This window comes from Heteronotia binoei, chromosome 4 (assembly GCF_032191835.1).
Source record: "Heteronotia binoei isolate CCM8104 ecotype False Entrance Well chromosome 4, APGP_CSIRO_Hbin_v1, whole genome shotgun sequence".
In the NCBI taxonomy this organism is placed as follows: domain Eukaryota; kingdom Metazoa; phylum Chordata; class Lepidosauria; order Squamata; family Gekkonidae; genus Heteronotia; species Heteronotia binoei.
In genome coordinates, this window is record NC_083226.1 from 132203769 (window position 1) to 132275857 (window position 72089).

At 42.3% G+C, this 72089-nt stretch overlaps 1 protein-coding gene across 1 annotated transcript; it reads right to left on the minus strand.

The window, feature by feature from the left end:
- Window positions 1–4678: 4678 nt before the first annotated feature.
- ZFYVE16 (zinc finger FYVE-type containing 16) lies at window positions 4679–53731 on the minus strand. The gene is made up of 17 exons (XM_060235788.1): window positions 53632–53731; window positions 50861–53031; window positions 48276–48372; window positions 46316–46420; window positions 45948–46069; window positions 45247–45607; window positions 43717–43833; window positions 42731–42886; window positions 41067–41291; window positions 38397–38479; window positions 18090–18194; window positions 15848–15998; window positions 15065–15145; window positions 14101–14263; window positions 10078–10183; window positions 7710–7874; window positions 4679–6479 (listed from the first exon to the last, which is right to left on the minus strand). Exons 1-17 carry the CDS (start codon window positions 53699–53701, stop codon window positions 6315–6317), a joined length of 4443 nt encoding a protein of 1480 aa, XP_060091771.1. The 5' UTR covers window positions 53702–53731; the 3' UTR covers window positions 4679–6314.
- Between the last annotated feature and the right edge of the window lie 18358 nt (window positions 53732–72089).

Below are 72089 nucleotides of genomic sequence, written 5' to 3' on the forward strand. Positions count from 1 at the left end.
GTGTGTTCTTTTTCTTCTTTCAAATAAGACAGATCTGAAAGGCCTTAATTGGGACTCAGTAGTTATGGTCACAAAGCAGTTTTTTATAATCAGTTAAAGGGAAACAAAGATATTTTGATGCTTACTATTACACAGATCATTGGACCTTGAGTAAGTCAAGGGCAGCCACAACCCTCCCTCCACCCACTGGCCCACTAGAATTTTACGGGGGCTTTTATGGCAGTCCAGAGTCAGACCCACTTTATCTGTTGAATACAGACTTTTCTCAAGTTTGTAATCTGGTCTGATCCCAGTATCTCTTAGAAGCACAACTACCAAGAAAACAAACCTGTTCGATTCCAGGATGGAAATGTTGACTGTCCTTTCATTAGGGGTTTCAAAGCAATAAAGCTTGGTGCAGTTTCTGGATATGCCCTCCTCCCCCAAATCAATATGTAAAAGCGTTATTTTGTTTCAAGATAACCCCAGAAGGGAGAGATGTCAGCCTCTGAAGGGCATGGAGAAGTTCGGGCCAGCATGGGAGAAGTGTTACCTGAGGTGAGGCAACCCCAGAGGTTTAAAGCCAGTTTGGTGTAGTGGTTAAGTGTGCGGACTCTTATCTGGGAGAACCGGGTTTGATTCCCCACTCCTCCACTTGCACCTGCTGGAATGGCCTTGGGTCAGCCATAGCTCTGGCAGAGGCTGTCCTTGAAGGGGCAGCTGCTGTGAGAGCCCTCTCAGCCCCACCCACCTCACAGGGTGTCTGTTGTGGGGGAGGAAGGTAAAAGAGATTGTGAGCCGCTCTGAGACTCTTCGGAGTGGAGGGCGGGATATAAATCCAATATCTTCTTCTTCTTCTTCTAAAGTGGAGGGTGTTGCATCATGTTGCATGGTTGCCAACTCTTAAATTTGAAAATTCCTGAAGGGGGGAGCGCAAAGCTAGGGGAAGGCTGGATTTGGGAGGGGAAGGCGCTTCGGATAGAATGCCATAGACTTCACCATCCAAAGCAGCCATTTTCTTCAGGTCTAAAACCCATTGTCTCGACAACAGTTATAATTCTGGATTATCTCCTGGCCCACCTGGAGGTTAGCGACTGTACCTCACATGGGTAGCCACAACCCTCCCTCCACCCATTGGCCTATTAGAATTTTACGGGAGTTTTTATGGCAGTCCAGAATCAGACTCACAAACTGCTGATTTGAGAGGGTATGTTGGTTGTTAGTGGAATTTTCAGCTCAGATTTGTTCTAATATGCCTTAGGTGGCAGTGGTACTGAAGGCAGCAGCATCACAGTAATATGACTTCCTGTCCACTTTCAAATCAACTGTAACATTTAATTTCATGGGTCACTCTTCCTTGTTCTCCTCTGCCTGTAAGCTTCATAGGCAACACACATTGGTCATCAGTTCTAGGAGGGACTGAGCCTTTCCACTAACAAAGCTGGAATAGTTTAATTGCCTAAGACCTTACAGAGTTTGTCAGAGTGAATGGGAGATGAGCTGTTGCTTAGAAACAAATACCACAGAAAGAAATACAGCAAGGATGAAGGCTGCTAGGTAACAGACAACACAGGACAATAAAATCTGACATACAAAACACAGAATCCATTGACATACAAATACAGTCTGTCATTGCATTATAGCAACCATTTATAGAAAATCCAGTTGCAAATTATTGTACAACAGACACTTTCCAATGAAACATACTACTTCAGGGTGCAGCTACGGAATTTTTCAAAGTTCCCATACTGTATCTACATGTAAAAAGATAGCCAATAACCCATGCAAGGAATTAAACAGGGCAGGGAGTTTTTGCAAAAAGTATTAAAAATGTCATTTTCCATCTGCAGTTCAAACAAAGAGATACAGCCTAATCCACTAATTCTTCTGCTGTGGGGTCCAGGTTAAATGCAGTAACTGGCAAGGTATCCAACTTGAATAACCAGGACTTTGCTCTCACCAAGCATCTCACTTAAAACAGGCAGCTACACATGCTTCCTAAACTCAACAGCACAACATCCATCTAGGATCCACAATTCTGTTGTGCTAAGCATTCTTATCTGCTTTGCCTGGAATAGACACTGTGTTAAATGCAAAACCTTGTGTGTGTTTTTGACTTACCAGTGTCAAGTTTAAACCAGGGCAGAGCTCAGAAGTAATGCAAAGGACACATGCTTGATTGTGTTGGTGGTAGTGAGATTTCCCATAAGCAGGCTTAAAAAGAATTAGAAATCAAAATCCGTATGTCAAAGTACACCTTTGGAACAAGGGATAAGCCTCTATGTTAACCATCACTGAATAATATTGTGAAAATTTGTAAACTGATCTTATTAAAATCTAAATTGCACTGATCTAATTCTGTGTAAAGCTAAATCCATGCAAATTACACCAGCATTAAACACAAGACAAAGGTAATATTTTATTGAACAATTTAATTGGCTTTTTTTTGTTCAAAACCAATTAATCATTTAAGGCTTTTCCTCTGAAGTGCTGTGTGTATGCGTGCACACACACACTCTTGATACCAGTTCAATTCAGTCACGTTAAAATGTTGCATGTTAATGTTTGTTGGCGAAACATTAACCTGGAGCCAAAATGTTAAACCAGTTCTTATTTTGCTTGGGAAAAATGGAGTACAGATGAGCCTTAAGGACAGATAAAGCTGAGATATCCTATAGAATGTCTTTTTTCTGCTAATATTTATTTAGAACAAAAAACTTATCTAAAACGTTTGCAGCCCTTGAAGCAGCAAAAGGTTTAAAGATATTAAAATCAACTTTAAAAATAGGACATACAAGTGGGGACCTGCAAGAAACTTTTAGGCGTGCTAATCTCATTGCCCTTACCTTTGCTTCCTCCTTCATCCTCCACTTCTTTCTTCCTCCCAGCTCTCCCCCTTCTCACTTTATGTCTCCTCTCTCACTTCTGTATGCCTACTGTCACACTTTCTTTCCTCTTCTACCTCCTCACTCTTTCTTCCAGCCTCAACAGCACTACCAGTGCTCCTGGCCACCTGCCTGCTCACTTGGCAACTCCCAACACACATCGACAGCAGCAGTGACTCTCCTGGCCTCACACCATGGCTCCAATTACCTCATCTATCCGCTCACACTTTAGAGAAGATTTAAATGGAAATCTTCAATACTCACCTGGGGATCCCTTCCCCCTCTTTATTTCCCCCAGTCATTGCTAGCTAAGAGAGGAAAGGGGTACCCCCTATCATGGCTCCTGCCCCTCCCCACACTATTGCAGCTGGGCTTCTGAACTCCCACCTCCAAACTACCTTCCTGACATGAACACTGGAGAGCCTCTACGCCTTTGTGGATGGGCCACTGGCTCCTGAAGCTCCTCTGCCCACAAAGCTTCTGCCACCGAGTCTCTGTGATTCCATCCCTGACCCCAGGTTCCAATTCCAGGCCAGCTGCAACTCCCTGAACCCCTCCCACCCTCACAGCTGAAGCCAGATATTAAATATTTTTCTGCAAACCTAGGGGGTGCCCCAATTTTGCAGAATTATCTTAGCCTCCACATGGCCGATATGCGGATTTAGATATCCACACAGATGTCAGCCACATGTGGCTAACTCTGTATAAACAATGATTAAAACAAACAAGGAGGGCCAACTAAGGAACACCAGACAAAATAAAAAAGTCTTCACCCACTGGCAGAAGAGAGCAATAGAGGGAGCCACACAGGTTGCCAGCCATCTAATCTCCAATGATGGAGGCATCCAAAGTAGGGTCCCTGAATAATTATAGGGAGTAGGCAGTCCTCAAGGAATACAGGTCCCAAGCGGAATAGAACTTTAAAGGTCAACAACAGCAGTTTAAAATGGGCATAGAAGTGTATTAGAAGCCAGTGCAGATGGCACACGATTGGAGCAATTTCTATGCCAACTGGAGTTTCTGGACAATCTTCAAGGGCAGCCCTACACAGAGCAAAACGAAGTAATCTAATTTCACCTACATGAAAGCGATCTGGCTGCAACATCTTTCACCCATTGATTGCCAGGATTGATCTGGCTGACTAGGCAGGTGTCCTCTTCCTTCCTCACCACTCTATGTATATCCTTCCTGAAGCTGCACGCTCAATGGAAGAGGATGACCATCCTAGATAGGAGTGCACCGTTCTTTGGTCAAGGGTTATATTATACATTACACTGTGTTTCCACAAATCAAATTGCTTATTGCAGCCTATTTATCAAGCTGTAAAGTAACCAGATTTTAATAATATTAAATACAACCACTTATGGTTTTGTCAGATATACATGGATGTACCGGGACATTTATCACTAGAACAAAGAAAAAAGCCCTTCAAGCTGATCCATTTCCTACTCTCCCTTACAAAGCAGTCATTTTGAAAGCTAAACACAAATACTAGTTTATTCTTTTGATATCATGGAGAACTGCATTTAGTTCTAAACCACAAAGTCTTCAATTTTAATATGAGGGTGAGATGGACAGAAGGAAACAAAAGAGCAAGGAAGTGTGAAAATTCAAGCACTTCATGGCTCACTTCCATGTCATCTGAATGCAACCATTGCCATAAAGTTCTTCACCTTTAAAACAGATGTACAGATCTTTATGCTTACTTTCTGGAAACCTGAAATAGTTGATAGGCTGATGATACAAATGATATCAGACACAAAAATGAAAGATTTTTTTTAAAATCCGGGTGATCTATCAAGACCTTTTAAAAGTTGTCTCATTGTTAAGCACTTGCTAGCTCCATTTATTAAAAAGTAGTATTTATACATTTGTAAGAATTGTAATCCTCTTTATAACACTGTACTAAAACAGTGTAGTACTGTTATCTATAAACTGACTGAAATTATCAGTTTCCAAGATCTCATAAGCCTGGCTGTTATGTCAAAATTGGTTAAAATTACTTCTATACAGTATGTTGTACAAACTATAGTTACTTATTATGGGTCAATTCTTAATGTTCTTTGTCACAGCTGCCTTCCTTTATTCACAAATATCCAGCACTTAAGATATGGCATTTTTGCAGAGTGTTAAGTAATCTTTAGCTGGCCCACAGTATTATAGTTCTTAACATAAAAGAATGCTTTGACTCAGTGATAATTCTTGGACAAAATCTTCTTTTCAATCTGCTAAATATCTACGCTATCCTAACAAAGTGCAGTATGTGTTTAGATATGTGTTTATTTTTAGTTGATGTAATTTGGATAAATATGTCCTGTGACTCTCAGAAAGGAATCCAAATATTAAAACATATTAATGTCACAGTACAATATTATAACATTTTAATGAAAGAAATCACACACATGATTTTCTTCTGTCTGTAACAAATTAAGCAATTTATCAAACCTTAGGTTAATTAGGTACTAATTTCAATAATTTTCCTCATACATAAATGCTTTTTTACTGCAAATATCCCCAGTATAAAAATAAGTACAGTATAAAGAACCTCAGGTATGTTACAGTAAACTGTTCATGAAAATCCACACTTAATACATTGCTCTCCCTAAAAAAAAACAGGGCTACCAAGAGAAAATTCTCAAAAATTAGAGAAGAGAGCACAGACAGGCTTTATGCCTGATTCACTGCTACAGGATGACTACTTTAAGGGTCATCTAGCTTGTTACTTATTCTTGGAAAATCCAAGAAACAACTGTATATCAGAGCACAAAAGAAAAAAAAGACTAGGTATTTAATACAAAGAGTATCCTTGTGTTCAACAAATCCGTTATAAATATATAACAAAGTTTACATGGGCACAGTTTAAGACTCTGAGGCACCATTATATACTTCAAATGTCCTGATGTATTTAAAATCAAAAGTTTCAAATATGAAGTCTTACAAAATCATCACACCTGGCAGAAACATGTTCTGTGCAAACTATCAGACATTTCAAATATGCCTGTTCTTTAGTAATTATAAGATTTTAAATTTTAAATGTATTTAAATCCCAACTGCAGGACTCAGAAACTCTTCTGTTTCACTTAAATATGTTCATGCTGGGGGAGACATACATTACCAAAAATGGCTCAATCAGATAAAATCAACATGAGATCTGCATCAATCATAAAAACACTTATTTCAGAAAGACCTACATGGGCATCCTTCAGTATTGTCACACATGCTTGTATTACTCTTCAATGTCTGTATTAAGTGTAAAGTTTCAGAACACTACAAAACTGTATGTTTTTAACTGTATGCTTCCAGGTTGAGGTTAAAGAATATATTTACTTTTTAAAAAGCAAAATACTTTCTTAAAGATGTGTTACCAAATCATTGTTTTTTTAAAAGATAAACCTAAATGTTTCAATGTGTAATGCAACTGCTTTGGTATCGGTAAGTGCTAGCAATCAATTATATTATGAGAGATTCGGTAATAAAAAATATTAATTCAATTTCCAGTGGTAGTTTTGTAGCATCTGATGTTCCACCATGGATCACAGGAATTAAAGCACTGTCCAGATCATTTAGATAGTGCTGGGGCAAAAGCTGGTCTCCAGAGCCTGCCTGATATTCCACCTAAAAATGAAAAATACATGCATAAGACCATTGCTTATTCATATCTGTTTTCTGATCTTAATGGTTTAAGCAACCTAAAATTATAGATGATGATAATCATCATCAATTTATAACCTGCCCTTCCCTCAACGGGCTCAGGGTGGGTAACAACAGTTAATAAATATACAGAGTTAAAATTAATTCATACATTAAAAAAAATAACAATCTTAAAAACAGGTCAAATTCTGCAGATGGCAATATAAAATTGCACCCACTCCGCCCATACATCCCCAGCTGGTACAAGACAGAGGACATAGCTTTAATGTAGTGGGTCAATTCGACATAAGTATTTCAGCAGGGCCGCTGTAGCAGGAAGGCCAGAGACTGACAAGTGTTCACCACCTTAGTTGAAGGTGGAAGAACTCTATCTTACCGGCCCTGCACAACTGTTAACATTTTAACATTGTTTAATATTTTAAGAAGGGGGGTGAAATGAACAAGGAAGAGGAATTTTAAAAAAATCATACTACTACATGCTGCAGAAAAAACATTTTCAGGCAGCTAGCAGATAGTAATGCAGATTTTAACACAGCAGATGACAACTGCAGCTAAGAAGAGCCAAGCTCCTTGCACTCTGACATGGCCTATGGTTGAATCCAGCCTGTGTCTCTACTCAAAGATTAAGATCTTGTTTAGAGGCATCACTGCCCCCCAGTGGCTGTTGTGTCTCTGGCTAGTGAATGGTGCTACATAGTACCACTAATTTATCCTGCAGCAATTTGTTGTGACTAACAACAGGGAAGGTCAGGGAAGTAAACTCCCAGTAGTTGCTATCATCCTCTGCAAATAGTTAGGTTGTTCTGTCCACTTATGGATGAAATAAGGTCATATGTCTTTCGTATGTTGAGATGACAACTGCTACACAATACTAGACAATGCATGAGGTACACAATATATAACTAGACAAAAATGGAGGGATAATTTCCCCCTCAATTATTTTGTCAGTTCATTTTATATAGCAGAATTAAGATATGTGTAACAAACAGGTTAGGAGATGATGGTATGTGGTCTGATCTTTCCTCAAGTCCCTTGGGAGGTGGCAGAGGGGCTGGAAGCTGAACAGCTCCTAAGCAGTTGGTAGCATCTGCTGAACTCCTTTCCTTTCACCTCTAAATGGCAAGTTACAATCCAAATAGGCTTTATATTATTATAAACCATGTTGATGTATAACTGTATAATTTTAGTAGTTACCATGTCAGTATCTATGGAGACTCGAAGACCTATCTTGTTCATTCCATTATTTTTCAGCGTTTTGAGATGATGGCAAAGAGCAGCACAACAAGCCAATGCGATTTCTTTAGCAAATTGGTAAGGAGGATGGCTGTATAGTTCACTAGTCTTCACAAGATAGAACACCTGGAATGTAATTAAATAGTCAGCAGTTAGCAGAGTTAGCAAGATAGTTACTTAACAGCATAAGATCTCTTAAGCAATGCTCAGTGAGAGATATAATGGATCAGTGGCTCTTTAACTCACTACTGCTCTCCACTTAGGCATAATCATAACTGAATACCCCCAAATTAAAAAATCAGGGCATAACAACAACTCTGGATGAAATAACTTTATTTATATTAGTGTATTTATGATATAAACATATGATCTAGAAATCTCAGACACATATTCAATGAGATTCCTATACTTGATGTCTATCAGCCAACTCCATATTAAAATTGATTCCTATTTGCTTTGTTGCTTGTTTATCATACGGCAGAGTTACACACACAAAGTATATAATAATATAAAATATGTAACCAAGTTGACACAATGAGATTGGGCAATCCTCCTAAATATGAATATCTAAATTTTCAATCTACTCAATCACAGCTGAGGAGAGTTCAAAGAGCTCTGTCACATCTCCCTGGAAAGCACGATGCTCACATTCCCATGACAGATAGAAAATAGTTTGGCAGGCTGCACCACAATTGCATTCAGGTTCTGGTATTCTGTCCCATTTAAACACCAAGTCTGCACAACTCCCAAAGTATTCTATTAGCTGTCTTCCATACTTTACATGTCAAGTCAAATTCTGAGGGCCTCTCATTGGTTTTTATCATATTATGGATATTGGGTGGAATTGATTGCATCCATGTTTGCAACCATTTATGTCCCAATCAAAATTCTGTGATTTCAGGACTTCTGCAGATCTTATTGCTGGGTGTTGGGATCTTAATCTGGATAGGCCTCCATCAGCCATGTTTTCAGTTATCTTTCTATATTCATGAAGAGCATCTTGTCTTTGGAGATGTGGGGGACCAATGTGGCACAACTTGGTTAGTCAATAGGTTCTGCAGGTCTGTAAAATAGAGCAGTTCCACTAGACCTTTGGATGAGGTGGTGGGCATCCAATAAACCTGGCCTCCTTTGCTGAAGCCTTCCATCCTCATGTGGCCTATATTAAGAAGACTTCTCCACTAGCTGTCAGAAGATACTGCAACTGGGAGACAGGGCTGCCTAAAATTCTGACTGCTACCACATTCGCCCCTAAAGTTATGAACACAACCACCCCAATTCATAGACAGTCCCATTAAGAATCAATATGCTGGTGTTCAATTCAAAAATGTAAAAAGATTATATGGATATGAGAAATTTATAATAAAATGTATAGTACTTTTTAAAAATTACTTTTAAAATGTAGCATCAAAATCCAATTTAAGTACAGTACAGCATAAAAATCCAATTTAAACTTGATGGGGTGGGGGAAGGATAGGAGGGTGAAAACAGCCCTACAAGAATTCTGTCTCTAACAGATACCTGGGCTTCTGAATTGATGTAACTTTCATCCTATGAAAGTTCTTGGATTTGCCCAGTTTCTGACCCCAACCTATGCACTATCTGATTATCTGCTTTTTATGATAGGTAAGAAAAAGATATGTGAGATAACATAAAGGAACCTATTATATGGTGAAAGCTGTGAGAAGAACCTGCAGAAAAAGCAAATGTGAAAAAGCAGTTATACAGATCTTTGTTAAAATGTTGCTAATCCGAATCCTTTGACATACAGCCACCAGTATCATCATTCCCTAGGTTAAAAAAAAATAAAATCTGAATACTGGCATTCAATCAGAAAAAATAGCTGAAGTTTGTTTTTACTGCTGAGATCTCAAGGCCAAGTAATGTTTGTGCTTTCCAAAGCAAAGGCAAAAAACAAAATGCGGTTGGGTTAAAGACAAAGAACCTACTGTTCCATACATACATTTACAGCTGTATGAAAGAACTATCACCAGACAAACGCTACATATACAAACAACAGATAGTATAATATTTTAATGGTGGTGGAAAGTGCCATCAATTTGCACTCATAGCTGAGTTACGGCAACCCCATAGGGTTTTCAAGGCAAGAGACATCCAGAGGGGGTTTGCTATTGCCTTCCTCTGTGTAACAAACCTGGATTTCCTTAGATGTTTCCCATTCAAATACTAAGCAGAGCCAAGCCTGCTTAGTTTCTGAGATCTGATGAGATTGGGCCAGTCTTCAACACCCTGGTCAGGGCAACATTTTTAACATCATTCCTTAATCTCAAGTGAATATTTTTTACTTACCAAATTTTTTTTTACTTACTTCGGTACATTTTATAAGTTTTCCATCCATTTCAAAATCTTCTTCTTGAACTATTTTTTCACTCTGAATTCCTTCCATTGACTTTCCATCTATTGGACTTGTAATTCTATGAAGTAAGGTAACACTGCATTAATTACACCAATTGGCCACCACAGATAATTCTTCTTCTACACACTGTGAACAATGTTTTGGGCACGAATATATGACAGATTAAACAGTTATGCTCTCTCGTGTTCCCTGGTTTATCATTTTAATTTTTTAAATCAGTAGGCTGAATGCCTAACTAACATCCAGGATCCAAAAAGTTGCTTAACCTTCTATCAGCCCAATGGAATTTTGGTTCTTTTGAACAGCTAATGCAATATCAGAAATGTTTTTAGACTACTTTAGAAAGAATATTTTATCATTTGGGAAAGAGAATGGGCTACTTTGAGAAAACAAGCCCCTTTCGATTCTTCAACCACTTTTGCTGTTCTTTGAGAGTCGTGGTCAAAATCTCCAAGACATAAACAATGCATTCTCAGTGTACAATTTTGTGACTCAACAGCTTACATATCTCTGTATTGTCCACTTGGAATACTACAGCCATAAAAATGTAAACCTGCTAGTTACTTAAGGTACATGTACACAAACTCTGCATAAACCTTCTGAGAAACAGTACAAAGTGAAATTACAATTAAACTTAGAACCTGAAGTAGCTGTTTCCCCCATAACCAAAAGGCCTAGCAAACAAAACAAATATGTTTTCACTCAGTGCCTTTGTGAGGAACCCCCAGCCAGAGGCTTTACTCGGGAGGGCGACCACTCTAAATTTCTCCCCAGTCACCTTCCCTCAATCAGACTCACAGAAATCCTGTCAGAATTAGTAATAATTGGCACCAGACAGTTTTAAAGTTAAAAATCACAAAATATTTATTAGATAACAAAAGGCAAGGAGGGGGATGAAATATTGATTATAACTGTTCAATATTAAAAGGCAAATCAGTTGGAAGAATAAAATAATTTCAGAGAGTAGAGACTTTTTCAGGCTGAGGTAAAAATATAACAAGACTTTGACAGATCTTTAAAATAAACAATAAACCAGGCAGGTTTCAGAGTCCCACTAGACTCTACTTCACACAGGCTGTCTGTGTCTTCTGGGCACTGAATGCTGTTTCTTCATATGTCTTACCCTAATTTAGGCAGTGTCAAATCGTATAAATAACAAACTTCAATCACTCTTCCACTGGTGTCAGTATTCTCCCTCACAGACCCTTTCACACTAGCTATCTTCCAGGACTCGCACCCCTCAATACCGATGCGTCTTAGCCCTACACTTAGTCCTCTGGTCTGAGTCTTGGGTACCTCTGCTGACCACCAGAATCCAGTTCTCCCCTCAGTGTGTAATTGTGTGATCTAGTTTGTACTTGGAGATTGCCTGATCACTGGCAAAATCTCCCTCAGAGTTTCAAACTGTCTGAAAGCTCCCTTTTCCAGACAGAGTCCACCCAGCTCTGTCTGGCACAAGGAGCCCATCCACTCTGGCCGCTCTCAGCCCCTCATCCAGTTGATTTTACAGCTGCCCGGCCTAAGCCCACTGTCTTCACTTCAGACTGGTATTCTGAAGACTTCTCTCAAAGACCCCCTGGCTAAGACTAAAAATCCTGAGGTGATTTTCTGCTGAGCATACCTCAAAAGGATACTTTTCTGTTGCTCAGGCAATCGCCGCAAGCCTGTTTCTCAGCTACTCAGGCTAAGGGCCTGAGTCCATCACAGCCTTTGTTTAAGATCTTAAACTGGCAGTCCATTATGTAAAGGAGAAAGCATTTCTTTAAATTCTCAGGTCCCAAACCATTTCAAGTTTCAAAGTAATAACAAGTGCACCTTGAACTGTGATCAAAAGCGAGTAAGCAGCCAGTGAAAATTTTTGAGCAGTGGCAAGTTTTTAAACAATCTTGAATATTTTGAACTAACCTAAGTTTTCCAGCAGTCTTCAAAGATAAACATCAAATATATCACACTGCTGTGGATCTGGGTGCAATCACAGCATAGATAAACAGAGGCTAAATCATGTATCTCAGGAAAAGGCCTAAATGAAGTTGGACAAATGTGCTACATGCAAAGAGGATACCTGCACCTTCATTTATAAGCATGAATTTGATTATAAAATCATTAAACTACAGAGTTGTTCCTTTGTAATGAGTACAGTGGCATCCAAAATAGGCTGCTTTTCCAGATCATCGACCAACAAAATGCCTCCCACAACTCTATATTATACAACAGTGAACACAATGTGACACCCAGAAGCACCATAGACACCCAGCTCTATATTATACAACACTGAACCCAATGTGACACTCAGAAACACCATAGTGCTCACTGCTGTGTTTCCTGATGCCATCTGCTTCTTGAATCTTACTGGCAGAATCCCAAGTGTCTTTATTGGAGCAGGGGAAAAAAGAAAGCTTTGGGTCACTCCATACCAGCTGGCTAAGTTGCAATGTACAAAGTTCGTTCTGTACAATGATCATGTGCCCCTGACTTAGCCATGCAGGGTTTTTAAAATATCTTTAGGCTTGAAAACCTCTCCCTTTGGCTGGACCCGAACAACCCTTCCTATCTCTATCTCTTCCCCTAAGAAGAAAGTTACTCCCAGCTTGCTGTTTTTTAAAGAACCCAACATTTTACAGAAACTTAATATTTTAATACTTGGTCCCAACCATTTTGTGCTTAGAGCCATTCCACGATGGCTCTTTCTTTAACTCTCAGAAGTGCCTGCAGACAGCCTTGGCAATAAGAATTTAGGACTGATGTGTGGAAAAATGCAGAGCTCCATGCAAATTTCCCATCTTCTAGCTGTAATAATTAATTTAAATTCATCTAAGCAATGTGGCTAGGCTATAAACATTCTGAATAAGGTGCTAACTAGTGGTATCAAAACTCTGGTGAATATCAGCAATATATTCATCAAATCCCTAGCGAATAAGTCACAGTAGGCCTTGAACGGATTCAATTTGCGACATACAAAGAAGCCCCCTTACTACACAGCAGCTCCAAATTATAGCTTTGTTACAGACACAATAAGAGATTCCATGTTGGATCAGCCCAATGGCCCATCCAGTCCAACACGGTGTCACACAGTGGCCAAAAAACCCAGGTGCCATCAGGAGGTCCATAAGTGGGGCCAGAACACTAGAAGCTCTCACACTGTTGTCCCTCCCAAGTACCTAGAATACAGAGCATCACTCGCCCCAGACAGAGAGTTCCAGCAATACGCTGTGGCTAATAGCCACTGATGGACCTCTGCTCCATATGTTTATCCAATCCCTTCTTGAAGCTTTCTATGCTTGTAGCCACCATCACCTCCTGTGGCAGTGAATTCGATGTGTTAATCACCCTTTTATCCTTTTATCAGTTCTAACCCAACTGCTCAGCAATTTCATTGAGTGCCCACGAGTTCATGTAGAAAGGGAGAAAAGTACTTCTTTTTCTACCTTCTCTATCCAATGCATAATCTTGTAAACCTCTATCATGTCAGCCCTCAGTTGACGTTTCTCCAAGTTAAAGAGCCCCAAGCATTTTAACCTTTCTTCATAGGAAAGTGTTCCAGTGACTGCACAGAAACACTGCAACCATCACCACCATAGGGTAGTCATAAATATTTGCTCTAGTCTATGTTGAGTACTGCTTATCCTGGGTTATTCTGTACTTATGTTCTTAGAGATCTGTCAGCTTGCATCATACTTCCAAGCTCCTCAGAAAAACAAAAGCCCAAGCAAGCTCATAAGACAGTAAAAAATGTCTAGCCTCTACTGTACAAACTGCCCAAGTAATCTTTGTATTCCAGTGATGAACTGGAGCTTTGACCTGAGCCTCAGTTGTGACAACCAGAATTCCAAAGGTAGTCAGGAATTCATCCAAAGCAGCCTTGTCATGGATGCTGAAGTCCCTAGCCAATTGGTTTTATTCAATCAGTTGGCCAATATTAGACATTATAGCTTAAAAAACCCTCAAAACTCAGTTAAATACTAGTAGCCATCATACCTCATATTTGTTTTCTCTTCATTCTGCACCCAGCAAATGTCCACATATTCCCTCAGATCACCTGAGTCTACTTTACCACATGTAATTTTAAAGTCCTTTTTTCCCCTTAAAGCTTGCCGTAACCCCTCCATTGTCTCTGGAGTGATCTGCACCATTAATCCATCTGTAAATGAAGAATTATTTTACTGAATGTAAAATACTATGTTCTGCAACAGTTCAAAACAGTTCAAAACAGTAAAAAAACCGATTCAGGTGCATATGGCTATGATTTGAATGGGATCACTATAAAAAGCAAAAAAAACCCCTTGTGTAATTCTGATTTAAATGATGTAGAAGAAGTTAATAAGCTTATACTCCTAAACTCATATCCACTAAAGATTTTTCAGAAATGATGTGAAGAAAAGGGATTTAGTATTGTCACTTGGAATTATATTGACTAAGACTTCACAAATAAAGCAGAGATGAAACATTACTCAAAAAGAACTGAAGCTGTAAGAAGATGATAAAGATGTGTATTAAAATTGTATAAACTGTTTCAAAAGCAATAATGAGGAGTACACAGCAGAAAAATGCATAGAATGAACTTCTATAGTTACTTCTGTTGTTCCACAGACTGTCTAAAATTGAACTGTTCAGGGGGGTGCTTTCATAAAGGGAATTAGGGTTGTAGTTCATTGTGCTGTTTGTATGGGTTATTTGGTATGCACTACATGTTTCTGAATTTTTGTAATGCAGTTGCTGCAAAGTTAAAAAATATATCTTATATTGTTTTCTTTAGCACATCGTTTCCCTAGCTTTGTAACCTGCTTTGAGTCTAAGCAAGACAGGATAACTACAAGTATAATAAAGAAATTAATTAATCAAAGTTTATTCCAGCCCTCCTCTCCAAACAAGGAGGTTCTTGTATCAATAATTTTCACAATTTGAACTGCTACTTTTGTTCTAGAATCATGAGATGCCATACCTTCAACAATACTGGATTTAGCAAGGAATCCAGAAGATGTTTTTAGGGCTCCATTGAACACAACAAAGCTTGCCCCTGTAACTAGACAGACAACACAAAGTATTTTAAATACAGTCTGTGCTACATATAGTGTTTACAAATACTGTGGTCCTAGAAAAACAAGTCTAGGCTGGAAGCATAGTGTATGAAGTGCCTACTCACACTCTGCAGAAATCAGAACCAAAATCAAGTCTTACACTTCAACTTAAACAAAAATTTGACAGTCAGCATCAAGAAAAAAGGACTCATTTACATATTTGTCAAATATACAGTATAGGATACAAATTTAAAATACCAAGCAGGGAAACGCTGCTTACTGTTTATTTGTTAGTTTTCTACTGTGAAACAAGGAACATGATTGCTTCCTGGTGAGGAAAACTATCACCAAGTCATCTAGGGTTCTCAAGATAAAGGTGAACAGCGATGGGTTGCCATTATTTGTCTTTGCATTGCAACCCTGGACTTACTTGGTGGTCTCCCATTTGGTTAGTAAATGAGGACCAACTTAACTTCAGAGACTGGGCTAGCTGTGTCATACAGGTAAGACAAAAAGTAAGGAATCCACACTCCAGACACACAAATATGCAGCGAATGTGCCTGGGAGGATGGCGATCATTTGGGGTTTTATTTTGATTTTAAATTGTAATGCTTTCACAATTATGATTTGGAACTGTCTTAGCCACAACAAAAGGCAGGATATAAATATTTTAAATAAATAAAAATCAACAAACACAGGACATTTACCTTTCCTAGGGTGTCCAGTTGCGCTGTTTGCTTGTGTCTGATAGACTCCATCACTATTCTGTACACAAACCAAGTGAGAATCTGCTTCAGCACTAAAACTTGCTCCAATGCTAATGACATGTTCATTAGAGGTATTCATTACTTTCATCACCTGCAATTATAGAAATGTCTTATATAAAATCCTTGCTTTATTTCACTAGCCAAGTCTTCAATTAGGCTGCTATAGATAAGATTATCTATACTTAACCCATTTGACATCTATGTCAATTTCTTAATACTTCACATCCCTTTTAAAGAAGATCCATACTGCCGTTTCTGTCTGGTACAATGTAGGTAACTATCTTGTAAAACAATGGATCTGGCATAGCAGAATGCTACAAGACCATATTCAACGGTATACCATTTGGGAAAACATTTAAGACACACAGTAAGTAGTCTCTTTTAAACTTTCTCTGATATCATACACCATAAGGCCTACAGGCTTTGCTCAGCCTCCCATATGCCTGTTTTTAGAAACTCAGCAAAGCATTTTCATCCCTAGCCGCCCTGAGCCTGCCTTGGCGGGGAGGGCGGGATATAAATAAAAATTTATTATTATTGTTTTTGGCACTTTAGATTATTACTATGTGACCTTCCCACCTAAATAGGGTCCCCAAAACTTCAGCATTAAAAGAGCTTTTAAAATACATTATATATAAAATTTAAAAAATCAATAAAACATATAAACCATATAACACCACACCCAGGCAGAAGAGACAATTAACAGTTATTGGAGGTATGCCAAGCAAAACAAAAAAGTCTCCACGCACTGGCAGAAAACAACACTAGAGAGAGACAAATGAATCTCCATGGGAAGGGCGTTCCAAAGTCTTGGTGCCATGATGAAGACGTTCTTTCTGGGGTGGCCACCCATCTAGCATCAAACAACAGGGTCTCCAAAGATGACCAGAGAGGACAGGTAGGTTTGTATGAAAGAAGATGATACTTAAGGTGTGATGGCCCCAACCACATGGTGCTTTCAATACTAGCACCTTGAATTAGCCTGGAAGCAAACTATAAGCCAGTGCAGATGAAGTGATTGGAGTGATATGATTCCTACAACCCACTCCAGTCAGCATTCTGACTGCAGCTTGGTGCTTTCAATACTAGCACCTTGAATTAGCCTGGAAGCAAACTATAAGCCAGTGCAGATGAAGTGATTGGAGTGATATGATTCCTACAACCCACTCCAGTCAGCATTCTGACTGCAGCATATTGTACCAACTTTAACTTACAGATAGTTTTCAAGGACAGCTCCAAATAGAGCACACTGCAGTAATCTAATCTAGATGGCATTTGCCACAGTGGCAGGATCCTTCCCTCTAGGAAGGGCTGCAGCAGGCTTACCAGCTGAAGTTAGTGAAAGGCACCCCAGTCACCATTTCCACCTGTTTATCAGACAAGAGGACCAGGTCCAGCAGCACCCCCAGACTATAAACCTGATTCAGGGATAATGCAACCCTATCCAGAACAGGAGATATCTCAGCAGCACCTCTTTTTTGTTGGGCTAAAGTTTCAGTTTGTTAGCCCTCATACATTCCAAAACTGCCTCCAGGCACCTGTTCATGATTTCCACAACCTTCATGGGATCTGCTCGAAGTGAGATATAGAGCTGAGTATAATCCACATATTGGTGGCAATTCAGCTCAAATCTCTAGCTGAAACCAACACAGAAATAGTGCCTCCCAACTCCCAATGGTGGGCTAGCTGTTTCAGTTCTGTGACTAGTAATCATTCAACTCTCCTGGGCCCAAAGTAAGTTTCTTTAGGAGCAGATAAATCACTGCCCGCTTCATGGCAGGGGTGACCATCCTCTCTATCTGGGTGACATTTATTGTTTCATGGACCCAGTCTGCTAGTTAGTGCAAAAGCAGTGAATCAACACAACAGGAAGTTCAGTGCAAAGACATCAAAGTACTACTGATGTTTTTGGCAAATGAAGGTAAAATAAAAAGCTAGCACAGAAAAGCATAACCATTAACCATGCTTAAAAGAATAGAGCTTGCATGATTTGTTGATGTCTGTACTAATTTGAATCAGTATTCTAACTCAAAATATGAATGTTCAGATCCCAGGTATGTCTGCAATTAGGCTGTATTAAACATGGTTTGCTTTGATGCAGGTAAACTCTTGGAGTGCTAGACGGAGGAAGTGCAAGGCAGAATTATCACCTATATAGGTCCTCATTAGAAATTACACTTACCTCATTATATCTGTTCAGAGGTATTTTAATGCAGCTTCTACCCATTTCCATATGAATAACTAAGTTATTTATTGCATTCAAGGTATACTGATAATTCCTAAGATCCTGTAATAAAATATGAAGTTAATCTTGATATTTAATTTTGAACTGCATGGTAATCCAAAGAAATATTCAAATTCCACCAGCAAGTTATTTGTAACAACCTTGAGACAAGAACTAATTATAACCCACTAAACTAGAAAAGCTTTGTTATTGTTTTCTGCAGGCAAAATATTTGCAGTTTACTCCTAGGATTCTGTTGCACTAGCAGCAGCACCTTCGTCTTACACATGCAGCCTCTGAGTGCAGGAAGAAATGCATTCTACCACTAGAAGACAAATCATACTGTGTAAAAAAAAAAAGGAGGACTAGGAGTTCCAATTATAAAATTATCACGCAGCACTGGATTGTGGATTGGATTAAAAATCCAAGACAAAGAATAACAGATCTAGATGCAGGTTAAGCACTGACTCATAGGTAGGTGACTATTTCCACCAGGTGTGAAGCAGGGAAAAATAGGCAGGCTTGCAAGCTCTTCCCTCCACCACAGAGGTCCACTAGAGCAGGGACAGAAAGTGCAAGAGTCAAGGGAGCTACTGGAAGGAGGGACAGAATTAAAGAGGGTGGCGCAGGGTTCCCCCTTAGTTTCATAGCTCTTGTAGAAACTGTATTTACCAACAAAGAGAGATGCATAATGATGCAAATGGTGGTCAGTGATTTATATGGTACATGTGCATAATATTTGTCCATGTTCTGTGGCTCTCAAACATCTGACATTTATTCTTTGTGGCTCTTATGTTAATCAAGTGTGGCCATTCTGGTTTACACAGTTACTTAATGGATTAAAAAAATCAACTAAAATGATTAATGGATTAATCCAATTAAAGGATTAAAAATCAACTAAAACGATCACAGTGCAAGAAAGAATTAGTATAGTTAGAGATGGACCTTTGAGAATATGGCTTACATGCCTGAATTTATTGATCCCTCCAAATTCGCCACTTATGTTCTCCATAGAAGCTCATTACGACAAAAATATGAGAAACAAAAGTGATTTTCTAATATATGGGAATATGGTAAATGCTCTACCATATATGGGAATATGGAAAATCCTCAGGGGAAACTCAAATCCTAGCAAGACATCAGAGATGAAGAAATTAATATTCAATGGTTGTCATATCAGCAATCAGTTTCATGATTGAAGATTATCAGCAAAGGAGGATATGATTAAGTTCAAACAGCCGATTACAAAACAAAAAGATCATCTGTTACAAGAGATACACTAGTTATTACATCAGGTAGAAACCGAAGAACAAGTGAAAAAAATGTACAATTAAATGGACGTAGAGAGCAAATACAAATGCGTCAATGGGAAGAGTTATGGGGAAAAGAAGGACAGGTTTCTTACCTGTAACTGGTGATCTTCGAGTGGTCATCTGTGCAATCACACATATGGGTAATCCGCAGGATTGGTCCCAACCTCGGAGAATTCAAAGCAATCTTGATCGCAGATCTGGCGCGCCTCCCACTCGTCCTGGGGAGGAGGCAGGCACTGCGCATGCCTGGACGAGGGGGAGGCGCTTAGCCACTCAGTTTCTTCCCGCCGCCGGATAGGTGGAAACGAATGTGCTAGATGAGCGTCCAGCAGCGGGGAAGGCTGGGTGGGTCTGTGTGATTGCACAGATGACCACTCGAAGATCACCAGTTACAGGTAAGAAACCTGTCCATCTTCTTCGTGGTCTCTGTGCATTCACACATATGGGTGATTAGCGAGCTATTTCTTCGGAGGTGGGTGCTGGATCTGTAAGAATATGCATGGTTAGGACAAAAACGTAAAGAGTATAGTACTCACGGTGGTTAGTCGAAGATGGAGCGCAGCACTGCTTGTCCGAAGGAGGCATCACGCCGGGCACGGACGTCAAGAGCGTAGTGCGAGGCGAAGGTAGATGTAGAGGACCAGACGGCTGCAGCGCAGATGTCCTCTATAGGGATGCCCCTCATGAAGGCTGACGAGGTAGCCACGGCTCTGGTCGAGTGGGCTCGTATGTGTTGAGGAACTGGCTGTTTCGCCAGTTGGTAGCAGAGTTCAATAGCGGCAACGAGCCACTTGGAAAGTCTCTGAGTAGATATTTTGCTGCCCTTGTTGTGGGCGGCGTACGCGACAAAGAGTCTAGGGTCTCTACGGAATTGGCGGGTTCTGTCTATGTAAAAGGCTAGGGCCCTACGTGTGTCCAGGTTATGGAGCGCCCTTTGCCCTGCATCCGTGGGGTGCTGAAAGAAGGCTGGTATGGTTGATTGTCTCCCCAGATGAAAGGGAGAGACGACCTTTGGCAGGAATGTCGGGTCGGGTCTGAGGACCACCGTGCTATTGTGAAAGATCGTATATGGTGGGTCCGCCCTGAGTGCACAGATGTCGCTTGCCCTCTTGCCTGTGGTGAGAGCCGTGAGTAAGGCTGTCTTCCATGACAGCAGGTGTAGTGGAATAGAAGCCATGGGCTCAAAAGGTGGTTTCATGAGCTGGCTTAGGACGAGAGAAAGGCTCCAGGTAGGAAGAATTTGTTTGACTGGTGGGTGTAGGCGAATGATGCCCTTGAGGAAGGCTCTGGTAGCATGGTGAGAGAAGACAGTCGTGCCCCCAATGCGGGGGTGGAAGGCTGAGATGGCTGCCAGGTGTACCTTCAGTGAAGAGTATGAGAGCCCCGCCCTGGAGAGCGTTAGGGTATAGGTTAGCACCTGGGATATGGTGGCGCAGCTGGGGTCGAAGTTATGCTGAGAGGCATAGTGAGAGAAACGCTTCCACTTAAGTAGATAGGATTTTCTAGTGGATGGCTTTCTGGAATTCACTAGGACCTGGCGGACCTCAGGGGGAAACTCTAGAAACTGATCCTCCAAGCTGTCAATTTGAGTGATGCTGGGTTGTGATGCAGGACCTTGCCGTCCTGTTGGAAGAGGAGGTCCTGCGCTTGAGGAAGTAGGAGGAATGTATTGTTGGACAGAAGCAGCAAGGTTGTAAACCATGGCTGGCGGGGCCACCATGGGGTTATTAGGATGCAATTCGTGCGGTCTACTTGAATTTTCTGTAGAACTCTGGTGATAAGTGGAACGGGGGGAAAGAGGTAGTGGAGTGCTCCCTTCCACGTTTGGAGGAAGGCGTCCCCCTTGGAGAGATGAGACGGAGGACCCCTCATGTAGAAGTGGATGCATTGGGCATTTGACGGTGAAGCAAATACATCTACTTTCGGGGTCCCGAAGATGCTGAAGATCTGTCGGATGTATTTGCTGTTGATGGACCACTCGTGGTTGTTGGTCGAGTGGCGGCTCAGGGCATCTGCCTGGGTGTTTTCGGTTCCTGGTAGGTGAACAGCCGTGAGGAAGATGCCCTGGCTTATGCTCCAGTGCCACAACGCCAGGGCCCTCTTGCAGAGTCTGATGGAGGCGGTGCCTCCCTGTCTGTTGATGTAGAAGACCGTGGCGATGTTGTCGGAGGTGACCTGGACGTGCTGGTTCCTCAGCGATGGGAGGAAGGACCGTAAGGCCTTGTGCACTGCGAGGAGCTCTAGGCAGTTTATGTGGAGAGAGCGTTCGTGGTCTGACCACTGGCCCTGTACTGTGAGGGTTCCCAAGTGGGCTCCCCATCCCCACTTGGAGGCGTCTGTGGTGACAATCACCGAGGGGGGTGCCTGTTTGAACGGCATGCCCTTGCGGAGGTGACGTTCTATTGTCCACCACTTGAGGGATGTTATGATGTGTGGCGGTAGGGTGAGTAGCGTGGACTGGTGCTGTGTGTGCGGATGGAAGGTCCTGACGAACCACATCTGCAGGGGTCGCATGTGCAGCTTCGCGAAGCACAAAACTGCGGTGGTTGCTGCCATGAGGCCTAACATTCTCTGGAATGTGAGGGCTGTTTGCGATCGCTGGGCGATGATGGTGGTGGCCAGAGCCTGTATACGGAGTACTCTGTCTTGAGGTAGGGAGGCCGTTTGAGAGACTGTGGAGATGTCTGCTCCTATAAACTGGATTCGCTGGGTAGGAGCCAGTTTGGACTTTGATAGGTTGACTTGGAGGCCTAGGGTGGCCAGGAGAGAGAGGGTAGCGGAGACGTCCAGTTGCAGCTGTTCCTTCGAGTGTGCGACGATCAGCCAGTCGTCTATGTACGGGTAAATTGATATGTGTTGCTGACGTAGTGTGGCTGCTACCACTGCCATACACTTGGTGAAAACCCTCGGGGCTGTGGATAGGCCGAACGGGAGGGAGCAGAACTGGAAGTGCTGTTCCCCGTGGTGAACCTGAGAAACCTTCTGTGACGATGATTGATTGTGATGTGGAAATAGGCATCCTGAAGGTCTATGGACGCCATCCATGCTTGTTCTGGGATGAGCGGGAGGATTGCCTGGAGTGTGATCATACGGAATCTCTTGTAGGTTATGTGCAGGTTGAGTTTGCGGAGGTCGAGGATGGGGCGGAGTCTACCGTCCTTCTTTGGCACCAGGAAGTAGCGGGAATAAAATCCGGTGCGATGGTATTGAGGTGGAACTGGTTCTATCGCGCCTTTGTCCAGCAGAGACGCGATTTCCGCTTGCAGGGGAGTGGACGGAGGTGTGGTGAGGAATCTGTGGTGTTTCGGAGTGGATGCGAATTCTATTAGGTAGCCCCTTTGAATGATGGCGAGGACCCAGGAGTCCGAAGTGATGTCTCTCCAGGCAGGGTAGAACGGTTGCAGACGAGTGTGTGTGGAAGGCTGCGGCTGATGGGGGGAAACTGGATGGCTCGGGGCAGGGTGGTCAAAGAGACGGTTTGGAGGTAGCTGCAGGTTTCTTGGCTGTTTGAGGGCGTCGGTGCTGAAAGGGTTTAGATTGTGGTGGTTTGCGTCGCCATGGCTCCTGTTGTCTCGGGGACCTGGTTCCCTTATAATGGCTGGGCCTCCAGTTCCTGTGCTTGCCGAATTGGGCTGGATGTTGCGAGACTCCCAGTCGTTTCGCCCTCTTCCTGCCGTCGTCTACTGATGTGAGAATGTCATCCGTAGTTGCATTGAATAAGCCAAGGCCATCGAAGGGCAAATCTTCAACCTTGTACTTGATGTCAGGTTGGAGGGACGAGGATCTAAGCCACGCGTGTCTGCGAAGGGCTATGGCTGAGGCCAAGGTTTTGGAGGAACACTGTGCAGCGTGACGAGCAGTGTTGATCTGCTGTTTGCTTACTCTGGCTAGCTCCTGCAAGGCATTGGTCGCTGATTTCTGGGATGCCTCAGGTAGAGATGGGATCAGTGTGTTAAGGAAGGTGGTCAAGTTGTAGGCGTATGCTGAGAAGCATGCCATGTAATTATGTATCTTAGTCGTGGCCGTTGTGAGGGAGTATATCTTTCTCCCGATGGTGTCGAGCTTTTTGCCTTCCCGTTCTGGGGGCACTGGGTGCCTGGTTTGTTTGGACTTCGACGAGGAATGGACAATGATCGAGTTCGGAGCCGGGTGTGTGAATAGAAACTTCGAGTCCGGTGCGTGTATCTTATAAAGGGCTTCAACCCTTTTGGATGTTGGCGGTACCGATGCCGGTTTGTCCCATGCTTCCTTAAGCGTTTCCAGAAGGACAGGGAGCATGGGGAGAGAAGAACTTGATGGCAGATCCGCATGAACTAGGTCGAATACGACGTCCGAAACTCTGGGCGCGTCGGTGTTGAGCTTCAGGTTCAGTGAGTTCGCCATATTCGAGACAAGGTCGAGGTATGACTTTGGGCCCTCTGACGGCGATAGTTCCGCTGGCTTTGCTATGTCGGAGTCAGGAGACTGTAAGTCCGAGCCCGAAGAGTGGTCGGAGTCGGAGAGTTCCTGCTCGGAGTCGTCCTCGGTTTCTTGGTGCGGGTCAGGCTGGAGTTGGAGGGGTGCCGGCTGTTTGTCAGGAACAGTGCGCACGGATCCGTGTGGTGAAGGGAGTTTCGGTTCGGCGCTACGACGCGTGGGGTCGTCACGATGCCGAAGCGATGTGTCCAAATCAGGGTGATGTCTGCGTGGAGACACATCTCGGTAACGGGTTCGGTCTGGTCTGTCCATGCGGTCCCGGTACCGAGGAGAGTCATGATAGGTGCGGTAGTGACGGTCTCTCGGGTCTGTGCGGTAGACCTCGTAGGACGGAGATCGTCGGTGCCGCCTTCGGTCCCGAGGGGACGGGGACCTGGATCTCGACGGGGAGTAATAATAGTATCTCTCCCTGCGGCGGCTGTGTGACCGTCGGCGACTGCGGGATCTTGGTCTGGTTGGAAGGACTCTAGGAGTCGAAGGCTCTCGGGTCAGAGCGTGGGCGTCCAGCGGCTGTGAGAGGTCCACGAATTTACGAGGGTCGAAAGGACGGTGACTGCTGACGGATATAGGAGAGTGGGTCTCCAGTATCTGGTCCGGTGGAGAGTTCGATATCGATGGGGACTTAGATGAGATGCGCACGATTTCTAACGGTGTGACAGACGGTGTTGCCGTCGACTTCGATGTCGGAGTTTTCGGGATCGAGCCCGAGCCATGTGCGGTCGGGTTCGATGCCTTCTGTTTAGTTGCGGTCGAGCTCGTGGTCGGATTCGAACCCGAGTGTTGTCCGGTTTGATCTGATGGCCGGGTCTTAGGCTTCTTAGAGCTTAGCTTGCCCGTCGGGTCCGCGTGGGCAGAATCGGAGCGGCGGCGCTTTCTGGTGTCATCCGACTTTTTGGTGTGCTTGCCAGACTTGGGCTTGCAGGGACCTTGAGTCGCAGAAGCTGCCGACTGCGTCTCTCCCGCGAGAAGTGGGGAAGATGGCGCGAGTTGTTGTTGTTCGCCATGCGGCGTGGTCGGTCGGAGGGAGGTCTCCATAAGATGGCTCCTGAGCCTCGCGGCACGATTTTTGCGGGCCTGTTTGCCAAACTGGCTGCAGTGGACGCAGGAGTCCGTACGGTGAGCTTCTCCGAGGCAAAAAAGGCAAAGAGAGTGACCGTCGGACGAAGGGATTTTGGAAGCGCAGCGGGTGCAACGTTTAAAAGTTATTTTGTCCCTTCCTTCCATCCGCCCGGGGGGGGGGAGGGGGAAGTCCGGAAAGATAGTAGAAGAGAGGTCTTTTTTTTTTTTTTTATACGATACCAAGGAGAAGGTGAAGATTGAAGCGAAGAATTGAAGCGAAGAGAAGGTGAACGTTGAAGATTGCAATGAAGAGTTGGAGATCAGCGAGGAAGGTGCGATCCGGTCGGCGGTAAGGAAGAAAACTGAGTGGCTAAGCGCCTCCCCCTCGTCCAGGCATGCGCAGTGCCTGCCTCCTCCCCAGGACGAGTGGGAGGCGCGCCAGATCTGCGATCAAGATTGCTTTGAATTCTCCGAGGTTGGGACCAATCCTGCGGATTACCCATATGTGTGAATGCACAGAGACCACGAAGAAGATATTAAGTTTATGATGTGCTAAAAGATTATTAAATTGACTAATCAGTTAGAGAGGGATAAATTGACCCGATTAGATCGTAGTGAGTTAGATAAATTGGGAACTGAGGGTGGAGGGTGGATTAGGGATTATTTGCACTTTGATCTAGATAACTAGTCAGGTGAGTACGGCCTATTATAGATTATAAGATCATACTGGAACACAGCTGTGGATGCCTGGCCAAGGGATTCCAGTGCTCCTGGGGAGGGGAAGGTATGACGGTGGGAGGGGACGAAGGAATAAGGGAAGGGGACCGAGACAAAACAGTGCTTGGCCCCCTTCCAGTCTGCTTCCCATCCCAACGGTGAAAGGTAGTGGAACCAGGAGGAATTGCCCGCGCCCATCATTGGTGTTATGCAACGCCAGGTCTATAAATAACAAGACCGAAACTCTGAGAGACTTCCTGCTTTGGCAGGACGCAGACCTGGCTTGCATGACCGAGACTTGGGTACAAGAGGGAGAGACAGTGGCTCTCTCCCAGATGACTCCCCCGGGTTACTCGGTCTTTTACCAATCACGGGCTAGTGGGCGGGGGGAGGGGTGGCGCTATTCATATGGGAGGATTACTCCTTCCGGGTTCTCCCGGCCCCAACGATCGAGGGCGTTGAATGTGTTGGCCTAGCGTGGGATGTCGGAGAGGGGTTGGCGATCTGGCTGGTGTACCGTCCACCTAACGCACCAGCCAGCGCCTTACCATCCCTGATGGAGGTGGCGTCGGGCTGGGCGTTGGAGTACCCGAGGCTCGTAGTCTTGGGCGACTTTAATGTCCACGCCGATGACGCGGCCGCTAATCGGGCAATGGACCTAGTGTCTTCCATGGCGACACTGGGACTCTCTCAATTTGTTACGACTCCTACGCATCAGGCGGGACACACATTGGACCTGATCTTTGCGTCCGGGATTCAAGTGAACAATATCGCAATGGAGGCGGTGCCATGGTCGGATCACTTAGCCCTCAAGGCTCTTATGGAGACGCCACACCAACCCTGTAAGGGCGGAGAGCCTATTTTGGCTCGCCCACGGGGCCTGATGGACCCAGAACGGTTCCAGATAGCCCTTCGGGTTCCAGATAGCCCTTCGGGACCCCTGGTCCTCTGGCGATTCCCTTGACGCTCTAGTCGAGGCCTGGCAAGATCGGCTGTCTGGGGCAATCAACGAGATCGCACCTCGACGTCCTCTGCGCCCTCGTTCAAAGCTGGCTCCATGGTATACCTTGGAGTTACGCCAGCTAAAACAAGGGCTTAGACGACTAGAGAGGCAGTGGCGGCGCACTCATGACGAAGAGGCGAGAACATCCTATAGATCGTTTATGAGGTCTTATGAGATGGCACTCAAGGCTGCGAAAAAAGATTACTTCGCAGCCAAGATTGCATCTGCAAATTCACACCCGGCTCGATTGTTTAGAATAATTGGAGACCTAACTACACTGCCCCAGGGCAGGCCAAACGTTAGAGAATTGGAGATAGGCTGTGAGGCTTTTGCGAAATTCTTTGCAGACAAAATCATGTCACTCCGCCAGGACCTGCCCATCACATTGGATACATCACATGAACTGGAGGCTCCGTGCCTGTCTTCTGGTTTAGTCTTGGATCATTTCGACCCGCTCAGCCTGGAAGAAGTCGACGGAATTCTCTCCTCTGCACGCCCAACAACTTGTGATTTGGACCCGTGCCCCTCTTGGCTGATTAAATCTTGCCTGAGGGAGCTTGGATGTCCTTTACGGGACATCATAAACAGATCCCTCTTGCAGGGGCGCTTTCCAACGCCTCTAAAAGAGGCCCTGGTCCGTCCCCTCCTGAAAAAGACTACAGCAGACCCGGCCGAATTGGCAAACTACTGGCCGGTCTCGAATTTACCGTTTTTAGGTAAAATCATAGAGAGGGCAGTGGTGTTGCAGTTGCAGGGTTTTCTGGATGACGCTTCCATTCTGGACCCTTGCCAGTCCAGCTTTCGTCCAAGTCATGGGACGGAAACAGTGCCGGTCGCCTTGGCGGATGTCCTCCAGCGGCATCTGGATCGAGGCGGTGTGGCGGTGCTGATGTTGTTAGACCTGTCGGCTGCGTTCGACACGGTCGACCACCGGCTACTGACCCGCCGCCTCGCCGATGCCGAGGTTCGGGGGTTGGCCTTACAATGGCTTTCCTCCTTCCTCGAAGATTGGGGACAAAGGGTGGCAATTGGGGGAGAGCTTTCCCAGAGACGCACACTACATTGTGGGGTGCCTCAGGGAGCAGTTCTATCGCCGATGCTATTTAATATCTATATGCGCCCCCTTGCCCAGTTTGCCAGGAGGTATGGGCTTGGGTGTCACCAATATGCTGATGACACCCAGCTCTATTTGCTGATGAACGGCCGCTCGATGCGTCCCAGGGAATTTGGACCTGGCACTGCAGGCCGTGGCAACTTGGTTAAGACTGAGCGGGCTGAAACTGAATCCAGCGAAGACAGAGGTCCTTTGCTTGGGTCGGGGCGCTCTGGGAGGAGAAATATCTCTCCCGGTTTTTGACAGGGCGCCGCTGACGGTGGCGCGCCAGGTCAAGAGCCTGGGAGTTCTACTGGAGCCTTCATTATCAATGGAGGCCCAAATAGCAGCCACAGCCAAGTCAGTCTTCTTTCATCTGAGGCGGGCGAGGCAGTTGGCCCCCTTCCTAGAGCGTCGGGACCTGGCAACAGTGATCCATGCAACGGTCACCTCGAGATTAGATTACTGTAATGCCCTCTACATGGGGCTGCCTCTGTGCCGAATCCGGAAGCTGCAGCTAGTGCAGAACGCGGCCGCTAGGTTACTGCTGGGGCTCCCAAAGTGGGAGCACATATGGCCAGGATTGCGTGAACTGCACTGGCTGCCAGTTACTTACCGGATTCGTTACAAAGTGCTGGTCATTACCTTTAAAGCCCTATATGGCCGAGGACCTGCCTACTTTAGGGACCGTCTCTCCCCACATGAACCCCAGAGAGCACTGAGGTCAGCAGGGAAGAACCTGCTGACTATCCCCGGGCCAAAAGAAGTAAAACTTCGAAGTACCCGTAACCGGGCTTTTTCTGTTATGGCCACACAGCTATGGAACCAACTTCCAGAAGAAACACGAGCCCTGCGGGACCTTGAGCAATTCCGCAGGGCTTGTAAGACCAGTTTGTTTCGAATGGCCTTCGCAGACTAGAACTGCTAATTAAGGTCGCCATCTAGACAATAGCACAATTCAATTTTACTGTTTTAGAATTTTAATAGTTTTAATTAATTATGGTTTAAAATGTTGTTTTGTATTATGTATATTTGAACTTTGTTGTTAACCGCCCTGAGCCTGCTTCGGCGGGGAGGGCGGGATATAAATAAAAGGTATTATTATTATTATTATTAAGTTCACAGCCTGGCAGGCATTAAGAGAAAACTGGAATAAAATGTTCCTCAAATGGTATATAACTCTGAAGAATATTGAGAAAGTAGACAAAAACTACAAAGGAAAATGTTAGAAATACCAATATTTGATTGGAACGTTTTACCATATGTAAGGATATTGGAAGGAAATACATGGGAAAATGCAGAGCATATTAAAATTTGAATTCCATATGGAAGCAACCTACCAAAAGTACTAAAAGTGAAAAAATATATTGTGACAGCAGCTAGAATCATTTACACATATAGCAAAATGGAAATGAGACATCTGCCTAAGCTTATAAGAATGGGGAAATAACCTTGCTGATTAAGCAATAATAGCAACATTAACAACCTATTTGAGAAATATCAATTTCAAATTTGAGGAGAGATGGAATTTTTATTATGCAAGCACAAGAAATATTTAGAATGAGAAATAGTTCAAAAATTGTATATAAGTATATTGCTATGCATAATGATGTAAATGCAGAAAGAGAATGAGAACAAATTTTGAATATAGATTTATGAGGCAGTGAATTTCAAACAAAAATCTGTTTTTTCTTTATTTTATATGTAAACTATATAATAGACTTTCCTTTAAACCTTGATATATTAAAAGATATAGCTAGTATGTAGAAACACTGAATAATTATGAAATTAATAACGTAGTTGGCAAAAATACATTAATCATGAAATTTTAAAGTCAAAATGTTTGAAGTAAGGATTATTTTATATTCTAAAAATGGATTTAAAACTATAACGAAGGGAGAAATATTTACTTTTTTGTTCTATATAGACTGAAACGTATAATAATCTTGATATATATCTTGTTATATAATCTCTCTCTTCTTTTTGTATCTTCTTTATATTACTTTCTAAAATGTGATTGGTTTAAAATAGGAAAAGGAGTTTGACAAGGATGTATATTGTCACGCTGCTTATTTAATTTATATGCAGAGTACATCATGCGGAATGCTTGCTTGGATGAAGCACAAACTGGAATTAAGATTGCCGGGAAAAACATCAACAATCTCAGATATGCAGATGACACCACTTTAATAGCAGAAAGTGAGGAGGACCTAAAGAACCTCTTGTTGAGGGTGAAAGAGGAGAGCACAAAAGTATGCTTGAAACTCAACATAAAAAAAAACGAAGATCATGGCATCCAGTCCCATCACACCTTGGCAAATGGAAGGGGAAGACATTGAAGTAGTGACAGACTTCACATTTCTGGGATCCAAGATCACTGCAGATGGTAACTGTAGCTATAAAATTAAAAGATGTTTGCTCCTTGGGAGGACAGCTATGGCGAACCTGGGTAGTATAATAAAAAGTAGAGACATCACCCTGCCAACAAAAGCAATGGTATTTCCAATAGTAATAATGTATAGCTGTGAGAGCTTGACCACAAGGAAGGCTGAGAGCAGAAGAATAGATACTTCTGGGATGTGGTGCTAAAGAAGAACCTTGAGAGTCCCTTGGACTGCAAGAAGATCAAATCAGTCAGTCCTAAGGAAAATCAACACTGACTGTTCCCTGGAAGGTCAGATGCTGAAGCTGAAGCTCAGATACTTTGGCCACCAAATGAGAAGGAAGCACTCACTGGAGAAGATCCTGATGCTGGGAAAGACAGGCAAAAGAAGAAGGAGACGGCAAAAGATGAGATGGCTGGACAGTGTTACTGATGTAACAAACACGAATTTGAGCAGACTTCGGAGGATGGTGGAAGACAGGAGGGCCTGGCGTGACTTTGTCCATGGGGTCGCAAAGTGTTGGACTCGACTGTGCGACTGAACAACAACAACAAAATGTGATTAAACACAGTCTAATAGAAGACACCTCATACTGGCTCTGCTGTCATTCACACAGATTCATAGGTTCCACAGCATTGAAGCAAGTTAACCATTGAATCAAGTCTAATAGGAACTGCCTGTTTTCTAGTCAAATGATCAGAGCAATACAGAGTAGTATAAACAAGTAGATCTTCTTCGTGGTCTCTGTGCAGTCCCACACATGGGTCTTGCCGCAGGCAACGGATCCATACCTCGGAGCTCCAATAGCTCGCCTATAGGGATTTTTGGCGCGCTTCCCTCCCGCCCTGGGGAGCAGGCACCGACCGTGCATGCCTGGAGCGGGGGGGGGGGAGCGGCCATCCCACTCAGTTTCTTCCCTTCCGCCGCCCGGACAACACCTACCTTGCTGCGTTCCTCCTTCTGCTTCGCCTCGTCTTGGTATCGTACCACTCTTTCTTCTTTCTGTTTCTCCTTTCCTTTCTGATTTTTCGTCCCCCCCCAAAAAAAAAGAGAGAGAAAAAAAGAAGCCTCCTCTGCGCTGTTCTTTTTTCTACCCCCCCCCTTCCCTTCCATCTTCCCCTCCCCGCATGGAAGGGAAAATATCGTTTAAAAAGTGTGCGAGGTGTGGGGCGAAGTTCCCTTCTTCTGACGGCCACTCTCAGTGCCTATTTTGCTTGGGGGAATCCCATCGTGTCGACTCCTGTACTCATTGCGCCAGTTTTTGCAAGCAGGCGCGGAAAAATAGAGCGGCCCGCCTTCACAGTTTCCTCATAGAAAGGTCCCTCCGGGCGATGCCCTCTTCGGATCCGCCGCCTCCCCCACAGAGAGCGGGAGATTCGGCTGTGTCGGCCCTTCTGCATATTCCTAAGAAGCATAAGTCCGACAAAAAGTCATCTAAACACTCTGAGGGCAAGGTACCGAAAAAACTGCATCATTCGGAATCGCCCTCTGGGTCCGAAGGCAAGGCGCCTAAAAAACTGCGTCACTCCGGATCGTCCTCGGCATCGAAGTCTCGCCACTCTAGTCCGACGGCCTCCAGCCCGAAATCGTCGGTTCCTAAGCGACCTCGCGACCCGCTCGCTTCCACTACCGCGCTCGCCATGTCTTCTACACAATCCACTTCGGCTGGGAAGGGACGCTCGATTCCGATTGTGCCTCCGGAACTCTCGGCGCCGTCCGATGTTATTACAGACATGCCGCAGCTGACTCCTCAGTCCCCAAGGATTGAGATCATCCCGATTGGCTCCAGGTCACCCTCGATCCACAGCGAAGTGCCGTCGGACTTTCTTCAACCGGAAACGTCTAGCGTCCGTCCCGAGCTTTTTCGAGACATTCCAGTTTCCGTGCAAGTCAAGGACTCTTCTACCCAGGTCTGCATTCAAAGATTCCGCTCACGCTCTCCGGTCCGTGGCGAACGTATTCGCTCCACTTCCCCGTACCAAGACGACTATTGGGATCGCTATCGGGATCGCTACTATGACCGCTCCCAGTCTAGATCCCCATCTCTTAGAACCCGTACATCGGACCGAAGAGACTTTCGATCTCCTTCTGAACAATATTCTGACTTCGAACCCGAGCCAGACGTTCGCGATGTTTCGACTCCTCGGATCCGTGATGCCTATTCTCCCCGGTGCCGTTCTCGGGATTATGACTGTCACCATTATCACCACACGTCTCCCTACTACTCTAGAGACCGATCGTATCGGACCCGAGATGCTCGGACCCGGAAGATTCTCGAATCCGCCAGGGGTCAACATCACTACACCCATCGGTCTCGTGAGGCCTTCGAGATTCCTTCTCACTCTCAAATCCGAGATCTTCCGAAACCTCCTCCTAAACCACCTTCCGCAGCGGTTTCTAAACCACCTCCATCGGGGTCTCCGCGCGCCGGGCCGTCCCCATCCGGGTCTCCTCGCGCTGGGCCGTCTCGGGACCGGTCTCCTCGCGCTGGGCCGTCTCGGGATCGTTCACCGCGCAGGTCCATGACGCCTCAACGACAGGATTCACTCTCAGAGGTCGACACTTCAGACCATTCAGACTCTAAGGGACCTCCAGCCTCGCCTAATTCTGACATTCCCACTCGGCTTTCACCATCGGACAGTTCTAAGGCATATCTCAACCTAATAACTACAATGGCCACGGCCCTTAATATTCCTATGCCATCGGACTCTCCTAGGGTCTCCGACGTGGTACATGACCTCGTCCAATCCGACTTACCTGAGGGCTCAACACTGCCTATGCTTCCTGTCCATCTGGAGGCCCTCCGTGAATCTTGGAAAAAGCCTGCCTCCATACCTGCTATTTCCAAATGCCTCGACTCCCTCTACAGGGTGCATGCTTCTGATTGTAAATTTCTAGCCTCCCATCCGGCTCCTAACTCTATAATAGTGCATTCAGCCACTAAGGCCAAGCAATCTCGTCACCCTGCTCCTCCCGACCGCGAGGGTAGGAAATTGGACACTTTAGCAAGGAAAATTTACGGCTTTGCCTGCACTAACTCCAAACTAAACAACTATCTCGCTTATTTTGCGGCATACACGTTCATTCTCGCAAACCAGATAACACCTCACCTTGTTTCTATGCCTGACTCCTCACAGAAGACCGTTTCCGGCCTGGTTTCGGAGTTGTCGCGTGTCTCTAAACAACAGATAAATTCCCTTAGACACGCCGTCTCTTGTTCCTCCAGAGTGTTTGCCACCTCAGTGGCCCTGCGGCGCCATGCCTGGCTGCGTTCGACTAACCTGCAGCCAGATATTAAACAGAAGATAGAAGATCTTCCGTTTGACGGTCTCGGACTGTTCCACGCTTCGACGGACGAAGTTCTCACCTCTGTGGACGATGGACGGAAGCGAGCCAAGCGCTTGGGGGTCTCACAGTCGACCTCTCAGACCTTTACCAAGCAAAGACCATAGAAACCTTCTTTTCAGCGCCGTCAACGCTCTCCCAGACAGCAAGATCTCTGGAGAAAAAAGCCTCAACACCAGAAACAACCGTTCCAACAACGGCCACGTGTGCAATCGTCCAAAAAGCCATCTCAACCAACTAAGCAGTCTCTTTGACTCTCTTCCAACCCTACCGCTGAGTCCTCTGTACCAGACCAGACTACTCCCATTTTACCCAACTTGGCATTCCATCACCACCGATTCTTGGGTTCTCACCATTGTGCGTCTAGGTTACGCAATAGAGTTCGCTTCACCTCCTCACCTCTGTTACTTTATAGTTACTCCACCCTCTCCTCACCTCCAACAGGAAATTCTGGACTTGCTCCAAAAAAACGCAATAGAACCAGTTCCTCCTCTACACCGCGGGACGGGGTTCTATTCAAGGTACTTCCTAGTCCCAAAGAGGGACGGGGGCAGGCGCCCTATCCTGGATCTTCGGAAGCTAAACGAACACATAATTTACAAGAAATTCAGAATGATTTCTCTCCAGTCCATACTCCCTCTCATTCCCCAAGACTCCTGGATGGCTTCCCTAGATCTTCAGGACGCCTACTTCCATATAACAATCCGCCCCCCCCACCGCAGGTACCTGCGTTTTGCAATAGGTCATCAACACTTCCAATACCGATCCCTACCCTTCGGACTTTCCACTGCACCCAGAGTGTTTACCAAGTGCATGGCAGTGGTGGCAGCTGCCCTGCACCTTCAGAACATTTCAGTATTCCCATACATAGACGACTGGCTCCTGATTGCACCAACTCAGCACCAGCTGCAGAGAAATCTCGACACAACCCTCTCTCTGCTGGCCTCCCTGGGCCTCTGTGTGAATACCACCAAATCACACCTCACGCCGACCCAGGACCTCCAGTTTATAGGTGCTCGTCTATGTACGTCCCCTCACTTGGCGTTCCTTCCGCACGACCGCGCCCAGTCCATCATATCACTGGCCAATCTATTTCTTCTCAACCCATGCCAGTCTGCTTTCAACATTCAGAGACTCTTGGGCCTCATGGCTGCGACCACTTCGGTGCTTCGCTTTGCTCAACTGAGAATGCGACATCTTCAACTCTGGTTCGTCCGGGCTTACCACCCGCATGCACAACCACAGAGCACTCTTCTCACCGTTCCCCTAACGGCTTTGCACTCCCTTCGTTGGTGGACAATACTAGAGAATCTCTCCTCCGGAATGCCCTTCCTTCTTCCTCCGCCATCAGTCGTTCTAACCACGGACGCCTCTATGTGGGGATGGGGAGCCCACTTAGAGGGCAAGACCGTCAGAGGCCTTTGGACAGGGGCCGAGCGGGCAAATCACATCAATTGCCTGGAATTGATCGCAGTTCACCGGGCCCTTCATTCGTTCCTGCCTTTAGTCGCAGGTCGTCATGTTCAGATCTCCACCGACAATATGGCGACTGTATTTTATGTCAACAAACAGGGGGGCACAAGATCTCTTCGGCTATGCCGCATTGCTATACGGCTCTGGGAATGGTGTGTGAAACACAACATCTACTTGACTGCCATCCACCTCCCGGGTGTGGAGAATGTTCTGGCCGACTCCCTCAGCAGAATTCGGATAGACGACCACGAGTGGTCCCTCAATCAAGTCTACCTCCGGCGCATCTTTCGCTGCTTTGGGATGCCCAGGATAGATGTTTTCGCCTCAAGGGACAATGCGAAATGTCCTCGTTTTTACACCAGGAGGGGCAACGATGCGTTCCTGCACACCTGGAGAGAGCCACTACATTACCTGTTTCCACTGACCCCCCTCATAACATGGGTGTTAATCAAGATTGCTCGAGACGGCACAGACTGTATCCTCATTGCTCCATGGTGGCCACGGCAGCCATGGTTCACGAGACTACTTCAAATGTCCAGTCACACCTACCGCCGGCTTCCTTTAGCGGGCGATCTCTTGACTCAAGCGAACGGCAGGGTGCTGCATCACAATCCACGCACCCTGGCCCTAACAGCATGGAGGATCCGTCCTCCTTCCTCTCTACAGAGGTAGCGAATGTTATCCTTAATGCCAGGAAGCCTTCCACCAGACTTTCGTATAAACACAAATGGAAGCGTTTCTGTTCTTTCGCTGCCTCCAATCACCTCCGAGCAGAATCTGTGCCTCTCAATCTGATCCTGGACTACCTACTTTCGCTGCAGACATCAGGCCTCTGCTACTCCTCCTTAAAGGTTCATCTTTCGGCTATCTCCGCGTTCCATGACCCTGTAGAGGGTAAAACAGTTTTTTCCCATAAGTTAACGAAAGCCTTTCTTAAGGGCATGCTGCATTTGCATCCACCTACTAAACCTTTTGCCCCTTCTTGAAGTTTATCCCTAGTTCTCTCTTGCCTAATGAGAACCCCATTCGAACCTATGGCCACCACGCAGCTTAACCTCCTGTCCTGGAAAACAGCATTGCTGGTAGCCCTTACCTCAGGCAAACGGGCAAGTGACTTATGCGCCTTTCGCCATGACCCTCCCTACACCATTTTCCATAAGGACAAGGTTGTTCTACGACCGGATCCTGCATTCCTTCCTAAGGTTGTCTCCCAGTTCCACCTGTCGACTACAACTTCTCTGCCAACGTTTTTCTCCAACCCATCTGACCAGGGACAACAAGCCCTACATTCGCTGGACGTTAGAAGGGCTTTATCTTTCTACCTTGATCGTACACAACCTTTCCGTAAGGACCCTAATCTGTTTGTGGCCTACGGAAATCCTCACAGAGGACACAAAATCTCTACCCAGAGACTATCTAAATGGGTAGTTAGTGCCATCAGGTTGTGCTACGAACTGGCTAATCAGCCTCTGCCCGAAGGTCTTAAGGCCCACTCTACTAGAGCGGTCTCGACGTCTTCGGCTTTCCTGCAGGGCGTCTCCCTAGAGGACATTTGTGCGGCTGCATCATGGTCCTCACCATCCACGTTCGTCTCCCACTATGCTTTAGACGTTCGTGCGAGACGTGACGCCTCCTTCGGTCAAGTGGCCCTCAGATCCATCTTCCACTGAAGTCAGGGGTGAGTGCATCCGCTTCCATCTCTGTGTTGCATAATATCATATGCTTTGGTTAGGTGACTAACTTTCTTCTTTACCAGCACCCTCCTCCAGGACATTTAGCTGGCTAGTCACCCATGTGTGGGACTGCACAGAGACCACGAAGAAGATAAACAGGTTGCTACCTGTAACTGATGATCTTCGAGTGGTCATCTGTGCAGTCACACACGCCCACCCAGCCTTCCCCGCTGCTGGCCTTTTCTTATCGTTCCTTACCTTATACTTTTAGTGTCAGTGGCGGCTGGAAGAAACTGAGTGGGATGGCCGCTCCCCCCCCCCCCCCCGCTCCAGGCATGCGCGGTCGTTGCCTGCTCCCCGGGGCGGGAGGGAAGCGCACCAAAAATCCCTATAGGCGAGCTATTGGAGCTCCGAGGTATGGATCCGTTGCCTGCGGCAAGACCCATGTGTGTGACTGCACAGATGACCACTCGAAGATCATCAGTTACAGGTAAGCAACCTGTTTATCTATAAGATTAGATGAAAGAGCAGACAATTTTACTGGCTGAGATCTCATGCTGGAAACATCATGTTATCACTGGTACAAAATCTATCCAGTGCACACTGACTTACTGCTAAGCACAAAGGCTGGGAAAGAAGCTGTGAACATGGGGGAAAACACAGAGTTCTGAAAAAGCCCAATGTGCTTGGAAGTCTCAGTGAAAATGTTAAGAAGAGGAGGGGGGAAACTATGATGCAAATCCTCTCTTTGAAGCATCCAGGATGGTGTAGTTGATCAGTCTACTGATCAACGGCACTCTCAAAGGAACAGGAGGCAACTCTTCCTAAGAATACTGTGCCAAGTATAAGGAGAAAAATTGTCTGATGTTACCCAGATTTCTGTATCATCTTTAAATCATTATGAAATCCGATCAGTTTAGGAGCCTAACCCTAACCATCTCTGCTCTGTTATGCCCTATAAAATACCAATTGTAACCAATGCCCTATAAAATACCAATTGTAACTTAATTTTATTTAACACTATTTATGACTACCCACCATTTTACAGAATGGCAACTATCCAGTCAAGACAGTCTTAATTTGTACCATCTCTGTAGACCCCACATGGTTAACATTATTCAGAATTGCATTTAAATATATTAAAGTTATCAACACCCAGTAAAAACTAGATATTTAAAGTATTTTTACGGAACTTTTAGATCCTGGAGACAGAGGGACCCACTTCTGAACTTACAGTCCTTCTCAGGACCTACTGGCCAAGTGAAAACAGAATATCTTCCTCCACCATAATGTAAAATGCAGTAATCTGATAACAGTTGACACTGAAAAAACTTATATTTGATTTTTAATTATTTAGCATTATTGAGAAACAATGCATGGGTTTTTCACAATTACACAGAGACAATCTCAAATTTGTCATCAAGTCTTCCAGAACCTTCTCCTCCAAGCTCACCTGGGTCTACGTCTTGGCCTTACAACCCAATAGTGTGTCAAAATTCACTTTGGGTCCCAGTCTACAGTATGAGAACCCCGCCTTTCATTTTTAACTTCTGGATTAATCCCTAAATCTAACATATTTGCTTTTGTCTCATTCATCTCATGATACATTCCTACAATTATTGTTACAGATGCTACTTTAAGCAACATGGATATGTTAAAACTGAATTCTGATTCCTTTAATCTCAGGAATAATGAAACAATTAAATACCAAGTAAAATTATTTACTCACAACAAGCAAGTTCATGACTGTGTGTCCTATCTCTCCAAACAGAGGCTTTCTATGTCGGATACTTGTTAAAGGAGTTGGGTATACTAACAAAAAGAAAAAGAAAGACAGAATGCACTAATTTCTAACTAGCATACATTCTTAAATCTTTCGAAACTGACAAATTAAAAAAAGGAGATGGAAATCTTCAAAAATGTTTGCACATATGTATTTATGTAGATTTGTGCCAGCAGATTTATGTAATTTATGCCTTAGTATTTATTTATCTTAGAAAGAGACTGCATTCTATCTTGCATAACGCATTTTTAGCTGATAAAAGGGAAATCATCACCCACCCAACCCCCAAAGTAATTTGTACTCTTCTCTTAGCCGATTCCATTGGAGTAAAGTAACCTCTATAAAAAGATCTTTTGCTGAACAGTCTAGAAAATGTCCAGGAAAAGAGAGAGACTATCAAAACAGAGTATAATATACCATAATTAACATTTTAAGACGTTAAAATTCTTCAAAGTTAATTTTAGGTTCCTTCAGGACTTCATATAGACCAAGGAAGAAGGAAAAAAAATAATGCTGAGAAAACCTGGACCTAAGTCTACCTTACCTAGACTGCTGCCCCCCAAAATGGCAAGTCAGAAGCTCATGGATGCTCACCAAATAAACAGGAATACTATTTCCTTTCCTGGTTTTCCTTCATCATCTCCTAGTCAGAGTTACAAATCTCTCTTATAATAGACATATCCATTTGGGTAATATTCCTAAGAACCATTATGCTTCCTGAAATTGTATAATGTAGTGGTGTCAGACTCAAATTGGTAAGGGGCCAAACTCCCCACTCCAAGAGGCTCATGTGCTACACTCATAGTAACACACCCTGCCTCAATCACAGCGCCTTCCATTCTCCAACCAGGCACATCTGGTCACACCATCAGTCCCAAGTGCTCCTGAACTGGTACCCTCTCTCCCAATCACTATAGATGAAGGGGAAAAAACAGACTTGAAGGGGGGTGGGTAGAGAAAGAGAGAGAAGAAGATACTAAATATGTGACAGACAGACAGATTAATAAATTGAATGAGAAGCAGGGCTGTAGCCAGGATTTGAAAGATCGGGGGGCATTTACATTTGGGGGGGCACTGATGCCCCCCAGCGCCCCACACGACCTTCCCTCTAGTTGTTCTCCCTTTCTGACACTCTCCCCTCCCCACCCCCTCCAAGAAAGGGAGGGTGGCAATGAGAGTAACAGGCAGGAGAATGGGCAACGATCGGGGTTGGGAGAGAGGGGAAGGAGGCAAGAAGACAGCCATCAGGGCTGTGAGGGAGGGGAAGAGGCCAGAAGAAGCCGGATCAGGACTGGGACTGGGAGGGAGGGGATGGAGGCAGGGAGAAGGTGGTGATTGTGGCTTGGAAGAGAGATCGGGGCTAGGACTACGAGGGAGGGGAAGGAGGCGGGGAGAAGGCGGTGATTGGGGCTTGGAAGGAAGGAAACTGGGAAAGAGGCCAGGAGAAGCCGGCGATCCGGGCAGAAGCAGCCCCCCACCTCCCTGCCAGTTAAAAGGCCCGATGATCAGCTGTTTCGCGGGCCCTTTAAGTAGCATGCTAAGGCTGCTTCTGCCTCCAGCCTCGTAGTGCTATTTTAATGACAGGGAAGGGAGGGTGGTGGTGAGGGACAGGCAAGGAAGAACTTCCCTTCCCTCCTCTCCTCTCCCTGCTGCTTTCCCTGCCACCACCCTCCCTCTTCCTTCCCCACCATTAAAATAGTGCACAGGGCTGGAGGCAGAAGGAGCCCCAGCCCCTGTGCTAGTTAAAGGGCCCACAAAACAGCTGATCGGGGGCCCTTTAACTCCAGTGGGAGGCTGGAACTGCTTCTGCCCTCGCCTGCCAAATGCTCATGGGGTCAGCGGCAACCCCAGAACCATGGCAGAGGCCCCAGGGGCTGCTTGGGGTCTCCTGTCAGGAGGCCTCATCCAGAAGTTGGGAGGCTATGCCCCCACAGGCCCCCTCAGCTACGGGTCTGATTAGAAGGACAGCGAAAAAGAAGAAATGGCATACAGAGAAAGAAGGAGAGAAACAGGGTGTGGAGGAAAAGTAAATGGGTGGAAGGAAGCTAGGTGGCAGTGATAGCAGCTCACTTGCCTGTCCCCTCCCCATATGAGCAGAGCCAGAGATTAATTACAAACAAGCAAGCAAACCACACCTTTTTTCATTTTTTCAGAAGTCTTCATGAAAAAAGGCCCCATTCTGAGTAGCTTGGAAAATAACGTGTTTTACACTATGACACATGAGTGGGACAGAACTTCCTGCTTCTCCACCCCTGCTACAGCTCCCCTACACTCTCTAAACACAGCTCTATCATTTCTTTGCATGGAAACACTCTTGCAAAGAAACCATGTGCATCTCTATCCACAATATAAAAATTGAAAAAAAGCTGCTGCCAGATCTGAAATAATCTAGTTTTTATTAGCCTTCCTTTTCATTTTCCATTCCACTGATGAATTTTGCCTTTTTAGTTGCTATTGTTACAAGATAAATCAATGAAATGAACACAGTGACACTGCAGAATGGTCACAAATTTCATGTAAATATAGTGGATCACACCTTAGATAAATACAATTATTTTTCAGAAAATCAGAGCACCTGGAATAGTACGGATTAAGCACAGTCCACTTAAAACTCACCCCCGTATTCTGCTCCCAGTCTCAGCATCAAGCGAATTGGAAAAACTTTTGCCCAAGGCACTTCCTGCTTTTGAATAAGAATGCCACATAGGAATGGATTTTTTGGTAACTCAAGATCATCCAGCTTCTGAAAAGTTGGCGTAACAAACAGAAATCCACCATGCTCCTTGCTTTCTAGAAAGCCTTCAGTGAAGGTAATATTTTCTAAGTTTCCTATGAATTTTCCTAGACAAAAACACATCTAGTCAGAAGCCATTGCCATACATACAGAATTAAATCTAGAGTAATACACATTATTACTAATATTACTAGTATTACTAATATTTTAAGATGATGTTCCCAAACCCATTCTCTAACAAAGATGAATATCTGGATTATACACATAACCCTTCCATTCCATTGATGGAATTTTGAATTTATGGTTTAACTGCTGATGGATCAGGAATTTTTTTATGTGGGTGCTTGCATGAGTTTATGCAATTGTTTATCATTTTAATTATTGTTAGCTACTGTTAATTTTTAATTATTGTTAGCTATTGTTGGGGAGGGATGGTGGCTCATTGGTAGAGCATCTGCTTGGGAAGCAGAAGGTCCCAGGTTCAATCCCTGGCATCTCCAACTAAAAGGGTCCAGGCAAATAGGTGTGAAAAACCTCAGCTTGAGACCCTGGAGAGCCGCTGCCCGTCTGAGAAGACAATACTGACTTTGATGGACCAAGGGTCTGATTCAGTATAAGGCAGCTTCATATGTTCATATGTACCCTGAGCCTATCAAGAGAGTAGAAGGAAAGAGCTAATAATATTTCTTTCATCCCTGCATGCTACTAAAAGGATCAACACTACACTGTAATATCTATACCAAAATACTTGCCTTTTTAAGCAAACTAATAAATTCTTCTCCCAGAAGAATACCTACTGCCATGTAAAAGCCACTGGTATCCAAGACCTAATCATGGATGATTTGGCTTGCCCTTTAGAGGAAACTGCATGGATTTAATCAATCTCAGCTATGTGCAGCCAGTTTTTTTGTGCAATACAAAAATATGCTCAGCAACTAGGGGGGGGTGAAGTCTCCATGCTGCTTTCACAAAACCATCTTCATCTCAAGATGTCCTGTCCAACAGAGCTTTATTATTGTGAATTTTTACCCTTGCATTGAATGGTTGTGATTTTTAAAAATATTTATATCATCATGAAAAAAAGGGAGCCGCAGCAGCTACAACTTTTCACAACTATTAAAAACTGAGTGTAAAATAATCTGTTTAGATACAAGGGAAACAAGGTGGCAAAGGACATTTACCATGGTGGCACCTTTGAAACACTCTCCCACTTGAAGCTTGCCTGGCACCTAATTATACTTTATTTTAGGCACCAGTTTAAAACACATCTTCTTATTCAGATTTTTAATTCGGGAATTTGTCTTATCAGCTTTTTAATGGTGTGCTTTTATGGATAGTTTTATGCTGATTGTGTTTTTCATCAAAATCCACCTTAAGTAGGACCATGAAGAGATAGTATTAAAATATTTTAAATACATAATACATAAGTACACATATATATCACTTTGAATATTCTAAAGATATTTACATAATTTAAGAGATAACATAACACCATTTTCATAAATTTTAGACATACTGTTTTTAAAAAGTATGTGACATTTCATACCTTTCATGGCATCCTTATATATGCTGATAAATAATCTGAAGATTTCTTTAGGAATATCCTCTTCCTTTGGCAAACAGCATAATAATATAATAATTTCTGCTTGCCCCAAGCCATGGAGCCCATTGGTTGAGAAGTACCAACACCTTTCTGAACCATCTTAATGATTAAAAAAATAACACACACAATAACAGGAGTTTAAGAATGCTGATATCTTCCATACAGGCAGCAAAGCAATCTGATTTTGTTCTATATCATTTTTAGAAATTATGACACTATTTAGCATGCTTTAACAAGCTTTAATGTGCTTTAACAAGCTTACAGTGCAAACCTAAGCATAAACAGAGAATTAAATACCACTATAGAACCTATCCCCTAGAAAGTGGAATTAGGATTGCAGCCTTGGAAAATATAGTAAGAATATTTATTTATTTATTTAAAACATTTTATGCCGCCTTTCCACCTGATCAGGGATTACAAGGCAATTGCTATACCGACCACAAAGATAAAATTTCAAAGTAGAAATAGGTATGGCTTCAACAATGAAGCCACTGCACTGAAGCAAACATAGCTGTTTGACTGCTGTAACTTAAAATATTTACATCTGACACTTTTTCTCTGTACACAACAATTTTACTTTTTTCATTCTGTCTAGTGAAGAGTTTGAAAGGTAATGTAACTAAAAAATTAGTTCAAACTGACTACACTGCCAGATTAGTTTAATTCAAAACATCACCTTACCTATTTGCAGATCTCTACCGATAATGCCCAGAATAATACCCACCTGGGCAATTGAACATTCCCAAGCTTCATGCCCCCACAGAAAAGAGAGCAAAGTTTATGTAGAGTAGGTATGTGGGCAAAGGGAAAGTGGAAGAAGTTTGAAATGGAATACAAAAAACCCTTGTACATTTTACTATATCCTGATTTCACAGTAGCATCCAGACACAACAAAACATTTATATGTATTTTTGTATACTGATACTTACAAGATACTATCTTGACATTCACAAGAAAATTTGCATTTAGGATAAATGTCAGTGGATTAGATTCTTCAGATAGTAAGGAAATTTGCTTAAGAGAAGGCTGTTCCTCTACTAAGGATTCTAAGAAATATAAACACAGAGAATGTTTAACACAGTAAAATTTACTTGTTTCTTTTCTGTCCAGACCAAAATATTAAGCATTGAACATGGCACAAATGAACAAATCTATACATGCCATGGAGGCTTCCTGATGGCAGTTATGGGAAAGGCAAGAGTCCCATGTACTTGCTGACTCTTCCCAACAGACAGCAAAAACAGAAAATTTATAATTTATACAGCAACATCAGTGTACATGGGATGTGAAGACACAGCCACAACCAAGGAATTTATAACCTGAAATTTACCACTGTGCGACAGACAAGTGAGGGAGACTGAAATTAAACAACTCATAAACCAAGGAGCATATCCTTCCAATATTTATCTCTGCTTCAAAGGTAATATCTACCCACCTTCAAAGGTGGGTTTTGATGAAGGGTGAGAAGGGGGTGGGTGGGATTACAGGTATGTTCCAGAAGGTGTCCTCACAGAAAGGGTGGCAAGGGCAAAGTCATCTGAAGGAGCAGAAGAACTTTGGACATCTAAAGATAGCAGAATCAAGCAGCAACAACCACAGCAAGGATGGATCCGAATGTGAGAAAAGACAAAGAGGTTGGGCAGCTGAAGACTTTGAAGGATGAGGAATTCCTATTTGTATTTATGTCTGTACTTATGGATTACTAGCAAAAAAAAAAAAAAATGACCCATACTGCCTATTTTCTTACAAAAATGTGCAGTGTCCTCCAACAGTTAAACACATGCTCCAATAGTTAAAAGGAGGGAAACAATGTTTAAAATCACCCGTATTAGTGATCTAGAACTTTTATAATAAGCTATGTCATTGAAGATATTCGTACATACTCTCCTTGACCTTGCTTTTACAACAGACATGGTCATTTTCTCTGAGTACTGTTTTCAATAATGGTAACTTGTCCTTCCCACTAAAGATACTGTTTTTCTATTAGCAATAAAATTGGAAAGCTCAGAAAAGGCAACCTTCAAGGCTCCAGAAGAGAAAAAGAAATAGAAAAGATGTTCATTGATCTCAGCATTTTCTCCATCAGAAAGAGGAGGAACAAGTCATAAGACTCCTGTCATGTAACAGCAGGGTTACATATATTTAGCATTTATTTAGAATTAACAGCATGGTAGGTGCTTGTGGACATAACATTCTGACACTCTGAAATTTAAACCAGATTTCCAAAAATAAGGGCTCATAGCATAACAATCTAGTAGCTGACTACTGAAAAGTAGATGTAATATTTAGATTATATCACATAGTTTTTAATACTCAATATCACACACTATTTCCAAATTGATTTTGCAGTGTAATTTAACCCATCACTTGTGCCAGAAAGGAACGTTCCTATTTATAGAAACATACACCTTAGCAAAAATGAATAAATAAAACCCTTCACCTTGGTAGAGGAAACTTACGTTCTCCTTTTCCCCTTCTTGCAAGCAGAAGAGGTGGTAATCCATCATCCTCAGGAATAAGGCTCATCTCTTTGCTGACACAATTTTCAATACCACAAAGCATCCCATAATCTAAAGGACTAACTGGCACATCATTAGTTTCATTAGCTGCAAGAGGAACAGAAGGCTCAGAAGCTTCAACAACAGTAGGAAATTCAGGAACAGGAGGAATCACAAAGTCAGCATCATACAACTGCTCAGTTTGTCCTTCAGTGGAACATGTGATGCCTTCTGAAGCAGAATGACCCAAGGTGTCCATTCTCGCAGCAACATGCATTCCATCCTTTGGTCTAATCTCACTTGCACAGGCTGGGCTTTCAACCTATGACAAGAATTCACAGACATTTCATTCTAGTTCAAAAATGCAAAAAAAAAGCATAAGAATTGCAAATAAAAAAATAAACAGATTTCAGAATTGTTACAAAACTCATCCCGTTTACTATTCCCCCTCCCCTAAATTGCAACAAATCCCAGGTTGTCACTCATCTTGACTGGCAACTTTCTTTGAATTACCTTGTTTTTAAATATCCTTACCCCACAATGTGGTATATGAATATATGGCTGGAAAGATCCAGATTGAAAAGCCAAAAAGTTCACTGGGTGACCTTGGGCCAATCGCAAAGCTTCCTCACATTGGTTGTGCTTCCTGACTATTTACTTACTGGATGGAGGTCCTGTGGGGATCTCCTCACTCCAGATGACAATTTTGTTGTGTCAGCAACTTCTCCATTGGGCAAAATACCATCTGCAAACCAAACTCTTCTTTGTTCTTTAAAGCACATGCCTAGGGCACAATAAAGCAGAAACAAAATTTGCAAACGCCAATTAGTGTTCAGTTTCTAAAACTGCTTCAAATGCCTTAAAGACTTCAAAAATCAAACAGGTCTGTTTTCAAGTGATGTATTTTTTACATTTGTTTGATAGTTCAAAGATCTCTAGAAGGCAACAATTTGATATTCTGATATATTTCTGTACAAAAACATCATTGAAACCTGAAATTTAGGTAAATAGTTTTTTTTAAAAAGTATACCAGACGCCTGAGCTTCTTGCGATGGTTGAACAGTTGAACAATTTTCAGATATACCAGAATTAGGATTAGGAGCAGTTGGACTCATCATCCTTTCAAATGCCTGTGCTAAAAAAAAAAAAAGTTTAACCATCTGAGTTATACAGAAGTACAAAAGATATTACCAGGTGCTGGTGGAAATAAAATCAGGAAAGTATCAGTGATTATATTTCAGAATCTAACTCCTGGACATCTGAGCCTGGTTGCATGCTCTATTGCCTTTTCTTTAAAAGCTGTTTTAGAATTAGATTCTGTTGTACTTCAATGTCAAACACCCCAGAGGATGTTTACCTTATTGATGCCACTATAAAAAAAAGAAGCAGGGACCTGCAGCAAAATGCTGCAGCATTCACTTTGTCTCTAACAGGAGTGTGTCTGCTGAGTGTTATTGCCCAAAGAATCTTGGGAAACATAATTCAAGCTGGGTATACTGAGGATCCTTTGTTAAAGATATTGCTGGAATTACACATTTCTTTGCAGGTACTGAAAAGAACCTTTCACCCCATTTTGCTCTAATAGCATAGGGTATGTGATTTCAGATACCTGCCCTTGCTGTTCAGAGAAGCTCTGGGCCAGCTCCCAGTCCTACATCTGAGCCACTTACCACAACAACAAAAAGATGGTGGAAGACCTTTCCTGAAAGTGACAGGAGGACAACAGATCATACACATACAGAGAACCATTCAAGAAGCTTTTAGCCTAATGGCTGTTCAGGAAAATACGGGCTTGTACTTCTTGCACGCATGCATGTTGCTGTCTTGGGTTTGGAAAGGTTTTGTTCCAATTGCAGGGGAAGTGAAGGAAGATGTGTTTGTTTCTGCAAGCCTGGAAGTACACAAAAACTTCCCTCTTTCTTGTGCCTGCACCACTGTGCTGCTTTCATTTAGTCTATTTTTTACCTTCATATTAGAGAGTAATGCTTTAGTATTTATTATTAGTGAGTAATGCTAGGTCGTTCAAATCTTATGTATAGCCTCATGAAAACAGGAGGAATGTCATATTTCTCATGTAGCCTTCATGGAACATAGTGCTATGGGTCGTTATCAAGAAAACAATTATATTCATATTATTAACCAAACATAAACTTCCATTTTCCAAGGAAATAGTTCTATATATTACCCACCACATAAAAGTATTTGCTTGTAATCCCCTGCATATGTTCTGCCCAATGCTTAAACGGAATATGTTCTGCCCAATGCTTAAAGAGTGAGCATAGGTCCATACAACTTGATTTTACTGTATACAAACCCTGTGGCTACATGCTGATATAAGAAAGATCAGGAAGATCTGGGTTCAAATCCGGACTCTGTCACAGAAGCTTGCTGGCTGACCTTGGGTCAGTTATACAAGACTCAGCATAACCTACCTCACAAAGTGATTATACTGAAGATAAAATGGAAGAGAAGAGAATAACGTAAGTAGCTTCGTATACCCATTGGGGACAAAAACAGGGTACACATGAAGTAAATAAATGTGCAGGCACTGCACAAATGAAAAGTGCTAGTGTCAGGCAAGAGAAAGTAGTAGCAATCCTTGATCACTTTCAACATGACTGGAGGCAGGGGGAGAAAAGGGTCAACAATGAACAGCAGCGGTAAGAGCCAGATATATCTGTGGTTACAAGAGCAGGAGAAAACCAGCAGGAAATGAATATCATCATGTGATCCTGTTTATGAAAATACTGTGGTGCATCCAATTGGCCACTGTCATACACTAAGCTAGATGGATATTCATCTGATCCTGTATAAGAATTTATAAACAATGAACCCTTCCTGCCAAAAAGTCTTAACATAATGATACAGTCTAAGAATTTTGAGAGCTATTATAAATAATATTAATGCTTTGAACCATGATCTATAACCATATACATCCTGATTTTTAAAAGATATGTCTTCGGTTTCTTCACACTTGAAAATGTTTTTACCTTTGTTAATAGATTCATAGCAGCTTATACAGACTCTTGCTTCTTTATCCATATACTGGAGTTTACATTTTCGATTGCAGCAGGTACCACAAAATACCTAGATTAGAACAAGTGAATTAAGGTATCATTCCAGTAAAATGGTATCATTGTGTGTTGTTAATCACACAATTCATAAGTAACCGGAAGAATTAGTGACCTGAAAAACCTAAATTGTTTAGTGCCTATATGAAATACATTTTTTTACAACATAGCTCATACCTTTAATTCCATGGTAAAATACTGACACCTAGAAGATGGTGAACTTGAGAAAAATCATCAAACCTTTTGACATGTTTGTGGTTAACTCAATTTCTCTTAATCAGGATAATGATTCTTTTGCAAAATTTAGGAGAAAGATATAGTAACCCAAGCACCTGTTATGTACATTCTCACCCAATCTATTCTCTCTCTCTTGTATTTATATGTGCATATGTGAGTGCATGTGTGAGGTGTGCGCACCTGGAAGTCACGGTGACCTATGGTGACTGATCCCTACTGGGGCCTGGAGGATATTCAGGGAGGTAGCTGAATAAAGCCTGTCCCTACCCTCCTGACTTCTGGTATTCCAAGCAGGTATCCCATCCAACAACTTGCCAGAGTCAACCCTGCTTATCTCATCTGGTCTATCTATTCTGAACCGCTGCAGCAAAATGGAAAGGCGGCTAATGTTGACTGGTGTTCAAATTCCTATTCAGTCTTGAAATTTACTGATTCACCTGAAGTCATCCACAATTTCTCAACCTAACATCAGCGATGTTCTGAGAATAAATCAAGATAATGCCATACATGCAACCCACAGGAGGAAAGGGGGAGGGTATCCAGAAGCTCACTGTATCAGTTTCTCTGAATTCCCAGCATCTGGTTTTTGTTTCTTAAAGGAAGACTCTTGCACTTTTCCCTTACATCTCTACAACAGAAGAGGCTAGATACTTTTTTTTTTTAAAAAATTAAAGCTGAAATTCAGATAAAATGATACACATATCTGTTATAACTTTATCTTGGTATGATATACTACTGCCAATTTTGAAAATTTAAAGCCGCTTGTATTTGGCTGACTTTTTGCAATTTCCCCTTCCCTTTAATGATTACGTTGTTGAGAACTAGCATGGTCTAGCAGTTAAGAGCAGCAGGCTCTAATCTGGGTTTGATTCTTCCACTCCTCCACATGCAGCCTGCTGGGTGACCTTGTCACAGTTCTCTCAGAACTCTCTCAGTTCCACCTTCCTCAAAAGGTGCATGTTGTGAGGAGTAAAACAGTAGGCCATTATAAGCTTTTTTCTTTTGGCTGGGCAGAAATATTTTGAAGTATTTTTGCAGATGAGTATTCATTCAATGTTGCTTATTCTCAAGTAATTTGTGTCTCATCTGTATTTAATTTATAACACACTTCAGTATTCTGGCTAGGTCCCTTGGCTGGGAAGTCTTTCTGATATTTTGCTTAGGTTTATTTTTTGCACTGCATTCTATTGCAACCTGCACAGTGTAAATTGTAAGTATAGTAAAAGCTATTATTTAATAACCCTTTCTCTTTTCCTTTACTGTTTTTTACCAAATGAACAATTATTATTTTATTCTATTCCTCAGTGAAACAGGCATCCTCAGGAAGTGGTGGGCTCTCCTTCTTTGAAGGTTTTTAAACACAGGCTAGATGGCCATCTGACAGCATTGCTGAGTCTGTGAACTTAGGTAGATCATGAGAAGGAGGGAAGGAAGGGTTCTATCAGTGCTTAGTTTTCATGACCCCGTCTTACATGCCCAGGGAATTGCTGTTTGCCATTTTGGGGTCAGGCAGCAATTTTTCTCCAGGCCAGTTTTGCCAGGGATCCTGGAGGAGGGTTGTTTGTTTGCCATCTTCAGGGCTTGGAGCAGGGATCACTGGATGTGTGTGGGGGAGGTACTTGTGAATTTCCTACATTGTACATGGGGTTGGACTATAGTTGACCCTGGAGGTCACTTCCAACTCTATGATTCTATGAATGACAGAGATTTATGGGAAGATGCCTTTCAAAGTAAGAAATGCTGGTCAACCAGTTTGTTTTTTAAGAAACAAGGAACTGTCCTTCTTTAGCATAAAGATGACAATCTAGCATTTCCTGCCTGGTTTTCCCAGAAGCAAATGGAATAAGACAACAAAATATCAGTCTATGTCATAGGCAAAAATCACCAGACTCAGCATTCCCAGAGGCAAGACAGGCAGGAAAGAGTCATAGCATTTCAATTTTTGTCTAGCACCATCCCATCTACATACAAAATTTTAGATACCAGTGATTTGCAGGTACCTAGAGGAAAAGCTATTCCTCCCTCTTCCTTACAACTTGCAGATTTAAGTTTGCCTCTGTTAAATATGTATTTTGTTCCTTTCATTATGTTTTCAACCATAAAGTCTAATGGCTGATAACAATATATTGGTTTGTTAGTACACAGATTAAAGCGAAACTAATCTAGAGGCTGTTGAAGACAGAAGAGGAAATATTAACCAAACAGAAGTTCACCATAAATTCTACGTTGACAAACCAGCATAGATAAGCCATATTTAACTTACTTACTTTTCCACAAGCACGACAATGATGTCGTCTTTTTGTAAATGTGAATTTGGCTTGGCAATTCATGCAGTTTGATGCATCTGAATCAGGAACCCAGGAGGGCTGCTTCTGTCCCAGAAGTACAGCTTGTTCCACTACTTTAGCAGGTTCTGAAGCAACATTCCCTACCTGACCTTCCAAGAAGTTCTGCGTATCAACATAATCATTACAAAGTTTCCCACCTGAGACAGAGGTATTTTGGACTGTGCAATTCGTTCTCTGGGACTCACTCTCAAGTGCATTTGGACTACTAAAATCAGAGCTGCTTTTGGCTTTGGATGGAAGATTTAGCAACTGTTTTGGCCTTGCACCTCCACTGTGCACAATCTGTTGGTTATTTAAAAGATCTGAAACTCCAGTCCTAATTTCACTGATGTGATCCGATGTCTCTTTCTGAGCCTGCAATGTGTGTTTTTCAGCTAGAATTTCCATTTTAGATTGAGCACCAGATACTGTGTAATTATCAGTAGAAGCAGCTTCCATCTGCTTAAACACTGTTTCTGTCTGTAAACAATCACTTTTGTTATTAGGTTTGTTAACTTGTACTAAGATATCTTGAGCCACATCTAGAAGTTCATCATCAGTATCATCTTTCAGTGGCTTTAAACTACTAGACTGAAGACAATGCTCAGACAAGAAGGCATCAAGTTCAGCATCACTAACTAGCATGTCATTTTCAATAATATCTTCCTCTATACCTAAATCAACTGAAGCTCTTTCATAAATATCAGCAGGCAGGATATTGCTGCATGCTTCCACAGTTGCATCTAAAGAACAACTAAAAGTAGCATCAAACTCCTGTTGACTGAGAAGATCAGATTTACTGGTAGTGTTGTCCAGCTTCTCCCTCTCTGTACAAGGGATTGAAGGTTCTTCTAGACCTGAATGGCTGGCTGTGCTTAGATTTTCTTCCTGTTCAGAAGCAGCTCTTCTTTCATGCAATGCCCACTTGGGAAGACCAGTCTTATGTTTTTCTATGTGCATCGTTATGTCACTAATGACATCTGCTGTGTCATCCTGAGCCATCTGTCCATTTTTGTCTTCACTTGTAACAAATGACCCACATATAGATACAGCAAGGGGAAGACAAGACAAAGAAGTCGGTAAATCTTCAGAGACTTCTGGTGTTGAAACAGTATTTACAGCTTGATGGGTATTTTGTCCTGGATTACACAGTTTCTCCTCAGTGCTCAGTGTTTTATCTAAAACTAGTATATGTTCAGTTGGAAGTGAGGCGTCAGATAACACCAAGCTGTTTTTATTCAAATCACAGATCTTTGGCGGGTCAGAGGTGACTGACTCAATTTTATCATAGTCCAAAATGACACTTTCTTTATGTATCATTTGACTTTTTGCACAATATGTATTTTCATCCACTAATGGTTCAAAAGGCAAATTTTCACACAGCACATCATCTTTGGAACTGTGTGCATTAGAAACAGGCTGTGTTATTAAAGCTGAGGTCCTATCAAGTGCTATAATTTGTTCTAACTGATCAAATTCTTTATTATTCAAAGTTGCTATTCTTTCGTGAGAAACAGAATCCTCAACATTTGCTGCAGTGTAAATGCCCGACATTTGTACCAGTTGCTTTAGATTTTCTGTTGCATTATTGTCTGTACTGCACAACATTTCCTCTCCATCAGTCTGTAGTTCTGTATGGGAATCAGTACTACAATCAACTGACAGATTACAAGCAGTGGCTGGCACCAATGCTAAATCAACGCCTATAAGAGAATCCCTGCTTCTCTGGAAGTCACTTGGCTGCAACTTTTGAACACACTCATTATTCTTTACATGGCTCAAGCTACCAGTATCACTGATAAGGTCACAAACTGGTATACTGCATCGTCCCAGGGAAGAAGACTGGCTTTTTTCTGAGGAACCACCATCCACCATAGACAGAAGATCTAGCCCAGTGACATTTTTCTCATTTTGTTCAAAGTTTAGTTGTTCAAAACTTGCAACTTTTGCAGTCTGAACTGGTAGTGAGAGTTCATCTGTTGAAGTAGCAACACAACTATTCTCTTGCACATTTGGTTCCAGGAATATTTGCTGCTGATAATCTAATTCTGGAGAAAGTAAATGGTGCTTAGAATCATGTGGGTTTACACCTCTATTGTCTTCAAGTTCATCTAAAACAAAAGACCAAAATTAAAACGGCTAAAATGTCACTAGACTAGAACACAGATTTGATAAACAAAAATTCACAAAAAAACCCAAATAATCTCTTCCTTCCCCTCCCACCAGAGTCTCCTACATGCTTAAAAAAACTGCTGAGGTTCGCAGAACTGTCTTAGACAAAATGCCATGAGGCTCTAGGGAACTGGGAAGAGAAGGCTATAGAAATAAAGGGACATTTAGTGAACTCTCTGCCCCTTCCCAATGAGTTGAGCAAGCCTTAGGGAAAAGATTTCTCTGTTCATAAAACAACAGGCATCAATTTCTGCTGATTCTCCTCTTCTTCACACCCCCTCCCCACCACACAACATTCTGTTCAGAAAGGTCTCTCCCAATCTTAGAAAGATCCATTAACCTAAACTGCATTCATCCATCAAATAAATGTCTGGATGCAGGGGCTGGGGGTACAAAGTGTTAGAAGACTCTGTACCCCAACCCCTGCATGCAGACATTTTCTTTGAACACACCAACACAACATTAATATTGCTAATTTGAACTCCCCTTTGAAGATGCTACTCACCCACCCACCATGGAAGCTTAAAGAATAAACTAACCTGCATTTTGCTCAAATTCATCAAGTAGTTTGTCTAAGTCAGAAACTGCTGCTTTGAAGTAACTGTCCATTTTAAGGCTTGGTCTGATGAGAATGTTCTCTTGTGCCTATAAAGCACAAAACAATTATTTGAGGAAGTATAAAGGGAAATTTTTGAAATAAATTACTTAGATTAATATTTTCATTGAATAGGAGTAATATTAGATTTTTTTTTAATTTAAACGATATTGTTCACACAGAGCACAGAGTAATAAAGTCTGCATGTGATCAGAGCACAGATATGTGAGGCTACACTAAGCTTTACAAAGAAAGGTCACAAGTGGTAAAGTTCAGCTAATATTGACTAAAGGTACTAAGATGCAACACAAAGCTCTGTGAGTATAAGCAGAGGCCTAATAATACCTTCAAGTTGTGAACTGGCTCCTTTAAAGTAATTCAACTACATTCCTAAAATATTGGATCCTTGAAGCCTGGTATGCCAACAATCTTCCGTGGAATGAGCTTTTTGGCCATCCAGTCTAACAACACCTCTAGCTATTCATTCAAAATAATCACCACTTCACCACATCTCCAGATGCTTTCTCCAATCAGTTTTATGTAGATGTTAGACAAACAAAATGGCAAATTATTATAGCACATGTGCCAAGAGTCAAACCCACCACTATCAATCACACAGGGCAGAGCTACTGAACCACAGTGCTGAGAACAAATATCTAAGGCCAGCCAATCCAGGTTACCATAGACAGCAAAAGCTACCAAAAAGTAAAAAAAACAAACCCCACTCGCAAATACATACTCCTGTTCCTCCTTCTTGCAAGACTTTCAGCAAGCAGCTATAGTGGTTTTGGCACCATAGTCACATATGAAAACCTGGAATCACATAACCAGAAATATTTATTTTAAACATTCAGATTTAGAAATGGCTAAAGAGCTTCATGAAGACTGCAGATTTAAACCCCACCCTTCTCTCTGAATCAGAGACTCAGAGCGGTTTACAATCTCCTATATCTTCTCCCCCCACAACAGACACCCTGTGAGGTGGGTGAGGCTGAGAGGGCTCTCACAGCAGCTGCCCTTTCAAGGAAAACTCCTGTGAGAGTCTTCTTCATGACCATCTCCTTCAATGCAGCTGGGAATATCCACTAATTCATGAATACAGCTGGGCAATCCATGAATATGTCTGGGCAATTAAGTCAAGCAAGGAAGTAGATATTATATTTTGTTACAAGAAACAAAAGAATGCGAGATTGTATTTCTCTAAGCCACTTGTCTATATACTAAGACTGCAATAACTTATATTCATCCAAGCAAGTGTGACTAGTTTGGGTTCTGACTACATCCAAGATTGTCCTGCAGAAACAGTAATCTCCGAATCATAGCAAAGGCAGGTGAAATATTTATCCACCAATTTCTAGCAATCAAATCACAGTAAGATTCTAAATTAACATCAAAAAGTAGCTTAATTGAGAATAGGAGCTTGCACAGGGGACTACCTTTACCTTTTTATTGCATCTCAGAAAGCTGAGTTGAATGGCTCTATACAAACAGTGATGACAATACAAGACAAATCTGTCACCTTAACTGCTACAAACTAGGCATGAAAATATGTTGTAGCCTATGTTCAGCAGTATTTTTCTTCACATGCTTAAAGGCACTAGCCATCTTACTTTATCCCCTCAAATTCTTCAAGTACCAAACAGGAAATAAACTACAGTTGTTATTTTTTTCTGCTCACAGTTTCAAATTCTAACTATTGATGCAGCAGCCCCTATACAGCCAGTTTGGTGTAGTGGTTAGGAGCGGTAGATGCTAATCTGGGAGAAACAGGTTTGATTCCCCACCCCTTCACATGCATCTGCTGGGTGACCTTGGGCCAGCCAGTTTTCTCAGAGCTGTTCGCTCAAGAGCAGTTCTCAAAGAACACTCTTCAGCCCCACCTACCTCACAGGGTGTTTGTTGTGGGGAGAGGAAGGGAAGGATATTTTAAGCTGCTCTGAAACCATGAGTGAAGGGTGGCATATAAATCCAATCTCCTCTTCCTCCTTATTGGAACCAAGTGTAGATTATAGGTACCAACTCCTGTCTAGTGCTTTGGTGAGTCAATTAATAGCCATGATGCATGAGTACACTAGAATAGTGACAATAGAGACTGTGAAATACTGCTGAAATAATCTTTTACCCTGAAAAAACTGTTTGAAACCTAGCACTGGGCTTTCCTTTCTATTCTTAAACACCCCAGGCCCCAAAGCAGAGCCGTCATTTCATTGGCAACATCATTTATTTTGACCTCCAGTTGCCCGAGTAAGGTTAGATGTGTTCCTCAACAGAGTTTCCCAATAATGTAATACTACTGACAGGCTGTTTCTTTGCAACCACTATATATATATATTAATTAATTGGCTCAAGAAGTTAATATATATATTAACTTCTTGAGCCACCAACTAAACTATTACATTGCATTTGTTCTTAAGGTCTGTGTAATCACCTACACACTGCTAAAAACACATGTAAATAAACAGAAGAAGCAGCCAGAAAGAAGTTAACCTACCAATGAAGAACATTATTAGAGAAAACAAAATTATTTGAAGTCAGTGCTATGTAAGTCTTCACTATGACTCCATTAAGTCAAGCAAGGAAATCAAAGTGAATCAGATCAGAGAGATAATGAACTGGTGAAAAAATCAACTCAGTAGTAGGTTCATGGTTGCCAAAGTAGTAACAGAAATTCCATACTTAACAGTCTAAAACAAATGGTATCACCACTCTCTCTAGATTTTAAATTGTGTTTGTTCTCTGTATCCAAGATGCTACCTCCTCTCACGAATGTATAAGGTCTGCCAAGAATGTCTTGTTAATTAGTCCATCTATGAGCCATATTTGGACAGCAAATATGCCCAGAGGTATTTTGTTAACTCTCCAAAGCTGCAGAAGAACAATCTAATTGTCATTAAGGTGTCTCCTTTTTCAGAGACTTGTCAAGCCTTCAACTAAATACTCTTCACATAAATATGTATGTATCTGGAGCAGAGTGTAATCTAAAGTCACACAATATGGCAGTCTTGGTAAACTGGTCTTGTCAACGTCTGGACTTTGAACATACTCTTCTGAGACAAACAGATTTGTTTTCCAAGAAAATGACATTATGTTTAAGAACCAAGGAAATAGGCAGGTCAGAAAGTTAACTTGAATTATTAGCCAATTCCTGATTAACAGTGAAGCACAGAAAGCAATATCTGCATAGCTGTACAGGAGATACAGACAGCTCCTAGAATTGACCCCAGAATAATTTTTGTATTAATACTAAGCAGCCCCTCAAAGTTTTTGAGATGTATGGATTAATTGTCTTTGCACTAAACAAATGTCATTTTTCTAAGTAAAACTGACTCCAGGGTGAAGACATGTATCGTATAAAAAGATAGGCTGCAGCCAATCCCTCAGCTGAATGGTGAGTTAGGGTTCTTTCCAGCTTCACAATCTGAATGAAAGTTGTACATATTAATGAATCAAGGTTCAGGTGGTTCAGGTCATTGGTCTTGCCGCCCCACTCATGCTTCAAGCAAGTTGCCTTTTTAAAAAACAAACACACTAAATTCACATTGATCTATTTATGTACAAATCTGTCTTATTAATGAAACAAAAGGGAAAACTGATTTCGGAATAATAGAAGGCAAGATTTCCCAATTACATTGCCAGCACCGGTCCATAAAAAGCCACCTGCAGCAGATTTCTGCTGAAAAATGCAGAGCCAGTTTTTCCAAGTTTGACTCTGGAGAAGCAAATATGATCATGTAAACATATTAAGGGGACTTACAAATTGGGCCCACTGATCCAAGCATTATGCTTGTCTTAACCTTGAACATAAAACAATCCTGAAAGGATCCATAGTTAATGTTAAGATTACTAGCCAGTTTGATGTAGTGGTTAAGTGCACGGACTCTTATCTGAGATAACTAGGTTTGATTCCTCACTCCTCCACTTGCAGCTGCTGGAATGGCCTTAGGTCAGCCATAGCTCTCATAGGAGTTGTCCTTGAAAGAGAAGCTGCTGTGAGAGCTCTCTCAGCCCCACCTACCTCACAGGGTTTCTGTTGTTGGGGGTGGGGGAGGTAAAGGAGACTGTAACCGCTCTGAAACTCTGAATCTAAATATAGGGCAAGATATAAATCCACAACACAGTTGATTTAATATATTTAATTTATTTATTTACTTACTTATTATTCATTTATTTTCTGAACCCAGTTCACGTTGTTTGTACTCTTTTAGTTCCCATGGGTAGCATTCCTCTCTGAATTCACTCAGTTTTTCTAAGTTCATTCCCTTGTGGGTTCCTCAAGGCATTTATGGATATAGCATCTATTATTGTTGTAAACTATGAATTTGCCATTTTATTTTTCTCTTCTATCCTCTGTACAAATCTGAAGCTTTTTGTTTTAATTTTTATTGCTGTATGTTTTTTTTAAACTTAAACAGTTGTTTTTTTCTTTAAAAAACTTTTCAACTTTTGTCAGATCATAACTTAACATTAATTTCACTTTAAGAAGCAGATCAAGGACACTTTTTACAGTCAACAGAAAATATTTCTGTTTTAGTCAAGGTATGAGCTTTTGTGTGCACTGTAAATGAGGAAGTGTGTCTGCACACAAAAGCTCATACCTTGAATAAAACGGAGGAAGATATTGGATTTATACCCTGCCCTTCACTCAAAATTTCAAAGCAGTTTACAACCTCCTTTCTCTTTCTCTCCCCACAACAGACACCCTGTGAGGTAGGTGGAGCTGAAAGAACTCTTTCAAAACTCCCCTTGAGAGAACACCTCTGAGAGAACTGTGGCTGGCCCAAGGTCACCCAGAAGGTTCATGTGGAGGAGTGGGGAATCAAACCCACTTCTCCCAGATTAGAGTCCATGTTCTTAACCACTACACCAAACTGGCTCTTTGTTGGTCTTAAAGAGGCCACTGCATTCAAACTTCATTCTACTGCTTCAGACCAACACGGTTACCTACGTGGATCTATTCCTAAAGGAAATTCAACTTTTAAAAACCACATCAATGTGCACAAAATAAAACAGCTCAAAAGCCAGCACTCTAATTCGCTTCTGAGAAGACAAAAGCAAAGCCTTTAACAGCTAATCTTGAAGTAAAAATGACTGTCAAAACAGCATAGCTTGTTAAAATGCTTAATCATTGGGTTTTTTTTCAGAATCTCAAAGCTAGTTACCACAAATTCACTATCTAAAATACCACATTAACGATAACACTGGTTATTTTTTCTGCATATGGTTCATTTGCACCTAGTCCTACAAAGGGACTTGAATATTACCCACAAGCAAGGACATCAATGTGGATTTCTAAATAGCTTGGTTTATTATGACAAGTAAATTGTCTTGAAAGGACCAGGCAGAAAAACTGTTGTGAACTCGGCAATTATTAGGTGGGTTTTCCCCCATCCACATGAGACTTTTCGTACCATGGACCTGTACAGGTAGATTTGTTTATAAACACTGTGTTGTTTTGATGTGTAAGTTGGACAGACATAATATCATGTTTCTGACACTTTACTAGCTTTGACCATGGAAAAGCATTCCTAGTTCCAAGAAGCTCAGAAAATCTGGTGCCTGATACTCTTCTGATGTCAGCTGTCACTGTCAAAACGTTTATTTACAAAAAAAGTGATCAGGACTGCTTTTCAGTGTTACAATACTAGTAATATGTTTTTTTAGTTTGGAAGGGTGCCAGAAAGAAAATATCTGATGTGACAAATCCGCTTAGTGTTCTTCAGTGTCACGTTTCACCTATTTCCCTTTCATTGTGTAAAAGAAAAGCCAAGTACTCCAGCATGTCTATATTCATTTCTATTTTAGATAGAACAATCTCCCTTATGTTCCCGATTTTTTTTAAAACCAAACTAAAGCCTGGCAATGCGCTCTACTAATAGAGAGAGGACACAAGGTACTACAGACAAAACTTCTATAGCCTTCTGCACTGGACTACTCAGCCAAAGCCACGAAAAGCAATCCCCCCAAAAGTCAGTTTGAACAGGAACTTTGAGGAAAAACAAAACGAAAAAGGAAAAATGGGGGAGGGGGGAAATAGCGATGTAACCCGGGAAGACACAGGCAGGCAACCCCAGCGTGCTTATAAGGTGACCGCAGCAATCCTAAATTGGCGCCCGGGGTATGAGCGGGGGGCAGCACGGACAAAGAACCAGACCGAACAGCTCAGGGCTCGCTCGCACTGGAGCGCCTCTCCTCTCGCCCTTGCCACAACAGCAGACGAAGTCAGAGCAGGGAAATGGGGAGACAATCAACGCCCACCCGCTGTTCGCACCCTCCCCCAATACAGAAAGAGGGGCGCCGGACCCTCTTCTAAGGCCCACAACCACAGCGACCACACCCCCCACCGGGAATCTGGAGACAATTCCTACCCTGACCCCCATCCCGACCCAAGCACTTCACCTCATGGGCACCGTTGCTGACAGCACAGCAAACGCCACCTCAAAGCGCGGAGACCGCCGCTGCACTTTCCCCTAGACTTTGTGTTTGCTGAGGAGATTCTCCTGCGCCTTGCTTCCTACGCGTGCGCAGAAGCACTCATCTTTCCTCCTTCCCTCAAACCCGGAGGAGACTCCGACTACCAATCTCCGTCACCGTCTTGTTTGCGCATGTGCAGTGCTAGGGGGATTTCTTCTTCCCTTCCGGGGTGGAATGGCTTTGATGTTTCCTCGGAAGAAGGGAATACCATTTGTATACCGTACTTTGTTTTATGTAAACGGATTAGGGTTACCAGGTGTCCTATTTTTAGAGTGGTTGTCTTTCCTTTTGGGGGCTGTTTGTGAAAAACGGAAAATGCCCTCTTTTTGGATTGGGAGATTGAGTCTGTTTTACCCTATAGTTCCCAGTAGTGGCTTCAGTTTAAATAGCAGGTGTATTTAAAATGAGATCTGTCATAGTGATTAATTGCTTGAAGTAGTCAGACGGGAACTATGTCATCTTTTTGCTTTTCAAGATATGCCCAGGCTAAAATAGATAAAAGGAAATTTGGTATACTTCCATTCTACTTCATCTTTGGGAAAAACGACTTCACACTTTTCCGCAGGAGCACATTTGCTTCCACTTGGTTTGATAGCTGCCACTCTGCAAAAGTGGAGTGATATATTTGAAAGTAGGGAACGAAGCGTATACATGAGCATTTGCTGAGGTCAAGAAGTATCCTGCTCTCCTGACTTTCCACAAACTATGCAAAACTGAATTTTTCAAGAGGCTTTTCTGCACAGGCAACAGGGTTGCAATGTACAAAATTATTCACAAAATTATTTGGATGATTATGAAGGAATGTAGTCTGCACTACTGTACAGCTTGCTGGAAGTAGGATTGTACTATGTAATTGTTGCATAATTTAATGTATCATGTTAATACTTTTGTTTGGTATTGAACTCATAACATAATCAAAAAATAGTATTGAACTCAAAACATAATCACACCTCTTGCTGTGTTTGTGTGAATCTTTTTATTTAAGGAACTGCAGTTGCAAAGATATCTATCAAGGCTGTATGGGACATTAACTTATGAGTAAACTCCATCTAACTCACTAGGATAGACATAAATATTAGTTTTATTGGGCTCCACATAGCCTTGCAGTAGTGCAAGTAGAAAAAGTTCAGGGGATTTCCTGGTATGTCATCAACACAACAGTGGACTGCTTTCGGTCCCTATTGGCAAGAAAGATGGGTCTTTAAATAAATAAATACAAATTTGAGATCTGAAATATTTAGATAGAAACTAGGAATTTACATTATACAAGTGCTCACTTTGCAGCCATGTAAGGCTTCACTATCTCCCCCCCCCAAAAAAAAACCCAACCACCACCCAAACAACTAATCAGGTCTACAGCCAGAGCCAGTTGCAGGTTTTTGGCAGCCCCATGCAAAGAGTTCCCAGGGCGAGCCCCCTTCCTCTGTCTACCACTACACCTTTCCTGCTTGTACACTTCTTCCTGCCCTCCTGTATGTCCTCCTTTTTGCTCACAACCCCTCCCATAACCTATGCTCATAGCTGCCTGCAGCTCTTTCCTTTGGGCAGTGAATGCATGTGGGAACATGAGTGGGTTGGAGTCAGTGGGCCCCGCCAGAAGCCTTGGGCCCTGGCAGCTGCCCTACCTCAGGGTATGTTAAAGCCAGCCCTGCCTGATCACTGTGAATTCTTCTGTATCAACATGAATCCAAACGTGCCAGATCAGCAGCTGTATCTCGGGCAGAAGGCACAGTCAAAGGAAACACAATCAGTATTGCATAACCAATAGTAAGCTTAAGCAAACGTAGGAAAGAGGTTCCATGGAAAGAACTGAAACTCTGCATGGTTATAGGATGGGGGAGACTTGTCTTAGCAGTAGTATGTGCGAAAAGGATCTAGGGGGTCTTAGTGGATCATACAGTGAACATGAGTCAACAGACATAAGACATAATAATTTACAATTTAAAACAAAATATTGGTGCTTCACAACATATTTAGGGACCGTCTCTCCCCGTACGAACCCCAGAGAGTACTGAGGTCAGCAGGGAAGAACCTGCTGACTATTCCTGGGCCAAAAGAAGTAAAACTCCAAAGCACCCGTACTCGGGCTTTCTCTGCTATGGCTCCACAGCTGTGGAATCAGCTTCCAGAAGAAATGCGGGCCCTGCGGGACTTTGAACAGTTCCGCAGGGCCTGCAAGACCATCTTGTTCCGAATGGCCTTCACCGACTGAAACTGCTAACTGCTAAGTAAATTTACCATCGGTATTTATAGCACCAACATACTAATGTCATTGTTTTTAGAATTTTAACAGATTTTAATCAATTGTAATTTAAAGTGTTATATATTGTACAATGTATGTATTAAATTCTTGTTGTTACCCGCCCTGAGCCGCTTCGGCGGGGGGGGGCGGGATACAAATAAAACGTCATGATGATGATGATGAGTGTGATGCTGTAGCTAAAAAGGCAAATGCAATTTTGGGCTGTATCAACAGAAGTATAGTGTCCAGATCACGTGAAGTGATGGTATCGCTTTGCTCTGGTAAGACCTCACCTGGAGTATTGTGTTCAGTTTTGGGCACCACATTTTAAGAAGGATATAGACAAGCTGGAACGGGTCCAGAGGAGGGCGATGAAGATGGTGAGGGGTCTGGAGACCAAGTCCTATGACGAAAGGTTGAAGGAGCTGGGGATGTTTAACCTGGAAAGGAGGTGGCTGAGAGGTGATAAGGTCACTATCTTCAAGTACTTGAAGGGCTGTCATATAGAGGATGGTGTGGAATTGTTTTCTGTGACCCCAGAAGGTAGGACCAGAACCAATGGGTTGAAATTAAATCAAAAGACTTTCTGGCTTAACTTTAGGAAGAACTTCCTGACTGTTGGAGTGATTCCACGGTGGAACAGGCTTCCTCGGGAGGTGGTGGGCTCTCCTTCCTTGGAGGTTTATAAACATAGGCTAGATGGCCATCTGACAGCAATGAAGATCCTGTGAATTTAGGGGAAAATGTTTGTGAGTTTCCTGCATTGTGCAGGGGGTTGGACTAGATGACCCTGGAGGTCCCTTCCAACTGTGATTCTATTATTCTGAAAGTAGCAATTAAGGATTGTAAAATTAGGCATATATAATGGAAACTGTTAATAATGAAAAAGGCTAAATTAATGAGGTGGGTATAATTAATTTTTAGCATAATGCATCTTAAATTGTAAAAACACTATTGAGAACCTGCATGCCTGACAACTAAGTTACAGTACTTGAATAATTAATTTGTTTTACAGTAGTCAATAATTAGGGTGAATTATATCGAACACATTTGCTTGCTTTTTATTACTTTTGGTAGAGACCATCACACAGTAAGGAAACTCTGTTTTCATCCTACAGTTTTTCACAATGGAAAACTTAGTTATAATACAAACACTTTGCAGCATTTCAAGGTCAGTGCTCAATCTTTTATTGCTAGCAATAATTTTAGTTAACTTTCATGGTTTGACAGGGAGCCTTGACACCTACAGTCTACTTTCTGACAGTCCTAAACATGGATCACAGCTTAGTTTGAGATATGCTCAAAGCCTGAGACCTGTTTTCAGTTCCAAGATCAGCTATGGAGAAAGAATTGTACTAGTTGTAAAGAAAAGTGCCTATAAGCATGTGAAAATTGTCAATTACGCACTACTGCACAGCTCTCTACACCCCTGTCTAGTTTTAGGGAGAAAGAATCTTAAGAGTTAGTTCCTGCTAGATGATGTAGGCCTTTCCTTTTTAACAAATTGTGTCCTGACATTTCCCTTTTAAATGCATGACAGGAGTAAGAGGAACCTTTCATATTTGAGAAATGCTAAGGGCAACACAAATATGTCAGATTTAGGAGAAAAGTTGCCAGACATAAAACTATTTGATGAAGGAGCAGGAGATAATTTGCAAATAACCAATTGAACTGAATTTGTCTCTTAGATTATGGTGCTCATTTTTGTCTGCATTGCAACACTTCTTCTAGATAGAAATCTGCAGCTCTAACCAGTCTAAGCTTATCTCAGCTTTTTTTTCCAGTTTGTATTTTTTTTTTTAACATTCTACAACTGGACAAGTTTGACAGCTCTCAGCATGTTTCCTCAAAACTACATTTCATGTTATTAGTACTGTTACATCAAAACACATGCTGAGTGCGTGTGTGTATGTGTGAATTCCTGGTTTTATCATTGCTTTTCCACATAACCCATTAAACAACTGTGCCTTATTAAACTGCAAGCAATTCTTTAAAGAGTTACATCATATCAGTTATATCATATCATGCAAATTTACAGCACCTATGCATGTTTATTCATAAAATGTCCCATGGAGTTTAGGTGTGCAGCTAGTTTTCTCCAGTGCTGCAAGAGGATCGCACTGAGACCTGATGTAAATGGTACACTGGCCAAACCTACCCATGCGACTTAAGACTTAGCCAGGGCTTTTTTTGAGCAGGAACACAGTTCAGCTGGCTTGGTGTCAGGGAGTATGGCCTAATATGCAAATAAGTTCTTGCTGGGCTTTTTCTACAAAAAAAAGCCTTGGACGTACCCAACTTCTGATGATGTAAACTGAGCTCTTGCATATGCAAAGCAACTGCAATTCCTTAGTTAGCATGCCTGAGGTCTGTAGCCTAGGATGGGGTTGCGCTAATTTGCTGATCAAACATGCAGCTTCCTTGCACAGCTGGCATTCCAATTTAAATAAGACACTCCTGTGGATGCGTTTTCCTGGTTCACCAACATCATGTTTAAATTAGGCCTATTTGCCATACCACCATCTATCCAAATGTGGCTTACTGGTGAAAATTCTAATCGAATACAAGAATCTGGATAAGAGATACAAAATGCGACAAAATTACCTGTACAGAAGGGATGTATTTTCAGATATTTGATAAGGATCATTGCTTCTTTGTTGGTCAGACTATGACACTATGATGTGGGAGAACACAGGTTTTAATCTCTGCTCCGCTATGGAGGTTTGCTGGGGACCTGAGGACATCCACAATCAGCCTAAATCACCTCTCACGGGATTGTTGTGAGAATGAAATGGAAAGAGAAAATGTAAACTGCTCTGGGTCCCTATTGGGAAGAAAGGTGGATTTTAAAGTAAATAAATAAATATTTGAGATCTAAAATAATTAGATAGAAACTAGGAATTTACATTATACAAGTGCTCATTTAAGGCACTTCCTATTCAGATGGCATAAAGAACTGAAATATTTCTTTAAACAAAACGATTTAATTAAGCCTCAGGATTAACAGTGTCTTTTAAGACCGATCCAGTGAAAATAGCACCTTACATTTTCCCTGTTATCTTCTCCCTTTAAAGAGTGACCCTAACAGCGATGTGGGACATTCAGTCACTGAGTCCCAGTTCTCAAAGCAGTAGATGTGGAGACTGTCCTATCTTACTGAAGGTGGAACTTACATGATTGTGTATTCTTCCATACAAAAGAACAAAAATAATCCATGCACATAGAAAGCTTAAAGAGAAGGGTTATTGTATACCAACACCTGCAGCATGAAATAGTAAAGCAACAAGAACAACAGTTACTGCTCTTTGCAAGAACTGGATCTCAATTTCCATTGCTACATGAGAGTTTTTATTCTACTAAAGGGAAAATGCATACCACCAGCAGCTGCTTTTTTGTATGTTGTTTGCTTTTATACACTCCTCACTTCTCTGAGCAGCAAGACATGCCAGGGATAGGACTTACCTAAGTTTTCTTTTGGAAGAAACAGCACCAGAAACATATGGCATAAATATACACATTTAAAGATATAAAGGTACTTCCCAACCTTTTTTATTTCTATGTATCATGTGAAATGGACAACAGCACGTGTTTAATTCACAGAACTTGAGTGACTTCACATTTCATGGAGTAAGTGGAGGTGAAGAGTACTTTCATAGTTTACTTTTCCACCTTTATATTGGCAAATGGAACAGATCCTTATTAAAGCCATTTTTCAACCAGGTTAATTCTATCAAAATGGCACAAGTTCTCAGACTCAATAGGTTTAATGTGGCTTTAAGGTTTAGCATGTGTGAACAAGAGGAAGATAGTAGTAGCTTTCATAGTGAAGATTAACTTCAAAATATTAAAAATGCTGTTTGGTACAAGTTGTAAATTCTGTTGTTTTCTTGGTGACATGCACATTTAGACACTTTTTTTTGTCAAAACAGATACTTTCACATTTAGGGGACTGGTGTACCCTGTGTGTGCCTCTTTCAGTCATCATATTTAGTCACTTTAAGTCCAATCTTGATATATTGCTTATGTCTGCACTTCTCCTTTCCGTACTACCAGTTCAGCTGTCCTTCAATTGTATTTGCCCCACAAACCCTATGCCAGCATCTAGTTACAAGTTTTTACACTTAATGGATCCTGTGCCAAGGTACACTGGGATGCTGCTGAAAGTCGGTTCATCCCACCCAGTATCATATTTTATTGCCAACAGGAAACTTTCTTTCCCCACAGCCACCCATCCATTCTTGGCCTGCATGGACAGGACCACTGTTTAATTGAGAGAGGGAGTTCCATCATTACTCAGCTTCAGCAAAAGAGCAACACATTCTGCCACGCTGAGGCCCATGAGGTATGGCACTGACCATGTAAAGGAGAATGGTTTAGAAAACTGCTGTGCCAAATGTCGGTGTGAACCAATTTACTTATTACCTTTTTTGGTACACACAAGCAGTGCTAGCCATCCAGAAGGATTATGAGATAATGTGTTAATTGGGTAATCACAGATTTCTAGAATTGCAGTGGATACAAAGATTGTACTAATTTCCATAGAACACTTTTTTTAGATTGCCCACTACTCACATGAGGTTACATTTCTAGGTAACCAAGCATTCAGAAAACAGATTAAATTTGGAAATTTTATGCATTTTATCCCATCTTTCCTCCTAAGAGCTCAGAATTGCATACACAGTGCCCCTATAGTTTTCCTCACAACAGCCAGGGAGTTAGATAACTATGCAAAAACTTGATATATATTCAAAACCTATAGCTGCATAAGATCTTGTAGAGGCAATGACTGAGGCAATTCTGCATGCTTTATTACAGATGACTATTTTCAGTCTCAAATAAAAAACGGTTTAATTCTGCAAATATAATTATTGAAAATTGTTATATATGCGTACATATATATGGATACACATTGACACAGAGGCCTTAAAGGCAAGTCTTTTCCAAGAAAGTAAAAAAGACAATTAATAATTATTAACAATTCACCATTAAGAAACACTTATAGCTATGTTTTGATCAATATATGTCACATAAATAACATATTTATAGACCTCCACTATGTCCCTGGAAGAGTGTTATGCTCTGCTGGCAACAACTTGCTGGTGATCCTTAGCCTTAGAAAGGTCCAGCTGTCCTCAATGAGGGTCAGGACTTCTTCAGTCCCAGCCCCAACCTGGTAGAACTCTCTGTCTGATTATATCAGGGCCCTGTGAGGCCTGTTGCAATTCCATTGGTCCTGCAAGGCATAGATGTTCCACCAGGCTTTTGATTAAGGACAGTGATGGTTGCCTAGCTGGCACGTTTATTCCCTCCACCTTGAACTCCCACCGAGAAGATGCCTGACAGCCTGAAATTGTAGAAATTAGTAGGGCGCCATCAGGGTTTATAAAAGTTCTTATTTTTATTGTTTTACTAGTTTTAACTTTGTATTATGTTGTATTATTTATGTCAATCACTCAGAGCCTGGCACTAGCTGGGATGGGGTGATAATCAAATCAATAATAATAATATCAAAATAATATCAAAGTATTGGGAACGTATTGCAATGAAAATTATATGAAATCTAGTTTTAAAACAGTTTATTTCATTCAGGAATCTGCACGATTCTCTTAGCAATCTTCTGGCTCAAGGCAGACATACCAGCAATTATGATATTGGCCTTGACTTGAAATTTTGTACAAAAATATGACTTTGTGCTAACACACAAAAACTTAAAAGACCTCTCTGTAGTAATATCATCTTCAACCCTGCAAGCAGAACAATCATGTAGTCCTTAATCATGTTCCTAAAGATTGTTTTAAGCAGCACAATTTAAATGTGCTAAAATATAAAATATACTGACCCAAAATTAACCCCACTCCCAGAATTATACAATGCAGTCAACCATACAACTTCTACATGACCAAGGATGGCATATTATTCTTGAAGAATAGCTTCCTCATGCTGAATTTCTTTTAGTGCAGAGGACAATTTTGGACACATGGTGGGATGTGTTCAAATGAAAAAAAGTTTTAAAACTCTATGGGACCTACTTGATGTTTTGAATATCCATGAAGTTTTTTGAACCCAGCATATATGACCTAAAACATTAGAAAGAACTGTTTTGAAACATATGTCTGTAATAGGTTATTAATAACATTGAAACATAAGGGAAAATCTTTAGATGACCAACTGCAATAGATTGACGAGTTCTCTGAGCCTTCACAATCCCTTAACCATCATTAAAATGATTTGAAAATCACAATAACCTTCCCTGTTAGCATACAGTATCCTTCCTTAACTGTAGCTTAGTGTTATGAGAGCATCAATGTTAAACAAGATTAATTAAATAAATGTTGATTTTTTCTATTTTATTAAAGAGATCTTGGCAGGCTCACCAGGTTTAATCTTAAACTAATGCTACATTTATTTAATATACACACAAGCAAGAATCTTACAAGAAATGTTTACAGGTACTACAAGATTCAAATGAATCTTGCTTCCTGGTTGTCTATTTTTATGAGATTCAGAATCTAAGTATATAATGAAAAGTTAATGGTGTTAAAATAGCACATGAGCTAGGAACACTGTGGGTAGTTATTTAAAGCTCCTCTGTATTTAAGGATGATGCATTTTAACAACCATCTGCCCAACAAATATGACTTATCAGGGAGCACATTATGACATGGTATTGGCACACCATAACAGTTATAAAAACTATTAACCAGTTCTTAAAATGGTGGTAAAACACATGCATAAGCTCACTGTCAACATAGAAAGGGCTAATATATCTGTCTGTGCTAAAGCACAGGGACATTAAGTTAATATAGTTTCCAAGTGTCACTCAATAAAATGAAAAACAATAGTAAAGCATAATCCACTGATACAAAGAGCAGCACTATTTTTAAAGTTCAGAAAGTCAACAGTTAGTAGCTATCATAATGGAGAGTTGTGTTATATTATTCTTTTATTAATATAATATTCTGCATTTTCAGGTTCAGTTCACAGAATCATTTTGGGGCTTTTAAAAATCTGGACATTTCTGGCATGTGGAAAACCAGCCATACATGAAAGCCACAATGATCTGCTGTATGGGGTCCATGAGCTATTTGTAAGCCAAATGCCCTCAAAACTGAGGTTGGGGAATTGTCAGGTGGAAGAGTAGTTTTTAAACTAAATCTTGGCGGAAAGCCGACAGGAGATGAAATGTCTCTAGTTTGGGAGGACTCGTCTCAAAGAGATGAAGGGTTGGGTGCTATTTTTCTACCAGAGTTGTCCACTGTGATGGTGACAAACAGTATGGACTGTCTGCCAGAGTCTCGAGGCGGCAGGAGGAAGGTGGTGGGCCTAGCTTGCCTGGGAAATTATAGATGTTTGTATGCAAATGCTAGAAGTGTTCGAAGTAAAATTGGTGAATTGGAATGTTTAGTGTTGGGAGAAAACATAGACATTGTGGGAATTTCAGAAACTTGGTGGAATGAGGAGAATCAGTGGGACACAGTGATTCCTGGATATAAGTTATATCGGAAGGATAGGGAGGGAAGGGTTGGAGGTGGGGTGGCTCTGTATGTCAGAGAGGATATACGGTCTAGTAAGGCTGAGGTCAGAGAATTAGATTCCCTTTTAGAAATGCTTTGAGTTGAAATAGAGGGCCCAAAAGGAAATTTAACTATGGGAGTTTGTTATCGCCCACCAAATCAAAAGGTAGAGGATGATTATAATATGATGGAAGGCTTAAAGATGGCGGCTAAACGTAAAAACTGTGACGTAATAGGTGATTTTAACTACCCGCAGATTGATTGGGTCAATATGTGTTCTGGTCAAGAGAAAGAGATTGAGTTTCTTGATGCTCTCAATGACTGTGCTATGGAGCAGATGGTCTAAGAACCTACCAGGGGTGGGGCGATTCTGGATTTGGTCCTAAGTAATGCCCAAGACTTGGTGAGAGATGTAAAAGTGATTGCGCTGCTTGGGAGCAGTGACCATAATGTTATTGATTTAACCGTTTGTATAAATAGGGAGTTGCCCAAAAAGACCGCCACAACCACGTTTAATTTTAAAAGGGGTAAATTCACTGAGATGAGGAGGCATGTGAGGAGGAAACAGAAAGGAAAGGTAAATACGGACAAAACCCTTGGGGAAGCTTGGAGACTATTTAAAACTATAATCCTAGAAGCTCAGATAAAATACATACCACAAGTTAGGAAAGGCACAAACAGGCATAAGAGAAGGCCTGCATGGTTAACAAACAAAGTAATGGAAGCTGTAAAAGGTAAGAAGGACTCCTTTAAGCGGTGGAAAACCAGTCCAAGTGAGATTAGTAAAAGGGAACACAAGCTGTGGCAAATCAAATGCAAGACTGTGATCAGGCAGGCCAAAAGGGACTATGAGGAGCATATTGCAAAAAACATAAAGACCAACAAATATATTAGAAGTAGGAAACCAGCCAGGGAGGCAGTGGGGCCCTTGGATGACCATGGGGTAAAAGGATTACTGAAGGAGAATAGGGAAATGGCTGAGAAGCTGAATGAATTTTTTGCCTCCGCCTTCACTGTGGAAGATGAGAACTTTTTGCCCGCCCCAGAACCACTAATTTTGGAAGGGGTGTTGAAAGACCTGGGTCAGATTGAGGTGACAAAAGAGGAGGTCCTACAACTGATAGACAAATTAAAAACTAATAAGTCACCGGGTCCGGATGGCATACATCCGAGAGTTCTGAAAGAACCCAAAGTTGAACTTGTGGATCTTCTAACAAAAATCTTTAATCTTTCATTGAAATATGCCTCCGTTCCTGAGGACTGGAAGGTAGCAAATGTCACCCCCATCTTTAAAAAGGGTTCCAGAGGAGATCTGGGAAATTACAGGCCAGTCAGTCTGACTTCAATACTGGGAAAGTTGGTAGAAACCATTATCAAGGACAGAATGAGTAGGCACATTGATGAACACAGGTTATTGAGGAAGACTCAGCATGGGTTCTCTAAGGGAAGATCTTGCCTCACTAACCTGTTACATTTCTTTGAGGGGATGAACAAACATGTGGACAAAGGAGACCCGATAGATGTTGTTTACCTTGACTTCCAGAAAGCTTCTGATAAAGTTCCTCATCAAAGGCTCCTTAGAAAGCTTGAGAGTCATGGAGTAAAAGGACAGGTCCTCTTGTGGATCAAAAACTGGCTGAATAATAGGAAGCAGAGAGTGAGTATAAATGGGCAGTCTTCGCAGTGGAGGACGGTAAGCAGTGGGGTGCCGCAGGGCTCGGTACTGGGTCCCATGCTCTTTAACTTGTTCATAAATGATTTAGAGTTGGGAGCGAGCAGTGAAGTGGCCAAGTTTGCGGATGACACTAAATTGTTCAGGGTGGTGAGAACCAGAGATGATTGTGAGGAACTCCAAAGGGATCTGTTGAGGCTGTGTGAGTGGACGTCAACGTGGCAGATGCGGTTCAATGTGGCCAAGTGCAAAGTAATGCACATTGGGGCCAAGAATCCCAGCTACAAATACAAGTTGATGAGGTGTGAACTGACAGAGACTGACCAAGAGAGAGATCTTGGGGTCGTGGTAGATAACTCACTGAAAATGTCAGGACAGTGTGCATTTGCAATAAAAAAGACCAACGCCATGCTGGGAATTATTAGGAAGGGAATTGAAAACAAATCAGCCAGTATCATAATGCCCCTGTATAAATCGATGGTGCGGTCTCATTTGGAGTACTG

What these genes read in the sequence shown, in the direction of transcription:
- ZFYVE16 (XM_060235788.1), bottom strand. Translation starts at nt 53,701, where the DNA reads ATGGACAGTTACTTCAAAGCAGCAGTTTCTGACTTAGACAAACTACTT. An exon ending in GCAAGAAGCTCAGGCGTCTG is followed by an intron (nt 46,070 to 46,315) that starts GTATACTTTTTA and finishes ATTGTGCCCTAG; the next exon opens with GCATGTGCTTTAAAGAACAA. An exon ending in GAAGAGAAAACAAATATGAG is followed by an intron (nt 10,184 to 14,100) that starts GTATGATGGCTA and finishes CTTACTTCATAG; the next exon opens with AATTACAAGTCCAATAGATG.